The 60,424-nt window shown below is 47.6% G+C and overlaps 2 protein-coding genes across 2 annotated transcripts; one reads left to right on the top strand and one right to left on the bottom strand.

Moving 5' to 3' along the window:
* The first annotated feature begins 31,452 nt into the window (after positions 1–31,452).
* Positions 31,453–39,045, top strand: DLK2 (delta like non-canonical Notch ligand 2). Its single transcript, XM_054399203.1, has 6 exons — positions 31,453–31,477; positions 33,921–34,022; positions 35,549–35,612; positions 36,842–36,972; positions 37,618–37,762; positions 38,268–39,045. Exons 2-6 carry the CDS (start codon positions 33,950–33,952, stop codon positions 39,043–39,045), a joined length of 1,191 nt encoding a protein of 396 aa, XP_054255178.1. The 5' UTR covers positions 31,453–31,477; positions 33,921–33,949.
* A 2,460-nt stretch (positions 39,046–41,505) lies between these two features.
* Positions 41,506–59,920, bottom strand: ABCC10 (ATP binding cassette subfamily C member 10). Its single transcript, XM_054399202.1, has 21 exons — positions 59,730–59,920; positions 56,769–58,137; positions 55,137–55,364; positions 54,779–54,935; positions 51,940–52,064; positions 51,382–51,461; positions 51,062–51,233; positions 50,053–50,151; positions 49,682–49,871; positions 49,254–49,331; positions 48,689–48,880; positions 48,136–48,271; positions 47,575–47,770; positions 46,450–46,793; positions 46,120–46,289; positions 45,655–45,815; positions 44,993–45,246; positions 44,528–44,673; positions 43,952–44,049; positions 43,644–43,756; positions 41,506–41,661 (listed from the first exon to the last, which is right to left on the bottom strand). The coding sequence occupies exons 1-21, from the start codon at positions 59,888–59,890 to the stop codon at positions 41,526–41,528; spliced, it is 4,605 nt and encodes a 1,534-aa protein (XP_054255177.1). The 5' UTR covers positions 59,891–59,920; the 3' UTR covers positions 41,506–41,525.
* Positions 59,921–60,424: the final 504 nt, after the last annotated feature.

The following is a 60,424-nucleotide window of genomic DNA, read 5'->3' as shown; positions in this document are numbered from 1 at the left end:
CCCAGAAGGAATGTTAATGGAGAGTAAAAATACCCAGGGGAGATTCTGACCAGGAAATGAACATTAGCTTTCCAATGCATATAAAAGCATAGAACCACCCTCAACAGCTACATCTACGGGGGGGGTGGACAGGATGACTTCCAAGGGTCCCTTCCAGCCCAACACATTGTATGATTCTGTGATCTGAAACTGTGCAAGAACAAGCTCAGCAAAAGGTCATTTGTGAAGTTACCTTTAGCACTGACAGCTACATCACAGGCTACTGACAGCTTCTCAGCTTCCAGAAATGCTGACACACCAGAAGCCTGTTTGATTTGTTAGTGATCCTGTTGGTTTGATATCTTCAGTTTGTTCAGCAATCCCTTCAACTCTCACAAGGTGGTTTAGTCCACAGAATTCCAGTCTCTTCATCTTTGCACCTTGGGTTTCATGTCCTTACCCATTCTATCTTCTTACCTGTTCTTCTAACATCTTCCACAGAAAGACTTCTGGAGCATGTTTCTCAGATACTTAAAGACTTGTATACCAGGCCCTTAGAAAATAACTCATGGAGATTAGGAGAACACTTAAAAGTTCCTGAAAAGAACCATCTGGGCTTTAGCAAAGATTTGTTAGAAAAAGCAGATCTTGATTCTCTAAGATGTATCTTGCAACAAGGTACTAGATTACACAAGGGAAATTTGGGAGCCACAGCCTTAAATTTTCTCAAACATAAGCTAGGGAACAGTTACAGCAAGCAAACATTTGAAGAGAAGTGAAGGAGAAAGCCAGTAAACGTTCCTGTAGGAATTCCCTTCCCAGACCTCTGTCAGCTCCTGTGATGTGTAAGAGGGGAAGAAAATGAAATGGACACGGGGGGAAGGTAGAATCATACCTTTCCAGAGCATAAAATCAAAAAGTATTTAATTAGGACACGGCAGGCACAGCTTACATTTTTCAGACACTGAGAAGTGGATCTTCAGCCCCATGTAAGTACTCCCCAAGTCTCATACAACCCTAACAATTAGTATCAGCAGTCCTCTTGTTTCAGCCTTTGGTTTCAGAACTTCTGGGGAAACTACAGTCTCCAGCTCCTCAGTGCTAGGGACCAAATGCCACTGAGCTCTCCCTCTAACAGGGAATATAGCAGTGTTAAAAGAACACTCCATCAGTGCAACCTATTTACTTGCCTCAATACCTCCTCCAAAACATCACCTCTGTCTGTGAGTTGCAGTGACACACAGATGTGTTAGCTACAAAGCCAGGCAATGGAGCACAGCACATTGTCTGCATTATTTACAGAGGACAGATGAACAAGTTGTTGTAGTGACACACACTACAGAGCATCTGCAATGTTGAGAAGGCTTCAAGTCTAGCCCTAACACGTGCAGGCAAAAACAAATTGCAAGAAATGAAATGACTGTTTACAGCAGCCAGCTTCTGAAATGATACCACTACAACCACACTGGTAAAGTAATTCATACGCCAGTTTTGTTCCCATAGAGCCTTCACCTGCAAGCAGAAAACACAAAATGTATTTACTAGATTTATTCTTTTCAACAACAAAGAGAACTGACATCTGCAGTCATTTAATAAATTCTTCCTTGGCCACGAGTTTAATATGTAAGTTGCCATACACACTGAGGCACACACTAGGGAGAGGCAGTAACTGTGAAACAGCATCAAAATGGAACAAAATTTTTTTGAGCTTGGAACAGCTGTAGAAAAGTCCATCCCAAACCTGCTCAGCCATCTGAATCTTTTGAAATATTGAACATTTTCAAAAGTTTCAACATATTGCTTTTGCTGCATACACAGTACGCTAACCAGGTCTGCAGGCACTTTCATTGGCAGACTGAGGAAGAACCTTAAAATAACATTTCAGAATTCCTGCATCTGCTCTAGATTAAAAAGAAAAAAAGCCTAATTTATAAGGTGGCTCAATCTACTTTAATTGAACACTATGTGTAAGCATGACCCAAGTTGTACAAAGGCTTGCAATGATCAATTCATCCATCCTCCAGCTACATGCACCACAACAGGTTCTTTCATTCCACGCTCACGTGACTGCAGCCAAACATGACATACTGTTCAGCAAGTAATAAAGGATCAGCTTTTTCCCCAAGGTCTTATCTACATACACACTGTACTAAATTAAATGGACTCAGAAATAATGTAAGGCAGTATAATCCTCCTGAGTAAATGTTCTTAATTCAGTTTAAGAGCACTTAACATTGAATCAACTTAAACAGATACAAGACAGAAACTAAACCAAGGATGCCTATTAGAATGCTGCACTAATATAATCACAGCTGTTTCTAATCTGATTAAGTTCAATCAGTACAACTTCCCTGCAATGGCAGCATCCTTACCAATATGGAGGTTAATCCTTTTTGTGACCTTTTCTATTTCCAAAGAAGGTTTTGCTGGGTTTTCTTAAAAAAAAAAAAAAATCCAGGGACATCTCTCTCAGAGTCAATATAAGCTAACTACACTACACAAGGTATATTAAGGTATTAAAAGGTATTGATGTATATACGACTTTAAAGTTTCACTACTCCTGTGCCAGTCAAACATCGTAACATGCAGACCAGCATGGTGTAACATTTTCTCTGCTCCCCCCAGGCAAGAGGAGAAGGATAAACACAAATACTTGTGCTGTACCCTGCTTTCCATACATCCACGCAGGTTTTCTTTGCTGATGCCCAACACACCCGGAGAAGTTTTGAAACTGGAAAGGCAATGCTCCCCACTTGCTGGTTCCTAAGGGTATGTCTCATCAACAGCTCATCTGAGCCAACTGGAGTGTGGAGTTAGAGCATATTATCTAACTGACCCCAGGCATGGTCCTACTACTGCCCACCTTCCACCAAAATACAATGTTCTCTCACTAGCTATTGAATAAGCACATCCACACACAAGTTTGAGGTCACAGACCTAATGTGCTACAAATTTGCATTAAAATCACCTCTCATCTTCTCAGTTCCCATAGCATTTCCACTTGAAATGTCAAGATTAAATTCCAGTAATTCAAGAATTACTGGGATTTCTTTTCCATTTCTCATTCAAAGCTATCTGAATTGCTCCTCCTAAATATGAAGACTTATTTTCATCTTTTGGTACTCTCATTTTCACCTTCTTCAACTCAGTCACTCTGAGCTCACTCTGACCTTCCTTGCATCTGCTCCAGCAACACAACCATCACCCTCTCCTCACTGCTGCCTTCTACTGCCATTTCCGAGCTACTACATACAGAACTAACTTCCTCTTCAGTACTAGTTTTCCAGGTTCAGCACAGAAAGACAGTAGCAGGAATCTGCTCAGTGCTGCTTGCAGAGAACTAAGTTCCCTCATTGGTCTTCAGAACCTAAACTGTCACAACTCTGAACAATGTGGTGAGCTGTCACTTCTGCTAAGTACCAGCAGCCACCGTGAAATCAATCGGAGCTGGAAGTCCATTTAATTTATTGTTTTTTTGAAAGAGCTATTTTGAAGCCCTGATCACATGGCAACACGGACTGTAAGTACACAACAGTTCAGTTGCTAAGGGAACCACATTTCCACATATTCTATTTCACTAGATTTAAATTTCAACTCTCAAAAGGATGCAGGCATTATTTTCACAATAAACTGTATGGTTTTGAGTCTCAGATTCACACTGGTAGCTTCTACCAATTATAAGGTTATGTGGCCCCACACAAACTCTAGGATCATGCTTACCATAAATACATACAATAAGGAAGGCAGGAACAATTTCCATTACATAAGTAAAGAAATTGAGATACTATGAGAAAAACTAGCTTTGTGCACTGTTCTTGCACAAAATTCTGTATTAAAGAAACACAGCTTTGGCTATCACAAGAAAGGCACCGCAGGAAAACACAGCAAGACACAGTCTTATTTCTTGCTCCTCATCCAAGACTCATCTGGGATAGAAAAGAGAAGGAAAGTGTGCATGAGGTAAACACCTACCTGAGAGCAATTGACTTGAATAGCCTTAAATTCCTTGCAAGTACAAATAAAGCAGCACCCCTGATCCAGCAGTAGAAGAACAATATTTGTACTATACTCAATTCTCTCTGCTGCTGGGGTTTAGTTCCAGCAAGAATCATTTTGGTTTAATTAGCTTTTCCCTAGCAGATGGTCTGATGTGAGAGGCAGAGAATGGTACAGGCTTAACTGTTGGGTGATTGTGCAGCTGCATCTGTAGCTGCACAGTTAAGCATGTCCATGAGTCCAGCTGTAGTTTGCACAACACAGTCCGTGTCTGCCATTAGCCAAATGTCAGCTTCCTCTTTCTCCAGACTATGTGTCAGTCAGAGGCAGTATCCAAAGATGGGCAAGCAACTAACATGCAGTCTCACCACCATCCCCTTTCTCAGATAAAACCCTCAAATCCTTATCAACCAAAAGTCCCTCTTTCCTTTCAGTACCATGAAGTAAAAACACAGACTTCACCACTGTGTGAAGACAGTAGTGGTTCACTTTTCAACTAAGCCATCGAACTCCCACTTCACCTACAACGAGCAGCAGCTCATTACAAACCGGCAGCAAAACACAGTGCGACATCAAGAAAGAGAAGTGGTGTTAGAGGAATAAGCCTATCCCAACACAGGGAGAAAAGAGAAAGGGGTTCAAGCCTTTTCACAGAGCTGATCACATTCTGCTATTATCCTTTCCTAGAGGTGACAACTGATGTTGCTGCTGACTCCTTTGCAACGCAGGATTCCTAATAGGCACAGACACTTCCCACTTAACCCAAGTCACAGCCATTGTCTACTCTGGCGGCTGCATCAAATATTCCCCATCAACCTCCACTCAGCCTCTGCGTTCAGGCATGTCATGGAGTACTAAAGTACCCACACCTACACACTGGCAGTAGTCATCTCAACAGGCCACAAAAGCAGAACAGGGAAAGGAGACTGCTTTCTAAAGCATGCTTTGGGCCTAGCGTATTCAGAGCATGAGCCAAGGGCCGGAACAGACATAAAACTTGTCTCAACTCTGTAAACAATAGAGAACCATGGCTCCTAAAACAGAACCTAATCCTAGAGCATCTTCTCTCTTGTTTTCTGGTGTGGCCCCATAGTTTATCTGCCTCAGTTTGTCTCATTTGGTTTGGGTTTGTTGGGTTTTTGTTTGTTGGGGTTTTTTTGTTGTTTCTTTGGGGATTTGTTTGTTTGGGGATTTGTTTTTTAATATTCTCTTAGTCTTCAGCATGACTGAACTGCTGAGAGATTCTATTCTGAGAGTTCAGTCACAGAAATACAACACAGTTTAGTTCATCTAGGAAAAAACAAACAGATCCACCCACCTGTCTTTAGTTGGTGAGCTGCATAAAGCATGCAGCTGACTAGGGCTCTTCTCTTCCCATTCACCTGGATTCTAGTCAGTCCTTTTAATAGCAGAATCTTAACCACAGCAAAGGGGACCCACCACCCACCTCCACCCCCTGCCCTACAGGTTGTACATGAGGAGGCTGTCCATTACCAGCAGTCACAAAATGTACTACTTGTCCTTCTGTATATGCTGTATTGAATCTCCTAAGTTCACCTTCCTCTCTTGTCAGGTGATAAGCACAGATGCCCCACTTGTGACAAAGCAGGGCTGCTTCAGCTCTTCTCTCAGACACAACTCCTCAGGGCAGAGTGAGAGCTCTCATCCATGGTCTCCTTCCACATTTGTCATCATTGCTAGCACCAGTGTTGTTCTTCAGCTGGAGCAGAAATGTCCCAGGGGCAATTGCAGCAAAGGCCTAGCACTTCAGTTTTCCCTCAAGGTCAGCTTGTCCAGGCTCGCACAACATCCCCCACCTAGAATGCTCTTACAAAACTGAAATGCTTGGTCTTTACCGCTTTGGGATAGCATAAATCCGTTAATTATTCTGAAGTTAAGGAAAACCATCTCTTTAGCAGTGAAGACAAGCTCTTCACTTCCAGAGGGTTCCTCACTGTATACCCCCCTGTAAATTAGCTTTACACAGCTCTTCAGGGAGCAAACTGGGAAGCAGAGATGAAGGTGAAGTCACCAAATTTCAGAGGAACTCTAACTTGAAGCAGAGGATGATCAGCCCCAGATATCCTAAAGAAAAAAAGCCATCATATTCCTGGTAACTTTTTTTAAGTCGAGTGTCAGGCTAAACCACTCAGAGAGCTATCAGCTCACCACTCCTCTTAGGGCAAAGACCAAGGATGAATGCCAGTGTATAGACAGGCAGATAGCACAAAGATAAGGTGTTTGTTCAGTCCCAGCAGCAAGCTGTTTGTTCACGCTTTCCGCTTCATGCAGCTGCATGAGCTTAGCTCTACAGAGTCTGTGACTCTGGGTTAAGGAATGTTTCAGCTGGAGAAACCCCACATCTGCTGCTGGCTTAAGATGCCACAGGATCAGACCAATTCCCAATTTGCTGTCCAAACGAAACCCTGCTCTCTGCACCCTGTCCCACCAGGGGGAGATCTAGTTATTTAGTGAAGGTTACTGCTCTAACCAGAGAAGCTCATTTCCCTACAAGAGGTGTTTAGGACTGGACAGAGAAGCACAGATATATGGATTCCTAGACAGTCCTGAAGGACAGCAGGGAAGCCTAAACAAGGAATTAGAACGTTTCTCTCCATAACACATTAAAACTCACTGATAGGAAAGGAAAAGGCTAAGAATTAGCCTCCCTTCCTCCACCAAGGATACATCCATTTCATTCTGGCTCCCTTACTCCCCAGCAATCAGAAAGTTACAGCAGCAGTATTTAGTCCTAAACAAGACCTCCATTTCTGCAGCCAAAGCTTATACCACAGAACAAAGCTGAAACACCCAATGATTATAAGCACTTAAATGTTCTATCAATAACATTCCATCTAACACACTTTTAGGCTTAAATTTTGCTACACCTCATGTTGCCACACAGCACATTTTTTACTTTGGCACTTCACAACAGAGGGAGGAAAATGAAGATTCAGGGCAACACACCCAAGACCTAAAAGTCAGGTATGGAATCAGTGACAACTAGTTTGAAAGAAAATACACAGTTTGCATGACATCAAGAGAAGAGAGCCTAATGCAAATAATTTCAAACCACTTCACAATAGTAGGAGTCTTTTGCAGCAAGTAACCACCATCGAGATTTGCTTTGAAATGTGGCACATTCTTCTTCAGATAGGATGGCATGAACCAATCTGTTAACAGTAGCTCTGCAGCAACTGACCCAGAGACTGTGACAACCATTAAAATAAAAAACTATACCATGAATCATAAGAATGTTTTGGGTTAGAAGGAATATTAACAGATCATCTCGTTCCAACCCCACCCACCCCCCCAGCCACTGCCATGGCCAGGGTCAACTCCTACCAGACCAGGTTGCTCAGGGCCTCATCCAACCCAGCCCTGAACAATTCCAGGGTTGGAGCCTTCACAACTTCTCTGGGCAGCCTGTTCCAGTCCCTCACCAACCCTCAAGGTTAAGAATTTCCTCCTAATGTCTCATCTAAACCTAGCTTCTTCCAGTTTTACCCCTCATCCTATCACTACATGCCTTTCTAAAAAGTCCCTCTCTAGCTGTCCTGTAGGCCCCCTTCAAGTACGGGAAGGCTGCTATAAAGTCTCCCTGGATCCTTCTCTTCTTTAGGCTGAACTCTCTCAGCCTGTCTTCATAGGAGACATGCTCCAGCCCTGTAATAACCTTTATGGACCTCCTCCAGACCCACTCTGACAGTTTCATGTTCCTCTTGTGTTGGGTGCTCCAAAGCTGGACATGATACTCCAGGTGGGGTCTCAAGAGGAGAGCAGAAAGGGAGAATCACCTTCCTCAACCTGCTGGCTACCCATTCTTTCAACGTAGCCCAGGACACAGCTGGCTTTCTAGGCTCCAAGTGCACACTGCTGCCTTATATCAAGCTTCTAATCAACCAGCATCCCCAAGTCCTTCTCCTTAGGACTGCTCTCTATCCATCCTCCACCCAGTCTGTATTTGTGCTTGCGATTGTTCCAACCCCAGTGCAGGACATGGCACTTGGGTTTGTTGAACTTTATGAGGTTGGCACTGGCTTACATCTCAAGCCTGTCAAGGTCCCACTGGATGGCATCCCTTCCCTCCAGCATGTCTGCTGCACCACAGAGCTTGGGGTTGTCAGCAAACTTGCTGAGGGTGCACTCAAACCCACTGTCCGTGTCACCAATAAAGATGTTGAACTGCACTGGTCCTGGTACTGACCCAAGGAGCATCACTTGTTGCTAGTTTTCTCTTAGCCATTGCATCATTGACTACCACTCTTTGAGCACGATCATGACAATTCCTTGTCCCCCACCCCCCTAGTGGTCTACTCATCAAATCCATGTCTTTCCAATTTAGAGACCGGGATGTTATGGGAGGCAGTGTCAGCCACTTTACACAAGTCCAAGCAGATGACATCAGTTGTCTTTTCTTGTCCATCAGTAAAGCCAGAACACTTCTGACAGACAGTTCTTCCATGCTTGCTACTAAGAATAGCACCAAGGAAATCTGCAGAAGGCTAACTGCAATATGGAAATAACTAGCAGTCACAGAATTTCAGGCTGCTAGATATTACCAAAAGGGCATTCAAGTCCTGAAGATCAAATTAAACTGGGTAATGAAGTGGACAGCCCAGGGCTTATCAAGGGCTTAGAAGATGCTCTGCTGTTCTTTCCACAAGTCTTGCCTATGGGCTGCCCATACTGGCACTGCCAAGGGGACCATTTTTCCCCATACCAGATAAATGAAAGACTTACATAAAGAAGGATGGCTTGATAGAGGCATAGAGAATTAGTGACCATATCTCAAAGGCACCATCAAGGATGATGTCTTTGAGAAAGTTAAGGATCTCAAAAAAATGCATCTGCATTCTGACCTGCCATCCTTAACCAAGTTTCCCATCCTCATCTGGAAGCTTTTCCAGAATAAACTGGAGCAGTTCAGCTGCAGAGCATACATTTAAGAGCACTTACCCATTGACTGAGGGAAACACTCCTGCCTGGGTTAAATCCCAGAGCCATTCCATCTCCAGGCAGACACCTCATGCACAGTTTGTACTGCACAGAGCTTGATGGCACTAGCCACTCAGTCATCTACTGATTGCCAAGAGCATACGGGGGGACAACCCAACCTTAGCTGGCCTTGTCGGTGCAAATTAAACCCTACAACACGCCCAAGCAAACAGACAGTTCCTTTGGAGGAGCAAGCATGAGTTATTTTGCTGCAGCTATAAAGGAAATATAGCTGCTAGGACATGCCCCTGGAGTGACTGTGCTACTCAGCTCTCCCGCTGCATTCCGGGGGTTGTTTAGCATGGATTCAGCTCCAGCCTTTCCACAAGCGAGAAGTCTGAACCCTGAATGCCATCTGAAAACACAGCCAGACTCCACCTCCCGCATGCCTGCAGGCCACCAGGTGTGGCCAGGAATGGCACAAGCTACACTCTAAACACACCTTTGATATGGAGCTGAAAGCATGTGGCCAGAGGGCATGAACAGCACGCCGCCCGCTGCCGTGCTGACTCCCAGTGCAGGAATGCGGCTGCAACCACAGGCCAAGGAAGGCAAACACTTTGCATTCCTCACCAGGCAGGGAAGGAAAACAAGCAGCAAGCCCACACACCCACCTCACTAACACTGGCCACACTCCACATGCATGCCAGCCCTGCCACTGCCAGGACCCCAACAATAGCTTCAGCCGCAAACTCAATTGTGGATGAGTCCTTGAGTGTTCCAGGCAGCTGCTTGTGCCATGGAGCAAGAGAAACAAAGCAAGGCAGAGGAGTTATCAACTGGGCTCAAGCTATGGAGAAGAGAAGATCTGACACCAGGGCTGGGAAGTAACCACCCTTCTAGGGCAGGAACAGCTCTGTTCAGTAGTCTGCGAAAGGAATTTCCCTTATTTTTCCTATAAGGCAAGGGGCAAACATAGCTTGACAAGTCTCAGTGGGGGCAGAGCTGAATAAGAAGCCAACATCAGGCATAAGGGATGCTTGGAAGGATCTAAGCCTTTTTCCCACCCCCAGGAAACCACTCCACCTTAAGGGAAGCAGCTCCTCTGAGATGCAGGCACTTCCTCATTACCCCAAAATCCTTCTGTAAACACTGCCCCCACTGCCCACAGAAACAGATCTGATGGTCTTCATTGCACATTTTTCTCCCCCTACAGCACTGACACTTGGCCACTTATATAATCAAAAGATGAGAGACTCAATATACAAAACATCAGGTAACCTCTTGTCTCGTTATTTTGAAGTCACAGACTACACGTTACAGTCAGAAAAGCACTAGTCCTCCTTTATGTGGTGTTCCTGCAAATCCCCAAACTTTTCAAAGAATTCACAGTTCCCAAACACAGAATTATTTTGAAGGAAAAAAGATGAGAATGCACCAGTAGGTGAAGTTGTCAGCAGCATTCCTAAGTCCACAAAAGGAAGGGACCTGTACTGTGAACCCCTTCCCCACCCTGTTCTGAATCTGCACTTTGTGTAATACAACTGAACATCAACCCACTCCTAAAACCCCACTGCTTGGTGCTAAAGGCCAACAGTGAGACTTAATAGCCAGTGCTCTCTCAGCACCAAGCAGCAAAGCCAACGCAGTCACAAGTGTGTGCTGTACCAAGAATATATCCCACTTGAATCTACACTAACATCCCAAAAGCTGCCCAAAAAAAGCTTCTGTCTCTGTGCCTCACTGAATAGGTTCTGAATTTCAGCAATATATAGGGATGTCAGAAAGGAACAGGATTTCATAAGGCAAAAATGACAGAAACTAGTTAACACAAACAGATATGGTAGAACACATATTCCCTTCCACTTTAAGAAGCGAAGAGCACACACATGGAGGGAGCCTATGCTATCACTGCACAAAACAGTGTCAGCAAATTCAAAGAGCACTCAGGACTGAAACACTAGTCTCTGCAGAACCTGGAAGGCGAAAGGGCAGTGTAGCCACAAGCTCCAGAAAAACACAGATGCATCTAGCAAACTGCCAGAGCAGGGATGGTTGGTTTAAAGGCTGTGGCCTACCTGCTCCACACCCCACACGTGCATTTCAAGGCCCTCACTGAGGGCAATGGTGTTAGATAACAAGAACAGACCAGATGAGATCCAGTAGACTTTCACACGGCCATTAAAATTCAAGGCCTCAAACTACCTATTCCCTTTCAAGCCAGCAAGGTAAACTCCTACAGTAGCTCCAGCACTGGGAAGAAAGAGGCATGAGAGGCCAGATTTACCAATAGATTCGTATCCAAAGATATAAATAGAAGCCTGGCAGGATTTACAAAAGCACCCAAACAGATTAGGTGTCTAAATCATTGCACGTAGGAGACAGGGCTTCTGCACTTCTAACCGCTCCATACCTCTCCAACCCCAGCCACCACAAGAAAGCCCATTCCAGGGAGCCCCTGCTGCTCTACAGGTTGCCAAGGGCCATCTCTGTGTAATCCACTTCGATGGTGACAGCACCCAAACTCCCACAAGTCTCAACAGTGCAACCTGCAATAGCTGCAGCTCTCACAGAATGTAGGTCTGCCTGTTTGCTGGAATAGGTGCTGCCTCTTCAGCCTCTCCTCTCCCTTCCCCCACTACATCTTTATTTTTCATAGAATTAATACTGTTTCAAGGTGCAACCCTCATCCTGCCACTGGTGGGCGGGTGAGTGGGGGAAAGGGGCCCTTTATAATTGTAGTGTTGCAATCTGCCAGTGCAGCCAGGCGGCCTGTTCCCGCCTGCACTGCATTAAATACCTTAAAACTGATTACACCCCCATGGGGCATGATTAGCAGTCTTCAGAGAACAAAGTCTACCTTCATAGGAATAAGAACAGACACGTACTGCTAACCTACTACACAGCTGGGCAGGTGAGGAAACAGGGAAAAAAGGAGGGGTTGTGTGGGGGAAGAGTTAACTGTACAGCTAACTCTATTCTTTTCTTCCCTTCCCTATCCTATCCTAGTGTCTCTGAGTTGAGATTTCCACTGCCCCAAATCATTCCCTCCAGATCTATCCCAAAAGATTCAAGTAACATACGCTCATAAACAAACTACCACCTGTAGAAGTCAAGCAAAGTCCTAACCTGGAGAGGTAAAGCCTTGAGGCAAGTGGATTGATCTTTGCTCTCAGTGACAGCAATTCCTTCACACCAGTTCCCAGGAAAAGGGGAGGGTGAATTCCAATAGCAGCATCAAACACAAGAAGAAGGAAGGAAAGCTCGAAATATGATCACATACCCACGCCCCCTCTTCAACCTCTCTATATATCTGGGAAGTCTACAGAAGTAACAGCAAAACATCTAATTCAACCAGAGGCTAACAACCCTCCAGAATCAGGTGAATTTTTTTTTCTTGTGGGGAGAGAGAATACAGCCTACAGGAGGAATACAGCCTACAGGAGGAAAGCCCTCTCCATCTAAGACTGATAACAGGGATCTCCAAACATACACAGTCCATACGTATTGCCACAACAAAGAACCAGCCTGATGGAAACTTGGCCAATCTGACATGAAATGACCTACAACTCATTAGCAGGTGCCTTCCAAATCTGAAATGCCCACACAAACAGCCACAAATGTATTTGGTGCTATCTGACCTCCATCTCAGCAAAGCACAAAGAATCAAACAGATTGTATAGCCTTTCACCAAAAGAAGTGAGAAAAATGGAGGCAACTCCTAAACTCAAACAAGACTAGGATGAGCCCTTCCAGTTACTCTCCTCGAAACTATTGCAGAAGAGAACAGAGCAGGAAGCTCCAGGAAGATGGTCTTATTTCAGAGGGATGCCTGTGCAGCAGCTTCAGCAAGTTTAGTAACAACCCTTCTAAATATGTAATTTCAGAAGGAAGTCACCTGCCTTACCCAGAGACAAAACTGGCTTTGCCCATGGTCCTGTGGATGCTCATGGTAGTCTGGAAGTATTTGTGCTCAGCTGATGCATCTAGAAGGGGGTACCTTGCTGACACATTCCACCCAGATTCTTACCCAACCCACTCAAGAAAGGATTTGTTAGAGACATCAACCCAGCTAAAAATGGTCCACTTATATGTGCTTTACTCAGTAGCTGGTCCTTTAGCCAGCACATAGGAGGTAGCTGAACTGTACTGTCTAGTCTCATTTGCACAGCAAAATGTCTTTATTACAGAAAGACCTGAAGGCACCAACTGACTTTAGGATCTGATGAACTCAGCATTGATGGAAAAGCATCGATACATTTAGAGTTATCAAACAGATTGTGCTTCCAGGGTTTGGACAAATGGGAGGTTTCACTATAAACACAAGATAGTCATTAGAAGCTCCAGGAGGTAATTTGAATTATCACAACCACCATAAAAAAAGTTTTACTACGGGAGTAAAAATTGCAAAGCCGTAATAAATCCAATTGACACGGTAAAACTTTTAATGAAAGCAGAAAATTAGTTGTGAAGCCCTGGATGGCCTTGTAAATAATTTGATTCTGCTATATGGGCTACCAAAAGGGAAACTACTCTTCACACAGTAAAAAAAAAAAAAAAAAAAAAAAAAAGACACAAACTCTATCATTCTTCATCTCCTAGGAGACAGAATTGACCTGCTTGCATTTTGTGTGTATTTATATATACATGTAAAATACACAGAAATAATAAATAAGTAAGATTTTAAAACCACAAAGCTAACAATGACTCGTTCAGTACCACACCATGCTGGGCAGCTATCAACAGGCATCTGAGATCAAAATGGAACACTGCAATCCAACACTCTCCTCTGACTGCTGTACCCTCACACAAATAACCTGCACCCACCCCCAGCTCCCAGAGTAAACTGCCTTCTGCTGCAGAGAAGCACTCCTGCTATTCTGATATCTGTATTTACCACCCTAACTTAGCCCCACACAGGCCCTTCTGCAAACTGCTAATCCTCAATACACAGCTGTTTTTCAAATGTACAGGCATGAGCAAACCGTAAACGATTTATGGCACGTGGCAGGAGGACTCCTGGCTCCCTGTGTAGGTGGGGTTTTAGGACAAGATCATGCTTGGACTAATGTTTATATTGCAAGTTGTCAGTCAGGTAGTAAATCATCTCTAGAGTTGCATAGTAATACAGCTCTTCCCATCCATATGGAGCTTTGATGACACTGAATTCTGTTATAGCCATTACAGATACACCTGGGGACCCGTTTACAGAGGCATCATGTAATCAAGGGAAAACAGATACACTTATAAGCAGACTCTACAGAAATTCTGCAGCCCAGAAAGGCTTCACAAAATAATATTCTGTACTAGCCTTTCAAGAAACTGGACTGGGTGCCTACACAGACATCTACTAACAGCGTATCACTAGTGAAACGCAGTTAGCTGAGAAAATGCTTCTGAAGAAAGCTTTCATTTACTAGCATTTATATTAGCATAGTGTAAGCAATGCTTAGGAGTTCAGTTCTGAAAGTTCAAGAAATACATTTTGCATACTTTAATGCATGAGGCGCCTTCTGCTCAGAAAAAAATGAGACCACTTAAAGGTATGATGTAAACTTGAAGTCCATATTCAAGAAAGGTTACTTAAAACAACCTTAATTTTAAATAACCTGTCATTTCCCGTTATTTTCTCTTTCCCCATTTGAAAGGGCTGTGCACACAATACACTGGGTACAGATCTCCCATAGGTGAAAGGGAAGGAGGAAGAGGTCTCAACAACAACAAGATAAATAAAAGCACACAAGAAAAAACAGTAGAATTAACAGCAATCAATTTTCAGTTATGTAAGATAGACCAGATTTCAAGCCATCTCCCAAAAATAATTTAACCTTTTTATTGGGCAGCAGTAGAGTCCTCTGCAGACAACGAAGCAAGGCATCTTTGGAAACTGTACAGAGCTTGTGCAGCAAGACAATCCCAGATTTAAAAGCTGTTACCCTGAGTAGCACATGCTAAAACAATGGTCAAAAATCTTACTGCCACAGCAATTATCTAATTATTATCCCGGGAAAATAACTTATATTCTTTTGAAACAACGCTATAAAGTAAAACTTGCCTAAGGCTTTTTATGAGCTTAACTGTAATTCTCCAATAGAGGAGAATTAGAGAAATTACCTCATCCATCCAAATTCGTGCAGCTGGACAACTGAGACTTTAAACATAGGAGTAAGAAAATTCAATTATGACTCCTACAATATTGCTAAAACCAGCTTTATCATAGTGCCAAAATACAAATATAGAACTCAACCAAAGACACAGTAGTCACTGTGAGACTTTCAGTTCTGAATTTGCTGACCCCCTAGAAATCAGAAATTGAGAGCTCTCTCTTGTCACTAGTAGCTGATCAGATCCTCTGTGCTAAAACCCAGCCTAAATCTTGCAGGAAATCTTCACTTTCTCTGTATCACAAAACTTCTGTGAAAGTCACTGACTCTTTACTATGCCCTATGCACCCCACAAAAAGGTTACGATGTCCTCTGAAGTACCAGTTATCTCAGGGTTTGCATGACCTTTTCCCAGCTCTGAAAATCCTCCCCCACACTGTTTTCAGGAGTTCCTCTAGTGTTTAGGCAAACGTTACAAACGCTTTTCTGTATGTATCACCATACCACTGCCACCTACCTTTATCATCTTATCCATCCAACCCAGTTTATGTCTACTTGACCAAGCAGCACTGATGATTCTCTTTCTCCTCAACACAGACCAGACACGAGCATAGAACACAGACTGTGTCTTCCCAAACACTAGTGTGTTGAGGCTCATGCTACAACATACTGGATCTTATCTGAACAGCCTTAAAGCCCTTCCTTTCAGCCACTTTCTGGACTAAAGTCCACCACAAGGCTGCAACGTGGAAAGGCCAAACTCCACGCATTCTTTTCCTTCCTGCAAAGGCAACAAGCACAGGGCACTTTTCCTGAGAACTCACCATGAAAAGACAATACTTGCATGTCTTCACATTCATGAATAAGACAATCCTCACCTATGGACTGCACTATCATTCCGAGAGAACCCTGCTCTTCACCAGCTTAAAATCCTCAGCTATCAGGTCTAATCTGAGAATCTGGAGTGGGTTTGGGGGTTTTTTTTGTTTGTTTGTCAGGTTTTTTTTGTTGTTTTTTTGTTCCTAATGCAGTTATCACAAAAATAAAGATTAGCAGCAACCTAACATAGCAAGTTAAGTATGATTCAGTACCTGGCCTCTGACACAGGCCAATATAAGCTAGTTTAGAAGATGGAGCAAGAATCTTCAGTGGACAATCACGGAACAAACTGCCCTTCCTAAAAAGCTTTTACTTAAGAGATCGGATTATGTCTGAAAAATACACCTTCTAAAATGAGTTCTTTAGCTAAAGCAAGTCTGAACATTTCCACTCATAAGTGCTTGATCTTCTCTGAATCCCACTCAGCTCCTAGCCTCAGTGCTATTATGTGGTAGTGAATTTCCACAGATTAGACATCATGTGAAAATACTTTAAAATTACTATTCGGTTTGATGCCTATCAGTTTCACTGAATTGCATTCACCTCAAATGAAGAACACATTCTCGTTTCTTCACCTCTGCATAGCAGTATTCCTCAGGCTTGGCACCTAGCATTGCTGAAAAGCAGAGGAAAACTGAGCCCACCCAGGTAATGCTTATTCTGCATTCCAACCATTGTGATGCTGTTCTCACACTCCTACATTGGCCTTCCACACCATTTCCTTCCTAAGCCCAGCTCCCAGGAGGATATTCCAAAGAGGCTGGCTCACATCATTCCAAATATGAGACAGCCTGTAAGCTGTTGCTCTTGTTCCTCTCTGAGCTTATTAGCAACAATACCATACATGAACATCCTCACAATAAAGAAAAATTTCTGAGTCTGGAAGAAGAAAAGGGAGCAAAAGGGAGAAAAGATTCAGCCAGATAAGGCATTATAGTGCAGGGAAACAAGCAAACAAACTCCTGAGAAGGGGAAAAAAAAAAGGGGGGGATGTCTCAGAGTGCCCACTTGCTTAAACAAAGTAGAGCCTGACTTGCACTCAATAGCAATTTCTCCATGCTAGATGACACAGGGCAGTGGATCACAAAGGGGTCGTCTTCATTTTGAAGTCATGGAAGTGAAATACACTTTTCCTCTTTCCTCGACTGAGCTTTACTAAAGCATTCAACACCACAGTATCCAAGCATATTGCAGACAATTTTGGATTTTTTCTCAAACCTTCAGTAAGATGGATGTTAATTGTACTTTGCATCTTTGTAACGATCTGAACATACCCACATAACAAATCTGTGGCAGAAATTAGGTATCCTGAACTGCAGTTCAGAATTCTGACTGCAGGGTTATCCTTCCTCTCCAACCAGCTGTAAAGATACTTTAGTTTAAAAAAGTGACATTTTTCCTACTACAGTTACAGCCCCAGCCAACCTAGATCAATGGAAAAGCCCTCAGGTAGGGGAACTTGCAGGGGAACAGGATGGACTATTTCATGCCATAAGGCATTAAGCCCTGTTCTCATAGATCATGCGCATAGTTCCTTTGCAGTCTTGTGCAAAATGAATTTCAGAGAGAATTTACCTACCCAGTTCCTCCTGACTTGAAATACTTAGAGCTAGCACAAATGTCACAAGCACTTAGTCCATAGCTTGAGGCATCATACAAAATGGGGATATAGTCCAAACCAAAGCTTTTAAGTGAGGAGATGAATGTACCCAGGTTCAAGCCCTTAAATTTACTCAAAAAGCATCAATCAAATCAAACATCCAAGAAAATTGCGCTATTACGACAACTCCAGCTCCTGACACTAGTCTATTAACAGCAGTATATAGAATAGAAATGAGTCAAAAAGTTGTTAAGCCAGATCCTCATTTCCTAGCAGAGGAAACTTACCCTCAATCTCTATCACATGCAGACACATAGGAGACCTCTACACCTTGTATTCCTCCCAGGAACATGAAAGGCAGAGGGTTATTAGCCACTACAACATTCTTGTCATACTGTCATACTGTGCTGCAAGAACTAAACACATGCTAACAACTACACAACAGAACTAATGCCTTACAAACTAACCTCCAGAACTCTTTCTCAGGGCTATGCTGTAGATGTGGTGACACACACAATCCTCAGAGTCCAGTTTTCAGTGGAGCCTTCACAAAACATAGCAGATGTTTTAAAAGGTTAGGGAGCTCACCCTCGGAAAAATCATCACTCTCCAGGGCTCACAAGAATCAAGCCCACTTCAAACAACTACTCAAAACTACAGTCACATTTTACTGAAACTTATTTTGCTATTATTCAAAAAGCTTGGCTTTCTTCACCTTTTCTGAATGTACTTTACATGCCACGCCAGTTGCCACAAATCCTTCCTCCAAACCAGCTTTGATACCATTCACACCAGTAGACTGACCAAAATAATTTGTTCCATCTGACTTTGTCCTGCTCTGGGACAGAAAGGAGACGGACCTACAAAGGACTATACCTCTTTCAAAGAGGTATGCCACTATGCCGCATGACTGTACTTAAGAGTGGATGACAGAGGTAAGAATTCAGAACTTAAAAGCTGTAAAGCAAGTGACTCAGCAGCAGCCAACAAATGACTTGCAATAGACTGGAAAAGAATGCCAGGCCATCTTTGGTTCAGAAAGCTGGTTTGAGGAGGCAGCAGGACTTGGCACCTAACTCATCGCCCTCTTGACCCAATGCCTTGTTAATAATAAAGATGAAGATAGCCACATGGTGTACTTTGGAACTCAGACGGCCCTGCTCAAATGCATTCCCATGATTTCAAGAGCAATGGGTGACTGTGAAGGAATAAAAAGCCAAAAGCTCCTGATACCATAACTAAGAGCTGCTAACTTAATTGCTGATTTAACATCCAGCAGCTGAAACACACAGTATGCAAAGCACTGTTGGGAGGCATATGCTTTCTCCAGTAACTCACTAAGAAGCGAAGAAAAGAGGAAGGAGTTGTACTGAAAGTGATTTTATAAGTAACTGAAAGGTATGATCAAATGACCAGCTGCTGGATGCTAAATAGCTGCCCCTCTAAACTGGATCTCAACAGAAAACTCAGAAGAGGACAGAAAGGCCAGCAACAGACCTTCACCACTGACTACAGGATCCTATAAAATAATTGTGAAAAACACATTATGGTTGAAGAAATATTCAAACAGAACAGAGGATCACTAGAATTGCCCAAGTTCAGTACCACAATTATTGCACAAGCAGAATCATCAGAAACAATTTCATCAGGATTTTGGATGGGTAGACCTCTTGTGATTACAGAGAGAACAAAGCTACTTCAGCAGTAACAAAACAGATTTTAGACTGCTTCTCTGGATGGTGTGTTAATAGCACTGGCTTACATCTTGAATTGAACTTTTCTTCCCAGGAGCTCTTTAACAAAATTTTCAAGGTCACTCCCACTTCATTGACACTCCTGGCCTCCCCATTCATGCAATACAGGCCTACTATGATACAACAAACACTAGAGATGGACAGCTTTTCAGGCATGCAGTTCACACACTCTAAAAAAAAAATCAAGCAGTGGGACCAAAAGAACAGTCTTGACTCAGTATTGGCTCATTCCTGGTTCCCTTACCTGCTGTTTGATGTCTCAACAAGGACTCATTGCTTCCTCTTATGTAGGCCCTTTATCACAGTTCCTTCTCTGAATCTGTAAAACACGAGATGCATGCTTCTGAAACGCTTTCACTGGCACAGAACTATCTACATTTGATGGATGATACTCTTCAGTGGACAATGTCCACCTGGCATCTCTCAGATCTAGGTCATTCTCAGCCTTGCCAGACTTCCATATCATTTGCACATGCTGATGCCTACCAATGTAATCTCTTGCCCATCTAAAAATACATTTATTAGCACTCAATCTTTTACTCTATGCAGCAAGCTCAAACCCAGACCCAGAAGCAGTTCCACTTTTGTTGTTTGTCTGTTTTTCTTTAAAGTTTCCCCATGTCCCCAGGAGCTGCTCACTAATTGTATAGTAGGAAGCATCCCTTGCAATAGAGATGGAGTCCAGGATGCTAGAGGATTTCCCACTCCTGCCTGCCAAGGACTGGCCCCAGAAGAGTGCTGCTCCCTCCTTTCCAACTCTGCTTCTGTCGATTGTACCACAGTTCTTTACCACACACACGCTGGTCCGGACTTGTTCTATTTCACAGCTCCTATTCCAGCAATGTTCCCTGAACAGATACTACTTTCTCACCCCCCCATATCACCTACTTCTCCATCACCCAGAAAAGACTACAGCTTGCGTGGATCTGTCTTGGCCTGCTGTTTCCGTGCCTGCTCTGTTCCCTGCACAGGTCTCCCCACGGGGAAAGATAGCTTCTCGATGTCCTGTTAGCCGAAGAGGTGGCACTACCACCCTCCCCAATGTGGACAGACCCTTCCCCGACGCCGAGGCTGTGGCCCTACCACCCTCCCGAATATGAGCCCCACCTGCCGCCCGCCTCATCTGGCTGCCTCCCCGGGCCCACGACGCAACCCACCCGGACCCGCTGTCGTGGAAGAACTAGACTCCTCCTCCCAGCCTCGGGACACACGCGGGGTCAGGGAGAGACCCCAGCTCGCAGCATAACGGCCGAAAACGCGCCCGGGAAGACCAGTTAGGCCAGAGGGCGCGGGGGGCCCCGCCGGGCCCAAGCTTCGTCCCCAACGGTCGCGTTACTCGCTCCCCGCCCCCGGGGCCCCACCCCGGCTCTGACCCGGTCGGGCTCGGCTCCGCCCGGGGTCGCAGTGACTTTGCGGACGGTTCTGCCCGGGTTCGGTCCCGCCTCGATCCCGCCCCAAACTTTGCCCCGCTCGGCCCGGCCCCGCGCTCCCACTTCAGGCCGCCATTTTGCCGCGGGGTACGCCGGGTAATCCGGCGGAATCCCCACGCCGGAGCGCATTGCGTCATCGGGCGACGGGGGCGGGGCCAGGCGCGGCGCGGGGCGGGCGGCGCGAGCCGCGTCTCTCCAGTCACCGCGGCAACGCGAGAGGCGGGGCGGGTGGTGGCGGGAGAGGGGCGAAGGGACGAAACAAACGGGGCCGTGCGGGGGTTGGGGTCAGGACGAGCTAAACGGAGTGTCAGAGTCGAGGGGGACATGGAGACAGTGCCTGAGGGGAAGAGGCGAGGGGTATTTCTCGACCGGCGCTGCCAGCAAGCTCAACCTGCCGCCGCCCCGGCCGGGCCCGTTTACCCTTTCCGGCCCAGTGTGTCTGGGGCCGTGGTAGCAAGCGGCGTATGGTAGCTTCGGGCAGGTCCGCGTTTGTCTGGGAAACCTTAACCAGGCTTTCTGGGCTTCTTCCCCAACAAGCTCCATGGAAAGGGCATCCCCCGTGATCCCCAGCTCCTGTGAGGCCTTCGCACGGCTCTGCCAGGGGTGATGCTTAGGGATGCGGTCGCACCACGAAGCTACGTGTGGACTTTCATATTCAATAAATCTCCCTGATGAGACAAACCGGCTCAAAAAGAACCATCGAGGGCATGACACAGGGACAGACCAACAAATCGGGATCCACGTGCCCTCGGGTAGGACACTGACAGGGTTGAGATGTTTTCAAATGTATTGAAGGGCATGGGGATGAGCCATGGCTGCATGGCTCCCACCTGGCTGAGGAAGGAAGCAGAACCTGCCTCTGCTACTACCCCCGCGTTTGACTCTGGAGGTTTCAGCAGAGCAACTAGGCTGCAGCCCTTGGTTACCTCCCAGGCTGTTTCCAAGATTACACACAGGGGAAGAAGCTGATAGAAAAAAGGTAGTATAGGCTGGTCACGGCAATTAGAGCCTGTGGGTGTGCTCGGGACCCAAAAGTGGGCTCACAGTAACTGCAGGTGATCTGCCCTCTTGAGGTCTTTGCCAGCCAGGACGATTCACTGGGAGCCAGTATCTAGGATCAGCCCCTTCCCCTTGTTACATGCCTCGGTTTCTGAGAAACATCCTGACAGTGTGCAGCATATCACAGCCTGTTCTAGGGAAGTATAATCGCACCTGTGGGGTCAGAAGGAGAAGGAGAGGGAGCAGTGTGTAGAAAAATCCACCTAAAACCCCCAATGCCTGTTTCTTGAAGGAGAGGGAGTGACTACAGCACATACCAGCCAATGGTAGACAAGAGCTATCACATCTAGACATAATTTGGTAATGTGCTTTGGTCATTATTTGCAAAATCTTTCATTCTGTTGTTCTAGCCTTGGGACTTCAAGAAGTCAATGCATTTTAATTTTATGCCAAATTTCTCCCTTTATTCCACTTAGAGCTCAAACAGGTATTTTGTCTTTTGCCTGTCATGCCTGGTGTCATAGACTTACCCACCCTCTGCTCTCCTTCCCTATTATAATTTCTTTCACAAACACCTCCTGAATTGATTATTCACATGATCAATGAATAATGGAGCCTAGTCCAGAGAAAATCTGCAAGAAAATCTTGATAGCATTTGGAAGACGTTCCTCAATGTACTACTTCTATAAAGCCTTCAGATTTGCATTCAGGTAGTACCAGGCTAACAGCACTGCAAACTTGACTGAAACAATCACCTCTCTTACACAATAAAAGACAGGTGCTCAGCAGGACCCCACTTTCCTGACCTTGGCAATATTGTGCAAAAACGTCTGCTGTGCACCCATTAAGTGCCATCTGCACCATGCCATGCGTCAGCCAGGGATATTTCAAGAAATCCTTCGGTACTCATGCCCCCATAAATTCTCCAAATCCTCCCTGTGCTGGAGTCAGATAACAAGCAGAAGGACAATGGCTCCAAGATTCCAGGCTGCCCATCTGCTCTGCACTTCCAGATTCTTGCTTCCACAGAGCCAGCTGATGAAATTTTCATAGCTGATGAGGTTTCTCATTTCCACTGGGCCTTGCTGTCTTGGAGCCTTCACAGTTGTGGTCTGTTCAGGTTTCCATGGGTGCACACTGTTGGCAGCAATGATTAGAGTCCTTTGCTTTCTTTTGACGACTTATTAGAGCGGGATCATCAAGCTTTTTGCAAATCTATGGGAAATAAGCCCCGCAGAAAGGACACAGTTTGGTTTTCAAGTATTTACTGCTTCCATTAAACTCAAGTCTCCTCAAAATCAGATCCTAAGTCAGACAACTAAAGGGGAACAGGAACTGAACCCAAGATGTCTGAATGCAGATCACCTGCTCTGAGCACCAAAACCCATTCTTCCCTCAGATTCCAAAGGTCTTGATTACCAGTCCCTCTCCATATATCCACCCTGCCTTTTCCTGTATCTGGTATGCTTGTGAATTGGATTCACCACTGTCCTGAGCCCAGAGATATGACATGATGCAGAAGCATGACGTTAGGTTACATTATATTCATTTATATAATACTGTTAATACCAAAGTGCTGCTCCCTGCTAGAGCCAGTTGCTCACTAAAGCCTCTGAAGTTCAATTAACAAGCACCAGGTAATCTAACACTTGACTCCCAATAATCCTTTTATTTTAAGGGGCCCCTGGTGGATGTAAAGCCCTCAGCAAACAGTCCTGGAAGTACATTTGAGATTATCTCAAATACCATCTGAATTTATGACCCTTAGTCAACAGTAGGGAGGAATCTCTTCAAAATACTTTCCAGCTGGCAGCACTTTATATAGACCCCTGGAGGAACCCCTGGAGGGGCGGGTACCACCCTGTGGAGGGACAAATCCCTAAGTGCCTATGGTCTTGGCTTGTGAAGAAGTAGAATTTGGAAGTAATGTCTCCACATCAGAAGAAGGCAGTACAGGCTTGGTCCTTTCAAGTTCCCCACCAACCTAAGTCAAGCAGGGAAGATAGTGTGTGCCAGACCATCCTTTGGTGTCTGACTTGGAGGCTGTCACCTGCCTAAGAGTTGCGTGAATTCCTATTTCCTCTATCTTGGAAGCTGTAGTCCTGAAAGGACTCTTAGAAAGCACTCCCCTCTTTCACTACTTCTCTGACTCCAGCTGCACAGAGGATTCCCCAGTAAATGTCAGCTGGGAAACTCTCAGAGGCAGGTTTCATGGGTGGGCTGAGCCCACCAAAACAAACAAACAAAAAAAAGATACATATTTTGAGTAGAGCTGGGATATGCCAGTACAAGAGGAGGGCAGCACCCAAAACTAACATCATCTCAGAAACAATAAGATCAGTGAAGCACAACCAGCCTGGGACAGCCAAACAAGTCTGTGGATGTAGAATTGGACAGCCAAACACATCTTGCCAGTATGCCTGAAGCATGCATCTACCAGAAAAAAAAAAAAAGGCACAACAAAAACAACCCACCAGTAAAACAGTTGCTAACAACACCCATGTGTTTAATTCAATCCATCCTGCTACGTAAGAGTGAGGGCTGGGGCTCAATTTTAATACGAAGAAGCAACCCTCAAAAAACTCCTGCATATTTTTCACAAAGGCAAACCCTTTGCTGACAGAATCCTCAACAGCATCAACTGAAGAACAGAACTGTGCTGATTCATTCCAACTCAAAGTGCTATTTGTCTTATGGGACTGCCTAAAGGCACCCATTGGGGTTGACATGTAATTGTGATGGTCACTGCACAGAAAGATAAGACAAAACATTCTGCTCCCAAGGCTAGAATCCCTGAATCTATTTTGTCTCTTTCAAAATATCTCTGCCAATACACAGGATGGAGGACAAAGGCAGAAGTGGAGAACAACCACAGAAACCCACCCTTGCAGCACCCTGATGCTTGGCATGTCTCAGTATCTTCATACTGTCATGGGGTTTGAGCAGAGCGGGAAGCACAGGTCATTTTGGTATTTCAGACATACACAGGGGCACTTTTCCCAACCTGTGTACTCAGTGAATGCCTTGCACACCAACACTTCCCCATTACAACTGCTGCCTGTGCATGTTTTCTATCTTTATAAATGTATATGTACAAAACCAGAATAAAATACATAGGTATGAGTGACTCCTACTGGCTGTTTCTAACCAGCCATAAAATTGTGCAACAACAGCTGGCTCTGGCCCCTTGCCCTGTGCCCACTGCAGCCTGTTGTAGGGAGCACAGAGACTGACAGCAGTGGCTTTGTACTCTTTGCGCTCACTTTGCACCAGCCACATCACTCCCAGAGGCAGGTATCAGAACTCAGGGTCTTTCTGGTCTCAAGTATTTGGTTGTGGCATCTCTCTCATCTCTGTGCTTACCACTGGCTTCACGTCACGCTTGCTCAGTGAAATGATCCTGGATGTTGCACTGAGCCCTTCAGAGGTGCCTGCAACTCTTACTGTGTATTGTTCCAGGGCTCTGGAGCTAACAGGACCATGACTTTATAGAAGGTATTCTGCCAGAAAAAGCCAGTTCCCAGCTGGGTCCCGAACTACAGTTACCACTGCTCCCTGGGATGCGCTCCCTGAGTGAGGAACTGTCCCAGCACTGCAGTTTCTCCTCTCAGCAGCCTTGCCCAAGCCCCACCAGTGCTCTGTGTAAAGCTTTTCGCTAAGGGGTGTTTAATCCAACATGGGTGCTGCTGTGCAACAGAGACTGAAGGGCAGTTGCCCTCCCATGCCATCAATTTAGACTGGTGAACGAGTGAACAGAAACAGCACACGTGCCTTACAGGCAGGATGGCTGGTCCAGTGCAAGCCAAAACCCCATGAGAAGAAAACCTGGAGTCATGGTGTCAGCCTCAGACCAAGACTCGAGGGGTTCTGCCTCCCTCCCCCTTTGTCAAAACTTGCTTAGCTTGTCATGCTAATAAAGTGTTTGAAATGAATTAAAAGAACATGGAGAGGAAGGCAGAGGACATCTAACCAGAGTACACAAGGAGGTAGCAGAGGGGTTAGGTGTGACACTGGCTCTCCTCAGTGTGCACAGGTAGACAGGGCTTCATCTGGGCATGGGGCAAGACACTCACCCCACAGAGAAGAGGACAGTGCACACTGGGATGCCAGGGTGCACAAACAGAGGGGGAAGGAGCTGATCCTCCAAGCCCTCCAAGGCCAGAGGAGGGACTCGTGGCCTTCTTCAGGTAGAGGCACGTGGCTGTGTGTTGTCTCCTGAGGAACCCTCCAGCATGCCAAGCACTCATCTCCAGTTCACAGAGACTTATTTTATACATATACCTGCAGCATTGCTCTCCCCGTGCAGCTCTCATTGTTTATAGGGACGGGCCCAGGCAAGCTGAGGAGGAATTACCTTTCCCTAGGACACGCTTGGTGCTTGGCTGAGCACTGCTTCTCTGCTTCACAGGAGGTGCTGAAGGCCAAGGAGCCAGTCAGTCTGCAATTAACCTCCCCCCCCCACCAAACACTCGTCCACATCCCCTGGGGCTGCTAATTACGGACTCCTCTCCTCTGCACCCAGAGTTCAAGCCTTCTAAGCAAAGGCCATAGTTCTGTAAAATGACCTTGAAATTCACTGTACCATGCTCTTCTGTTAGGTTTCTCTGCAAACACCAAGATATGCCAACCTCTGTAAATACCTAGGAGCAAGCTCAGAGGCAAGCACCAAGGAAGCTTCAAGAGACTCCCATTACTAAATGCTTGGTTGCTCCTGGTGAGATTAAGAGGTTTCATTGCTATAGCTGCTAGTTGGAAAGGGAACGTCTGGAGGTGGGCTTTGAGGCACCTGTGGTTATGTGCCAGCAAAGGGAAAGTCTGTGCCCTTGGGAGAGCTCTGACATTAGCTGTCACACGTACATGCAGAGGGAAGCCAGAAATCACAGGACAAAACACGATCCTACACCTTGTCAATAATGAACTCATGGGTTTTTTTGAAGGGGAATGCCCCAGTTTTTCAAGTTGTTGGGGTGCTTTTCTCCAGCCACCCTCCATATATAATTCTTGCTCTTCTTCAAGTCTAACTCCTTTTGTCTCTTTTTTTTTTTTTTTTCTTGCCTAGTAGCTCTGGTCTGTCTTGGATTAGAAGCACCGAAGTCAGACTCAGGGAATGTATATCTCAAAAATAACGTGTGACTTAATCTTACTTTTCCAGATCCTCACAGCAGGCTTGCAGGCTGCCAGGTACTCAGCTCAAGTCCACAACAAAGACACAAGTGCTTTCCTACACTCAGAAGATCTGTTTTAGTGGAGTAAACAGGCAGACAGTGACTTTTTATCTAGTCCCAAAAGAGCAACTTCCTGCAGGCCAGTGCAGGGTACAAACACCCCTCAGAAAACAGCAGATCTGATGATGAGGGACTCTCTGCAGTCGGCTCCAAGTGGAGGAGAGGCAAGCTGGCACATAGAGGCTTGGACAGAGGTTACATTGACACTTGTCTCTGAACACCTGGGAATCATCTTTCCAGGACATCTCACGGACTCCATTTGGAGCATCTGTACAGTCCATCTGCCCTTGGCCTTGGTGATGGGAGACATATACTGGGCCATCCCCCTGTCCAGAGGATATGTGTCCTCTCTCATATCATCATGATGGATTAGGGAAAGGTACAAGCACTGCTCTACACAAAATTATTGAAGAATCTGCCCTCTTTGAAAGCTGTTCTTTACTCAATGGCCTGGAGCTCATCTTCAGTGCCCTGGAGCAAAACAATTTGCAGTTCTTTGGAGTTCATTCCTATTTATTCTTGCCATCTGTATAAATGTCTAGTAATTTTTAAAATTAATGTCTTGTTACCCAGTGGCAATGAGTTCCTTGGATCATCAGCATTTAGGACAAAGGCAGTCCGTCTTGTCATTCATTTTGACTGCACTTATTTCTGATTTTGCTGTGTGCCGTGGCAGACTGCAAAGGATGCAAATAGAAGAGGCTCTTGCCAAGCTAGGCAGTGTCATAAGGCAATGTGACACTGGGCTTGGGTAGCATTCCTGAAGGCCTTCGAAAAACACAAAATAAATCCTGGGGCAACCCAGGATGGCTACCCCTAATACAGTACTGAAACGGAGGAGGCTGAATGCTAAGGCAGCTCCCATACACTGAGGCACCCCTTACAGAGCCATCAGGCTAAGGGCACTGGGTACTTCTGGTGTCCTCAGCCACCAGAACTAGGGCTTTTGAAGGCTGTACTTTTGCCACCAAGGAGTGAAACTTCAGGAAGGACATGACAAGATGGATTCACCAAGAACACAGCTTGGCCTTTTTACTGTCATTGCCTGGGTCTGCCACCAGTCCCACTGCTGAGTGTATGCACTGTCGTCTGTCAACTTAGCCACGCAGCAGAGTGAGAGGTCATCAAGATGGTTCAAACTGGGAGGTAAGAGCCACCTTCGACCTCCCCCCTCTCCTTGCTTCTTTTTAGCCTTCCCCCTCCACTTCCCCACTGCAGGCACAAACACCTACTGCCCATGGAAGCTATTTCTAAGCAATCTCGAGCATCTGGGGAATGAGACTCTGAACAAATATTGGAGCGTGTGTGTGCAGTGAGCACGCACGCACACACACAGAGCCCCTGTGCTGCAGCAGAGTCAAATATAGACTTTAGGGAACAGGGAACAATGGCTGGGGTTGGGTTACATGGCTGCAGGGCCAGTGAGCTGCTGATGTTTGTTGTTGGCTAGAGTGGAATGGGAAAAGCAAGGGGGGGTGGGATGGGGGAGAACACTTGTTTTATCCAAGAGACCCCAGGCTCGTGCCATGTGTAAGGCAGAGAGGTTGACCTGGAGCAAGAGCTGCAGAAGAGGATGATCATTTGTACTGGCAGCTCACAGTTGTTTGCAGTCTTTCTCCAGCTTGTTGGTGCCACTTTTCTGTCTTCCTCGAGGGATTTGAGTGGGCAGGAAGGGGTGAGTTTCTCCAGGCTTCTGCACAAGGAAGGGTTTCTTTCCTTGCTCCAGGGAAGCTCCTCAGTGGAGAAGAGGCAACCTGTTCCCTCAGCCCAGCATCTGCTCCTCACCCCTGATGTCCCTCTGCCTCCAAGGTGCAGGTTGCAGACATCAGAAGAAAGGGAAGCAGCTCCAGCTGATTTTGACAGGTAATTCCTCCCTCAGGCTGGGAGTGGTGATGGTGCATTGGAAGGAAGGCAGGGGAGGCATGCATCAGAGAAGGAGTCTGTGACAACAGGTCATTCCTGTTCCTACTCCAAGTCATTGCTTTGTAAGATTTCCTTCACTGGAGGGAAAAGCAGTGGAGAGACTTATGGCTAGGGAAAAAAATTTCCTAATTCTGACCCAGCAGCTGTTCCAACTGAGATGCCTCTAGGGATGGCATGGCAGGGATCAGAGCCCAGTAGATCAAGGTCTAAGCCAAGCACAGGAATTCCCTTCTCAGCACACGTTTCTTGGGTCTGCAAAAAGAGCTGCTTTGCTTGAATCACCATGGGCAGCCCAGAGACAGACAGAGCAAGCCTGGGTCTCAGGACTGTGCCCAGGAATGGGACAGGAACCCTTCAGTGCTGAGGAAGGAGCACATCCAAGGTCCGTGGTGCTTGGGCTTCACCTCTGGTTCCTTCACCCTACTTTATATCCACCTTTATTACTCACACACAACCCTGCCTGCCTCTGTCCGTGATACTTGCATGCAAAACTAAAGCTCAAACTCCAAAGACTCTTTCCTCAAATATGCCTATTTTCCTCACTCTGAATTCCCATCCCCGTTTCTGTTCTCCATTCCCCTGCCTTAGTGTTCAGATCTCCAGCAACCAACTTTACCTCCTCAGCCTGGACAGCCCTCACTCTGTGCCACAGCTCTCACCTCTGAGAGAAATGACACAGGGAGATCCACTTGTTCTGCCCTGCTGACTGCAACCTAATCCCATCTCCTTTTCTCACAGTGCTTATGTTGTGGACACAGATACTAGAGGATTATCAACATGCAGAGGGATCCTTTCACACGTGCCCTCCTACCTGCCCATTCGAATACACCCACAGCATAGAGTTTTTTTTTAATGTGCATTTAATCAAGTGAGAGTTAAGAACATAGTCGTGCAATGACATTGCAGTGCAGCATGGTCAGAACCAGGGCAGATCCCTGTATAGGAGTGTGAGAGCAGGTGAGGATGTTGTGTAAGGTAATGTTGTATTTTGGACTGTTGATATGGTCAGTAGGATTTCAAGGATGAGGTGAGGATGTGAAGCTGAGCAGCCTACAGTCCACGTTGGAGGTACCACCAGTAAAAACTTGACCACCAGCAAAAACTTGACCACCAGCCATGTATAGCAGAGCAGAGTGCAAGGTAGGGTGTTGCAGGGGTCTGAGGAGAATGGTGGATCCTCTCAGGTTCTAGAGCAGCAGTGGCTGAAGCAGACAGTGTCTGGTTTTCAACTGGGTATCAGGAGCTATGCTTTGGTCTCAGCTTCCCCCTCTCTCTTGCTGTAAGTTCCAGGTATGGTGTGAACCAGGACTCAGAAGCAGGCTGAGCTTGGTGTGAAGGACTGGGGATGAGAATACATAGAGAACCACAGGAAGTTTTTCAGAACAGAGCTGCTGTGCACCCGCTACATAAATACCTGAGAAGCAGATGGAGCAGTCTGAGAAGCAGGAGGTTTGGACTTCTCTGGCTCTCAGGGGCCTTGGAGCAGTGAGGTGGGATGATGGAAACAGGAAGAGGTCAGCAAGGAAAGGAGCAGTGCTCCTGGATAACAAGAGAGTGGGAAAGAGGCAAGAAGGAGTCATCTTCTGCAGTGGTGGGCAGGAGGAGAGGCTCCCATGGTATTGCTCAGTAGGGCTGTGTTGCCCAGACCAGTCAAGGATGGAGCAAGCAGGGGTCGACAGACATGGCAGAAAGCTGGGCTTTGATGGGGATGATATCTGTCCCAGGATGCTGGTGCCCACGTCTAACATATTGCCCATGTCTAACATATCACCCACGACTGTGAGGCTTTGTCTGGTGAAATGAGATAGGATGTGGAGGCATCCATGTAAATGCCAGCAGGACATGGTTCTTCTTCCTTCCTGCTGGAAAACAGCAAGACTCAGGGGATGCAGCATAGAAGAGGGCTAGCTGAAGTGACTTCGTAATGTAACGAAGGGTTGCTAGAACCTTTGAAGGATATCTTATCAATTAGCAGAATGGCTACCCAAGGCGAGAAGGCAAGTGGGCAGCAGTTCCTTCTGATGGTGACACTCCAGCCCTTCTCATAGGGTTACCTGATTGTTCATCAAAGCGCTAGTGTCCACGGCTGGTGAGCAACAGCAAGAAAAGCGCCAGAGACCACAACTTCACTGGGTGGCTTCTTTCTTGTGGGGTGACCACTCCCCGTTACAACTCTGCTTTAAGGATGGAGCTTCTTAATTCTGCTGTTTGCCAGTGGAGGTGTGTTAGTGTCCCTGAAGCCGGCAGGGAGGGGCTGCAGGAGGTGTTTTCGCTTATTTCAGACAATCTGAGTGAAACGAGGGCTTGGATCACCCCGCACCTATTTCTGAGAGAGGAACAACGCTGCGAGGCGGCAGTGCCCCGTGGAGGCACTGCCCAAGTGCGTATGTGTGCAACCGCGGTAGGGGCGAGCAATGCAACCCCTGAACCCGGGCGGGGTCTTCCCAGCACAGCTGCGCCCCAAGGGTCACCCTCATCCCAGGTCACCCTCCATCCTCTGTGGGCCGCTCCTGGGGGACGGGACTGGTGACCCCTCTCAGATGCAGTCCTCCCCCCACCCTTCGCCTTTCCTGGGAGGATGCGGGGCAGGAGGGCCGTATGGAGACCGGGCCGGGTTCCCCCCGCCCCCGGCGGCGGGAGCAGGGCAGGGGTGAACGGGCAGGGCGGGCCGGGGGCTGCCTGTGGTTTGGGGCGGCAGGAGGCGGGATGTCCCGGGGAGGGAGCGGGGATGTGCAGGCACACGCAGCCGCTGGCAGGCGGCCGGGGCTGCACGGCGGCGGCGGGCGGAGCGGAGCGGCGCGGCACACGCGGCGGCAGCTCCCTCCGCAGCCCCGCGCCTCCACAGCCCCGCCGCTGCTGCGCCGGGAATGGCCGCTCCCCGCCGCGGCGCCCCGCGATAGCCCCACGACCCGCCGCGTCGCCGAGGTGAGCAGGGAGGCAGAGGGCAGCGCACGGCGGGCGCTAGCAGCACGCTCTGCGGGCTTTCCCCCGCGTCCTGCCGCCGCCACCCCGGCCGCAGGGGGATCGTGGGGAGAGCCGGGGTGGTGCGGCGCTCCGCGGAGTGTCCCCTCCGGCTAGCCGTGGGTTTGGGGTCACGCTCATGACCGTGCACCTCCCTAGAGCACTGGGGTCTTAGGGTAGTCCCAAAGCTACGTGGAGGGGGGGTAGGGGGTAGGAAATGGAGGGGATGGGAAGGGAGAGAAGGAGAGGGAGGGGGGCAGGAACGGCGAGCCGCAGCAGTGCGGCATCCTCTGCCTCTGCTTCTCACTCCTGCCCCCAAATTCCTAGCCCGGAAGGGGTCCCTGGTATCCCCTAGGCTAGGCTGATAGCCCCCTCCTAGGGTTGTCCCTGGTAGCCTCCAACCGTGTGGAGGTCTCTAACCACCACGAGCGGGAGGTTAGTAGAGCTCGGAGGCGTCCGTAACAGCTCGCAGGCCCTAGGGGGCTGGAAGACTTTAGCCCGGCTACATGGTAGCGGAGAAGTGAGGTGGAGGGAGCTCCCTCTTCCGTGTCCCTGCCATCCAAAGATAGGCCTCCCCGGGTGCTGCTTATACCTCCCCTGGGCATCAGCTGCCCTCGTGGATGCCCCCCAGCACCTTGCCGGGGTCCGAGGTGGCCCTTGAGTGGGAACTGGGAGCAGCACCCGTGGGGTGGCTACATCAGGAGGTCTGAGACTCTGCACTTTGAGTGAGGAGGCTGAGGGGAGCCCGTAGGGGAAAAAATGACCACTGCATTGACATGTGGTCAGAAGTTGATCTCCTCACAGCCCTGAAGGAACAGGATACCGACCATTCATCCCTAAATTATTTTAGAAGTTTCATAGGAATTGCTTCACCCTCCCCTGAAATGCAGCAGCTGTTCACCACTGCCCAGCTTTTTGGTGCAGGAGGCAAAGGAGGGTCCTGCAAGCATGGTGACAAAGGGACCATGAGGAGGGAGGATGCAGGAATCCATGCTGGGATTTGGCAGGGGCAGTGACAGTAGCATCTTGCGGCCCCTCTGAAAATGATGCATCTTTTGTGGGTGATGGTTTATTTGTTGGAGAGCTGCTCTAACAACATCATTGCTTTTGTAGGCTATTTTGGCTGATCCAGGCAGGTGAAGCCCGTAGCAGGAACTGGGGAAGTGGGAGGACTTCTGTCCTCATCTGAGAAGTCTTTCATGCAGTTATCAACCCAATACAACCTTCCCAAGCTAAAGAGCTGAAAGTGGCCCCTGTCCTTCACACCCACGCTCCATACCTTCACCACTCCTAGCAGAACTGTTTAACCCCTCCCATCTCATTATAGTAATATATTTATGATATCACCCTCGAATTTCCTGCCCTTAACAACCCCAGAAGGCTGGGAGGGAATAAGCATTTTTTGAAAGTATTTAATGTTACTTCAAGAGGGCAGGAGATGGTCAGAAAATAGATGGGTGCAGGAGCCTTGGGCTGACAGGGCACTCTGCAGGACAGCCAAGGAAAAGGACCACAGCTAGCAAGAGGTGCATGTATACCTTTCCTACCTGGGGCTGTAGCCCAGGTATAGTGCCTATTTGTTGCTTCTTTCCCTTGCTTGAAAAATGAAATGTGGGATACTGTTGACTGCCTTCTGCTAGTCTCCCTGCCCTCTGAAGAGCTTGAAAAGCACCCTGGGCACTGTGAAAAGAGTCAGTTTATCTTTTCGTTGAAGCATGCACAAGAGGGACTTTTCTTAACATAAAGCTGAAGCCCTCCAGGCCTAAGGAAGGAAGAAAAAGGTCGTTGCGGCTGGGCTGGTATTTCTGGAGGCTTCTGCTCCTATGACAGCAGCTAGCAAGGACTGTTGCTCTAAGACAGAGTATAACAGCCTGAGCTATTACTTGCACAAGACTGAGCGTGCACACTCAGTTCTCCTGTACACACATTTAAAAAAGCTTTTTGATTCTTAGTGCTCCAGAGTTGCTTTACAGGAAGGAGTCTGGAAGGACAGAGGAGCGTGGTGACAAGTCTGTGCAAAACGGAATGTTTCAAGTCAAAACTCCCAGGTAGCAGAAAGGAAAAGATGCGTGAATTGAACCTGTGGTGTGAGCCAGGAAAATTTTTTGAGCTTGCTCTTTTTCTCTCTTTAGGTGTTCATCTCGGTGGGGCCACACTGACCATGCTCAGGAGCTTCTGTCTCCAGCTCATGTCCTTGGTTTGGATCCTCTTGGCCCATCACCAGCTTGCTCAAGGTAAGTCTCTCTAGACATATGCCCTCTTTTATGTCCATCTTTCCAAACCTGTCCTTGGCATTGCTGAGGTCTTCTTAGTTTTCAATGCAAAATAGAGCTGGCCTGACCTGGAAGATCAGTAAATGCTGCTCTGTCATCCAGTGCCTGAGGGGTGACTGGTTGCAACTGTAGAGACCCTCTCTCTGGTGCCCAGGGGAGTGGCAGTGTCAGAGCAGACTAATAGTGAGAGGTCCCACTGTTCTGTCTCCTCTGAGTTAGGGTAAATGAGTCCCTGAACTGATAAGCCTGTTCCAAGAGGCAGAGCAAGGGGGAAAGAAGATCTCAAAACTGAACAGCTAAACCTGGATATCGAGAGGCAAAAGCTCTTCCCAAAGATTAGTTTCATTTCCCCCTGCTCTGGATAAGCAATGAATTCCCAAAGCTATCTGCCAAGAGTAATGATTACAAATAGGAAAGCCAATGATACCCATGCTTGGGCTGAGCAGTCCCAGGATGCTGCTCCATCTCCATTGTGGATGGTTTAGGGAGGCTCTTACCCTGAGCTGTGGTACCTGCTACTTCACAGCAGCAAAAATGTATGCATGGGGGATTTCTTCCTGTGTCCACTTGCTAGGCAGCACATCACATGGCTTGGGAACATCTGAGTGTGCCTCTTGGCATGGGATGAAGGGGCTCAGTCAAGCAAGGGTACCAGGCCTGGCCTGGGATCATGGTCCCTGAGGGGCTGAGATGCAAGCAAGTGATGAGGGAGAAGGGAAGGTGGAGATGAAAAGGGACACCTGGCTGCAGAAAGAAGGCCAGTGCCACATGGAAGATGAAAAGTGGCACAGTGAGACCATGTCTCAGTTACAGCTTCTATGGCCTTTAAATAAATAAACAGAACTGGATACCTGGCACCATGTGATGCCCAGTCCTTCCTCTCTGTGCCAGAAGGGGAGTGTTGGCAGCTGGGTCATGGTGGGGGGCAGAGGCTCCAACCAGACTACTTTGTGCCAATAGCTTTTCCTGGGAATGGGGACATTCTGGGACATAAAGAAGAGCCATTATTTGCATTTCCATCCTTGGTCCCTTTGTGCCTGTTGTGGTACCTGTCCCTGAGCTTTCCCATCATACTTGCTGCATGACCATAGGACCAGGATCCTAGATGGGTCAGCTCCTACTACACAAGTTGCCTGAGTGCACAGGCAACCCCAGCTCTTGCCCAGAAGGCCCCAAGGTCTAAGAGAAACAGCAGAGAGAGGGTAGGGAAGATGATCAGAGACTGGATAGTTTTGAAGCAGGATCTAATTTATCATTAAAGACAGTGTTATCACAACTTGACTGCAAAGTCCTCATCTCTTGTGTGGCATCCATTTACTTAAAAGAAGGTCCCCCATCTTACAGTTCTGGGGAAGGGCAGGCTAAGGAGGAGGGCAGGGTAAGCATTTAGGAAGGAAAAAATGCTGTGAGACAGCAGGGCCACAGGCAGATCCTGAGTCATCTATGATTTCTGCTTAAGCCACCTCCACCAGTCTTTTGCTTTGTAGGTGATGACTGCAGCGAGCGCTGTAATCTTGCCCATGGCTGCTGTGACCAGGATGGGAAGTGCAGGTATGGCTTCTCCTTTGATTTCTGCTCCTGCTGCCCCTGACTGTAATTGCGCTCTCTCTCTTGATTCTTTTTCCCTTGCACCTACACCCCTTCCCCAAGTTGAAGTGCTCTCTCCTCTACTCACCCATACCTTGAATCAACACCTCTGCTCTCTTTTTACCTGACCCTCTGGAGTGGGAAATTTTGATCCCACACCTTTGCTCCAGCCTTTGCTCCAGTGCTTCCAGGGTTACCACCACCACACACTGATCAATATTGTTCTGCTGAGCGCTTTTTGTCTAGATAGGAGGCTGGCCATGCCTGAGTGATGTGAGGAAGCCTTCAGGCTCAGATATGATGGGGAAAGTCATCAGGCATCAGGGTAGGCTTGGGGATTAGCCAGTTTGCTTGTCTTCCTCACTGGCTGAGGTAGGAATTCTTTCCCTGTTTACCCCCTTGCAGCTGGCAGGTGTGAGAGAAGTCACTGGAGCAGCAGCTTGGCTTCACTTAGCCATCACCATTGCCCTGCTGTTCTGGGGCCAGAAGGCTTATTGTGTGCTGCACGTTTTCCCATCATACTGCCCTTGTGAGCTAGCTGATAAATTTATCCCATATGCTAGCCATGGCAAGCAAGGTTTCACAGCTGGATTATGGTGCACTTCAGATGAAAAATTATACTATGATGGTGGGAGCCCCATTCCTGGAGGTTTTTAAGGACAGGTTAGATGTGGCTCTGAGCAACCTGATCTAGTGTGAGGTGTCCCTGTCCATGGCAGGGGGGGTTGGAACTAAATGATCCTTGAGGTCCCTTCCAACTCTAACAATTTATTATTCTATGATTCTATAAAACACAGACTGTGGGATTCTTGTCCCTTGCCCTCAGGGAGTTCAGGGTTAGGCTGCATGAGGGAATTGCTGAGCTAATGCAGTGGTGCATACACAGCAGATGGCTGGAGGACAGCAGTGGGACATTGGGCACTAAAAGCAATGCTGCTGAGCTCTACTTCTGCTCACTCATCCTCCATGGCTGCAGAGGCTGAGTCTGCTTCTGCTCTGTCTGCTTGCTTTCTTGGAAAGATGAGATACCAGTACTGACCTCCTCTGGAGGACGAAGTCAGCAGGTTCATGGGGGTGGTTTGGAGGATTTCCCAATGGCAGCGTATTTGAGGGAACCCTGCATGGCGAACAGACAGCTTTCCCACAGCACCTGCTTGGGTTTTAACCCACTACCATGCCCTGTCTTCCGGCAGGTGTGATCCAGGCTGGGAAGGCGAGTACTGTGAGGATTGTGTGCTTATGCCGGGTTGTCTCCACGGGACATGCCACCAGCCTTGGCAGTGCATCTGTCACACTGGCTGGGCTGGCAAGTTCTGTGACAAAGGTAAGTCATGAGCCAGACATCCCAGCCTCCAAGTGCTGAGAGCAGAGCTGAGCCCCGCACACCCTGCATGGATGCCAGCATAGCCAAAAGCCACCGGCTGATGCTGTTTGGACTGCACAGGGGATAGTATATTGCCTGGCTGCCACAGCTAGGACTGTCCCCTTCCTGCACACGAGGTCAGGCTGCTGGCACATGCTTTCTGGATGCATGGCAAAGGCTTCCATGATGCCAGCCAGCCTCAGGAAACAGAGGAGATGAACTCAATGCCTTTCCCATGCCACAGCTGGGCTCCAGGCAGCACCTCCTGCTTCCCCTTGGGAGCTTCCTGCTTTAGCAGGTGGCTGGTGGACACCCCTCCTCCAGCCTCAGAAGCTCCTCTGTGCCATAGGGACTGCACTGGCCAGCTAGATGGTATGCACAGCATCTTTATGTCGTGCAGATTTCTCTGCACCCTTAAGCCTGTGCATTTTGTGAACTGAGGCACCACGTAGGCACTGCCCTTCTATTGCTGCAGGCATCTGTTCGAGAGGCAGCAGAAGCTCCTGATGTTTCTCCATCTCCACTGGGTTTGACAGACTGTTTGAATTGAATTGACCATATCACCCCCTTTTTCTCACTAATTGCCACCTTTTTCTTTCCCCTCAGACATACACATCTGTGAACACCAGTCCCCATGCCAGAACGGGGCTCAGTGCATCTATGATAGAGATGGGGAATATTCCTGCCTGTGTCCAGAAGGCTTCCATGGGAAGGACTGTGAGATGAAGATGGGGCCATGTGAGAAGGCAGGGTGAGATCATGGTAGCAAGGGCAGCGAGATTACAGACAACATTAGCTTTGTGTCACGCATTGCCAAGCAGTGGCCCAGCTTGGCTCCTATCTGTGGATCTCCATGCACTAACACAGTTAAGCCAAAACCATCTTTGACTTTGGTTTGCCTGTGTGCACCATATAGTCCCATGGGCAAGGTCTTTGTTGCAATCTGAACAGATTCCTATCCCTTGCTGCTGTAGGTGTGATGAGCTGACAGCCATCAGGACTTTGGGGAGCTTTAGGAGGGCACATTTCCTCTTCAGATTATTTGGCTGAAGGCCCTCCCTGGCTAGTAGTGGGTCCATGCACAGCAACAGCCTGAGGGAGTCCTAAATCCTCAGGGAGGCAGAAACTCCTCCCTAGTCTCCTTGACACAGCTGCTGGACTCACTTGCCACATGAGCAGCTCTGTATTACCTCCCCGAACTGGGGAAAGCTGCTTGCTCTCCAGGGCCATAACTCTTCCTTGCTGTCTCCATGCAGGTCTCCGTGCAAGAATGGGGGGCAATGTCAAGACGAAAATGGCTTTGCAAGCAACTTCACCTGCCGCTGCCTTGCTGGCTTTGTGGGGGATCTCTGTGAGAACGACGTGGATGACTGCCTGATGCGTCCCTGTGCCAACGGTGCTACCTGCCATGATGGGATCAACCGCTTCTCCTGCCAGTGCCAGGTGGGCTTTGAGGGGCGTTTCTGCACCATCAACATCAATGACTGTGCCAGCCAGCCCTGCAAAAATGGGGCAAAGTGCTACGACCGCATCAATGACTATGACTGCTTGTGTCCTGATCGTTTCACTGGCAAAACCTGTGAAATCTACATCCCTGAGCCCACCTGGGCTTCCCCCTACCACCCTGTGAACCATGAGAATGGCAGGGCTGTGAAAAGCACCACCAGTGAGATGCCAGGGGTGACACAGCCAGAGCCTGTCAGGACTGCAGTCACGGGGCAGCGCATGGCCAACCACAGTGAGAAAGAAACGGGGGGAGGGTTGTTGAAAATCTCTGTGAAGGAAGTGGTGACCCAAAGGGACTCGGGTCTGAGTGAAGTCCAGCTGGTGACAGTGCTAGTGTTTGGGGTGCTGACGGCAGTACTGGTCCTCATCACTGTCCTGCTAATGCTGAGGAACTGGCAGAGGGGCCGTCAGAGATCGAACTGGTGCCAAAGCTCTTCTCAAGCTGCAAGGAAGCTCCAAGACCAAGAGTGTCAGGTGGGCATGCTCAACACTGTCCTGATAGAGCCTAGGAAGACAACAGAGCTTTGAGCTACAAGGACTGAGCTGGGCCCTGGCAGGTCATTGTGTTGGCCAACCCCTTGAACTGCACCCTGGGGAGCTGAGCTGGCACAAGCTGGACAGCAGGGGAGAGCTCCCAGGGCAGCAAACATGTCAACAAAACCCCTGGGTGTTGAGCATCGGTGTGATGGCCTCACCCGGCTCTGAGCTGTCTCTCGCCTGGCCAGTGCAGCCAGTACCCGTGGGTATCTGAAAGCAGGGCTGGGTTGGGCCAGCTCTGAAGGGAAGTGGTGACATGCTTCTTGTGGCAGCCCACACTATGCAGTGCTGGCATTGTCCAACCTGAGCTCTCAGAAACAGGACGGGTAGTGCTGAGGAGTGCATGGCCTTCTTGCAAGCCCAAATTCTGCCAGGCCCTTTGTAACTACTGGAAAGGGCTTTGTCCTCATTTCCGCTGGTGTTGGGATGTTTCTTCTAGGGCATTTGGGATGGTTGTAGCTGCATGGGCTCCCTGCCTCAGCTCTGAATGGGGTGCCTCCTGGCTGTTTCTGGAGACTGTCATTTCAGATGCTGTCCCTAGGGAGTAAGCAAACATCCTTGCTCTCTGGTTTTGTGGTTCTGTAAGCCAGTTCAAAGAGACTCTGGAGATAATTTGGGGGTCTCCTTATGCCCTTCTTCTGCCCTTGGTAATGCCCCTTCCTCTTGCCATTAGACCTGGGGTTACAAACACATTCTGTACTTTTCTCCTAATGATCCAGGTGTCTTCTCTTCCCACTTACCAAGCCGTCCTTTCTGGCCTGGCCATAAATGACCCAGCTCCTTCCCTTCTTCAGTGTGCACTTCTCCCTCACCCTTTGCTGACATGGAGGAACATGACCTGCTCCCCTCTGGGGTCCTCCAGGCTTGAGCTGGTCCTTAACATTTGCCCTCACAGGTAAAACTGGAGATGGACAAGGCTGAAGCAATACAAGATCCAGATCCTTTTTTCCCTCTCCCAGTCTGAGGCAGGCGGCTGGCACTAACCTCAAATCAGCCATTGTAGTGTTTCTTGACACAACAAAGGCTAAGCTCCTTATGATGGATGTGACAAAAGCTACTAAGCTTGGGATGACTGTAGGAAGCAGATTCAATACTATCTTCTCCACCATTGCTGAAGTACAAATAAGGCTGTCACTCAGATGGCCAGGTCACTTAGCCTTTGTATTAGGTCTGCTCCTGTCTGTACTGCTGTGGTGTGCAGCAAGCAGTGGCCCTCTGCCAGAACCAGGGTTTTCTGTGCCTCCTCATGGGCATGGAGGGCTAAGCAGTGGAATAAAAAAACCTGTCAACCCAAACCTTACTACTGGCCTGTAGGGTTGCAGAGCTGGTTTAAAGATCGTGTGAAGCAAGCAGACTGAGGAATAAGCACTCAGCCAGCAGAGAGACCTGGGAGAGGAGACTGAGGCTTCATCAGAAAGACTATTTTTTTATACATGGATGGATGATGTACCTTTATGAAATAAAACAAATACAAGCCCAGAAACAGTGTATCAGAGAATCATACAATAATTTAGTTTGCAAGGGATCTCTGGACACCCCAACCTCCTGCTTTCAGCAGATTCAATTAGATCAGTTTGGTCAGCTACTTGTGCTGGATAATTATCTCCTATCACTTCCCTCACGGAGGCAAACCCAGATTGTGGCACTGATCTGTCTTGCCTCACGCTCTGGCTGCAGGGGTGGAGATGACTCCTGCAGCAAAGGTGTGTACCTGCAAGGCATGGTCTTAAGAGTGTCAGGGAGAAAGGGAAAGCCCAAGATTGAATCCAAGGGTGCCAATGAGAACAGCAATCTGACCTTAAAACTGAAAGCAGCTGGAAGCAGGACAGGAAAAATAGGGAGTTTCCCTTGGAAAATAGTCTTGAAATAAATGAGCCTTAGAGGCCTTTAATGCAATCACATTCTATCTCTTCAGGGAAAGGCCTTCTCTACTGTAAACTGAAGGAAAAGCAGCAAGGCCTCCAGGTGCAACCTTCTGGGTTACAAGAGGTCATTGTCCTCTGAAAGTAGCAGGGAGAAGGTAGGGTTATTTCTGTGCAGAGAGGGCACCACAAAGTCTATGCCTAGTAGCGGAAGGGGAGAGGGACCTGAATAATGCAGCTTCATGAGGATCATAGAATCATGTTTCCACTTTAAACTGCACATGTGAGGCTAAGTCTCAGACTAGAAGCCTCTCCTTCAGTGAGCAGAAAATCCCTCTAGTCTCAAATGGGAGACTTGGAGGGGAGCAGTATCCCATCAGCCAGGCTTGCACAGCCCTAAACACCATGTGCTATCTTCCATACCAAAGGAAAAGCCGCAGTGGCATGCTCCCATCCCTGAGGACACACAATTGCTTTCTGCAGGAAGGAATAACCCCTTCCCCCACCTCAGCAGCTCCTGGTCCTGCAAGGACAGGGCTGGTGGATGAGACAAGAGGAAAGCCAGGCACAGAGCCAGGAGGGCTGCCTGGAGCCAGCCCAAGGTGGAGGTCACTGCTGCCCACTGTGCAGGAGGCGCTGGAACAAGGAACCATCTTTCTGGCTTAGGTGGGTGGGTGAATCCAGCTCTGCCACTCTCCCAGCTTGCATCACCAGCACACGGTCTGAGTCCAAGATGGTGTTCAGCCTGTGGACAGCAAACAGCAGGACAGATGTTGGTGAATCTGAGGAATAATCCTGGATACTGCTTCCCTCAGTGTCCAGGGGTAGCCCAAGACATGCTCAGCATCAGGATCTGTGGAACAATCTTTCTGTGCACTCAGGGGCACACTGCAGTGCAGGTCCCCAGAGAGCCTCTGCACACTGCTGAAACCTATCACCTCTTAAGAGAGCACAGCCATGCCTTCTAGTTGCTGGGCATGGCAGGGCACCAGAAGCAGACAGGGAAGCCCTGTCTGGAGGGAGAGCTCAGGGTACACCTAGTTCTGTGGTTGAACAAGCTGTCTCTTTCCCCACAGAAAAGCTGCTTCTGTTTGACCTTACATTTCTTTGCCTGTCACCTCCTGAGGGTAGAATAAATGGACTTGTGCATCAGCTGTCCTTCCCTAGCAGTCTGGCATATTTGCTCATGCTGCCATCACTAATAGATAGTTGCCAGACTGCCAGCCACAGAACCCACAGCACACATATGCATCCAGTTTTGCCCAGACTGCTAGCAGGGCAGCAACTTCTGGCCCCAGGAGGGAAGACAGGGCAGCAGGAATTCCTTTGCACAGTTGTGAACTGTTCAGTGCAAAACTACAGTCCCACAAGGCTGCAAGTCACAGGGAAGACACCACAGAATTTCAGCAGCTAAAAAGCTGTATGGAGTTCAGGATTCTGGTTACATATTCACACCCAAAAGAGGGCCAAGCTGCTGCCCTGAAAGTGACCTTGAGCAGCAAGGGACAAGTATCAAGTCACGTCACTCCCTAGATTTCACGCATACAACTAACAGTTCACCCACAGTTGAATAGCATGGAAGAACCATGGGTACAAAGCAACTCCATCACCACCTTTCCCTTCTTACTGCTCTGCTCAACCTCCCTTCATCCAGTGGAAGAGGGGTTGGAGCCATCTTCAACCCAGTCTTGCTGCTTTGCCTTCAGCCACTCCTTCTACCACTCCTTCCTCTGCTGGTCCTCTCTCCTCTAATTACTCCTCTATCGGAGGTAGCCTCCTCCCACCCAACCCTAACACACACCTCAGCCCACAGCTTTATTTACACACAATACCTCCAGTGTAGGAACCAAATTCCCTCCTACCTCCTTCCTATCTGATGTATTTAACAAAACCCACTCAATCTGCTTGTCAGGCCCAGACCACCCTGCCTGTCATCTATCACTCCCACTTCTGTACAGCAGGATACAAGCCTCTGCCACCTGCTCATTTGGTTATTTTTGTGGTAACCTTTGTGCTTTGAAAACTGTGTTACCCTCCTCCAAATTCTCCACTTGGCAAGAGTGAGAACACTGTCTAATACTAACCCATCTCTTCTCAGTGTCCATGGTATTTAAGTTTTGTCCTCCTCCCTCCATCTGCGAACATCTGCTGCCCCTGCTCTTACACTAAATCTCTCAGCTGTGGGGCAAGCACTGTTGCCCTATTCTTCCTGGGCAGCGTCTATCTTGCTGGCACAGGGTTCTGGAAAACAGAACTACCCAGCACCCTGCCTCCCTTGGCTGGCAGTTTGCTGCAACCCTTTGCTTTGGCTATCCTGCAGTGCCCTCTACTGAGCCAGACACCTGCTCCTCCCCAGTATTCACGATGCTCCCTCTGTAGCATAGTTCTCCATGGCTCCTTGCCCTAATTTGGCAAAACCACAATGTTCCATTTACTACTCCTGTCCCAGCAGGCAGTGCCCAGGAAGAGCCATCTGCCATACAAGGTGGTGTTTTGCCCTTTGCTCTACCCCAGTGTTTGGGTGCAAGATTTTCACATCCAGTTGTTCCCAGCACCCATGGGCTAACAAAGCAGAAGCAGCAAATAGGCAAGGTCCAACTTTTTACACTTGAAAAGCCTCATCACGGAGACCTCCTGGCTCAGCTCAAGACACAGTCATGGCAGGTACAGCCACCACACCCTGAGTGGTAGGATGAATTTAGGAGCTGAGTGCTGCTTCCTCCATACCTGTGAGCAATTGTCAAAACAGTTTTGTCAGCAAACCACTGGCGGATGGTCTTCTGCAGCAGCTGGTCTGTCTTCTGATCCACATTGGCTGTGGCCTCATCAATACACAGCACCTGCCAGGGACAGAGAGTAAAGGGAAATCCCAAGCACCACAGAGGATCCCACCCAATTCCTGCCTACAGACAACCTGAGCAGGTAGCATAAGATGCCTGTTCCAATCACATCCCCAGCTCTGGAGTGCTCTGCTCCCCACACAGCCACCAGCAGTTTCCTTCCCAACCCTGCTCCAATGGAGGCAGGGTACTCACCTTGGCCTGTGTCAGGAGGGCTCTTGCCAGACACAACAGCTGCCTCTGTCCCACAGACAGATTCTTTCCCCTCTCTCCCACCTCACTGTCCAATCCGCCTGTGGAGGACAAATTCAGCAGTCACCCTAGTAGGTTCTGCACAGGGCCCCAGATGGCTCCCCCAGTTCGTGGTTTTCCCAGTAGCACTCAAAATGCCAGTCCTGCTCAAGCCCATGCCTTGGGAACTGGAGCCTCTACACTTGAACACAAGCAACATCTGGCAGAGATGCCATGTTTCCCAGAACTAGGAGCTGGCTTATCTCTCAGGCTCTGCTCAAATGTCCACTGGGGCCTGTTATCACCAGCAAGATTCTCCCACCCAATACATCACCTGCCAGTCCCTTGCCAATAAATCTCAGGGAATGCCACAGGGTCCCACTGATCTGTTCCCACCCTGGTCCTAGCGTGGCCTCACCTAACCAATTCCCTACTGTACCCATCTGGCCTCTTTTCCTCAGCTGCCTGACTGAGTTGAGTCCTCCTCCTGTCTCCCAGTAAGAGGGCTCAGCAGTTGCTTCTCACTGGGTTCAGACTTACCCATTTGAGTAACAGCATCCCACAGGTGGCATTGCTCTAGCATCTCATGGAGCTCAGCATCTGTCCTTTTTCCTTGGGGGTCCAGGTTCTCTCGGATTGAGCCACTGAACAAAAATGGATCCTGCGGGATGATTGCCAGCCTAGATCTGCAAGCAAATGAGAGCTGAGAGCCCAAGGGGTGGGTTCTGCTGAAAACAAAAGGCCTGTTATTTTTCTCTCCTGAGGTGAGGTGTCTTGGCCTGTCGTGTATCTTAGAGGCACGTTGGTCACATATTCAGCCTCATTGCCTCAGCACAACTGTTCAGAAACAGCAGTGCAACTCCTAAGAACTCCTACAATCAGACAAGAGGGTGCCAGAGCAGTAAGTCCTTTGCTCCTCACTGTTCCCTTTGGCATCCAACCACTTGACAGCTCTCAGCCTCCAGGCTCTGCCAGCTACCCTCCGCTCTGCTCCGCCCTCCGTACCTTAGTTCCTCCAAGCCCACAAGCTGGCTGTCAACACCATCCAGGAGAATCCGGCCTGACTTCAGCTCCAGCATGCGGAAAAGAGCCAGGAAAAGGGTGGATTTTCCAGATCCTGTGCGACCTACGATCCCCACCTTCTCTCCAGGGTAAATGGTGAAGCTCACACCATCAAGTGCATTAGGCAAGCCCACTTGGTATGCCAGAACTACTTGCTGGAATTCCACAAGCCCCTGGCTTGGCCAGTCAGCAGCAACCTAAGAGGGATACCCAGGTGAGACACGATATGACCATGGCCTACTGTCTTCAGCCTCACGTTCCCAAAGATCAAGTCCCCTTTAGATGGTTGCTTGGCTCCTGAGCAGACCAAATACCCAGCCCAGCTCCAACTCCAGCCACCTCCTAAGCTTGTTTTTTTCTCAAAATTTGGACCTATCACCCGTTTTTCTCTCCTACCCTTTCCCATCATTCCATCCTTCATTAACTCCTGGTAGAGAATCATCCTCCTACAGGAATATACTGGTAAAGAATGAGTGATCAAGGTAGTTTGTGCAGGTGAGGGCCCTCCACCCATTCACTGGAACCCCATGATCTCCCCGTGAGGCAAGAGCAGGGCACAGAGCAAGAGGATGGGCCAGGCCCTGAGAACATGTTTGAGCTTTTACCTGGATCAGTTTATCCTGGGGCTCTGTGGGGATGTCTGTAGTGTATTCCTCTGTCCGCTCCACACTCACCATCATGGTCTCTGTCAGAGTGAAGCTGGAAATAAGACCTGAGAGCAGGTTTGTGACAGACAGGGCGTATGAGAGTGCAAGGCCCACAAGTCCTGTGATGACAAAAGCATAAGCAAGAATGTTACTGGCTGGGAAGAAGCTGAGATCTTGGTGGCAGGACAAAGAAACAAGGGAGAAATCAGCACTCTGGAGTCTGGAATCACACTTGAGGATGGGGACATACAGGAGGAAGGACAGGAGCTGATGCACTACACTGTGGGTGACTTGTAAAGGGCCAGAGAGCAGGAGCTCTGGATCTTACTCCAGTGTAGGAAGGTGTGCAGCTCTGAGCTAGGAGAGGAGGAACATCTGGGCCACAGCATAGGGGTGGACAAAGAACAATCCCTGGCAGCCTACCTGGATTTCCCAGTTGCTTCTGGTGCTGGATAATGGCAATTCCTGCAATAGCAGTAATCACAACGACCCCAATCATCTGCAAGCGGATGTCCAGCCACTGCGCTGCTGTGTTGCTGACAAAGAGGCAGCGCTGGTTCTGCTCCAGGCGCAGGTGATTCTCCAACTCAAACCTGGCTGGCACACAACAGAGGTCTGTACCACGCAACCTTCATTGCTTCTGCCCCAGAGCACAGGCATTCCTGCTACACCAGAACCAGCTCCACATCCAAGAAGGCATTGGTCTGTAAAGCTAAAGCTCTGCCTCTTTTGGTGCATTTTCTTCCTACTCACCTCTCTGTTGCCCGCATGGCTCTGATGCTGCACAGTCCTGAGAGGGTCTCTGAGAAGTGAGTGTAAATGGGAGACAGAGTGACACTGTAAAGGCGCTTCAGCTCCCGGGATGTACACCGGTAATAGCGCTGGATGGAGAAATAGAGGGCAGCCAGAGGCAGTAAGACCAGACCAATCCATGGGAGGCCATAGGTGATTATCACCAGCATGCCCAAGAGCCCGTACATGTTGGCCAGCAAGATGTTGAGCATAAATGGCAGGCTGTTATCCACGCAGTACAGGTCGGAGGAGAAGCGGTTCAGGATCCGTCCTGTTGGTGTGGTGTCAAAGAAGGTGACTGTGGCCTGAGAACAAGGGAACCAGAAAGTAAGAGCCAGTCAGCTGCAGTGAGATCCAGCCACAGAACAGTGTCCAGGAGAGCAGCACTAAGGGGAACAGATAAGGCTACAACAGGATGGCCACCACAGCCCCATCATTTCCTGAGATGGAGAAGAAATCTCAGACTCCAAAGCCAGCATTTGCTCATGCTGTTCACATAGTAAAAGGCAGCACTCCTTCTGAGGTGAATGGCAGACAGCTGCCAGGATAGCCGTCACTCAGATCCCATAATGGCCTACCAGTAACCAATCCTCTATTCCTAGCCTCTAATCCTGTCCTCCAATCCTCTAATCCTAGTTCTAGTCTGAGGACCCGAGGAAACCCAAATCCTAAATAAAGTTAACTGGCACATGACAGCATCAGCCATAAATCTTGCTTAATGACTCCTTCCGTGATCTTATCTCAATCTGAGTTCATGACCCTGCAAAAGCTACTTTGATACAATTTGTCCTCATCATGGCTGTACACTGAAGCCTAATTAGTGAATAGATACAGGTGGCAGCCATAAAACACCCCTCCATGAAATAGAACAATCGTTACAGGACACATTTTGAAACCCAGGTCACTGGCCCCTTGTCCTGGCTGTGGTGCAGCCCTTTTTGGATATATTTCTATGGGGAGCTCATCAGCTACTATCAGCAGAAGCCCTGATCCACCTCCCAGATCCCTACTCCCAGCCATGAGAAAAATGTTGAGGCAGAGCAACTTGCAGAAGCCCCAGCCTGCCCTGGGCTTCCTGACCATTACCTTTATAACCCTCTGGAGCAGTCGGTTGTGAACAACAGTGGCAGCACGGATAGTGCCATAAGCAAAGAGGAAGGCTCGAAGAATGGTAAAGAGGGAGTTGGCTCCTGCAATGCTCCCATAAACTATCAGATAGAAATTCACATCCAGTGAGCCATTGGAAGGGACTGGGGTGGTGTCCAGAGCTTGAATGGGGGAGCTGGAACACAGAAGAAGGAAGATCATGAATCTGCCAAGGTCCCCATGACAGTAAACTCACAGACAGGGCATGAGAACCCAGAAGAAATCCCAACGGGAAAGAAGGATACCTCAACATGATACTCCTGTGACAGACCATACCGTTAGCATGCTGGGACAAACTGACTACTGTGTAGCTAGGGGTCTTCTATCAATCTCAAACAGAAGCCCTTTGAGCACCTCATCAGGTCAGTCAAACAGATTTCCTGGAGCGGGCTGTCAGTTTATTCCTGCTCTCAGTAAGGATCTTCACAGAAAATGCACTTAAAGGCAAAATGGGAGTGTGCTTCCAGCTTCCTTTGGCATCCCCTGATCAGATTCACTTACACAAGCCCAGCAACGGAGAAGAGAAGCAGGTGCGGGGAAGGAAGGGAAGCTGAGCAGACCATCACAGAGGTATTTGCTGCCTGGGATATGCTGGAGATCCAGTGTGACAGCCACCAGTCTGAAATATTTCTGGATGCTACAGAGGAAGACAGATTATTGCATAAAGTGGGATTCAACCTTCGAATCAGCAGATATGAAGCAGAAAATCTGGAGGGGAGGCCACTGGATAGCTTTTGTTATTGTTTCACTGTCCAGCTTTGTCTTCCCCTGCCTTCATTCTCCACTGTTAGTAGTAGAGCAGGAGCAAGGGACCAGTCCTGAGCTGCAGCAGCAACACAGAACTACTCCTGCAGCACTGAGATGCCACATCCTGTTCCCACATGTGCCCCTTCCCAACTGTGCTACTTTAGATTGGGGAAGAGAAAAGAGGTCTTCCTGCTGCAGGGAGAGCTGTTAACTCCCTGGCCTCTTTTCTTCCCTAGACTCTGCACAACCAGGGAATGACAGGAGAGTAATGTCTGAAGGGAGATGTGCTGCTGGGTCACTGCCTCACCTTGCATCAGGAAGAGTGAGAAAAGGATGGATAATGCCAAGCCACTGCCCACTGCTAGCCAGTATGCTTTGTACACCTCAAAAGCCACTGCCCCTTCCTTCTTCTCTTCCTCCTTGTGGATGAGGTGATTGTTTTGTGTTGACTCTTTTGCCTCTGTCTCTACAGCCACTTCTTGGCCCTGTTCATCAGGGGCTGTGGGAATGGAGGCAAAAGCAAATGTCAGTGCAACGCAAGTTCCTGCTGTAACTGTTCCTTGCTGTGAATGGACCAAGCCTAGGCTATGAGGGAGCCTCATCTCCTCTTTCAAGATAGTGCCCCAATCCTCTCAGACCTGCATCCAAAGTTGGACCAACAAGTGGAACAAGAGATTCAAATATTATTCCAAACCAATAGACAGCAATACATGGGTCTTCTCTCCCTCTGGGCACACACTGCCCACAGATCAGTATTGCCACAATAAGGTGATGGAAGCTCTGCTCTAAGGCCAGCAGCCATCAGGTAAAGGTTCTGCGTGGTCAGCTGAGCTATGGTGCCCCAGCCACCCTCAAGCTTGCCAGGTATGGACCTTTCTCCTTCTCTCTTTTGTCCATATCCTTGGACTTGGGGAAGGCTTCCACAAGTGGCAGGATATCAGCTGGAGTGCCTGTGAAGAGAGACATGTTAATGCTTCAGTCCATGAGGAACAGATGCCAGCTACTTCCTGCCTCTTGCTATGAAATGACCCAATTTTGTTCTAACATTCCCTATTTTCTCTCATAGCACCTGCACCCTTGAAGGTCCTACTTCATACAACCTGCTATAGCTTTCTGCCTTATCAGCTCCCCACCCCTAGGGCTGTCCTGTTTTATCTGTGCATCTGCACATTCCTTTCTGTCCCATCTTTGCACACGTGTAGTGTCCTCAAGCACTTTATCAATGGGTTCCTCACTTTATGTCCATCCATTCCAAGACTGGAACACAGGCACAAATGAATGCCTGAGACAGTGAATGTACCTGTCTTAACTATCCTGCCATTGTCTACCAACAGCAAGGCATCAGCTTTCTTCAGAAACTCTGTCCTGTGGGTACAAAGGATCCTGGTCTTGTGTTTGAGAACTCCAAGAATGCATTTCTGCATAAGATGGTTGGCTACTTCTGCATCAACAGCAGCCAGGGGATCATCAAGGAGGTAAAGCTCTTTCTCCTGAGGGGGAGATGAAATACAAGCAGCAGCAGGCAGTAGAGAAAAGTGCAAGTGCCTCTGTGTGCCACATTGCCAGCACCTTTAGGCCAGAGCACATTGTACAGCTGAGTGCTTCCAGCTTCTTTAAATCTGACTTGGCACTGGGCACAATCTACCACAGGACAACTCCTTTGCTATTTACCTGGTAAACAGCCCTGGCAAGGGCTATTCGAGCCTTCTGTCCCCCACTGAGTGTCACACCATTTTCACCCACCTCTGTCTGGTCACCTGCTGGTAAAATCTGAAACATTTTAGAAAATCCATTTAGAAGGGGCAGGAAACTACAGGGGACCCAAAACCAGAACCCTGGGGTCCCTCTCCTACCTCTGGCAGTAATTCCTTCAGGAAATGATCATATTGAAAATTAAACAATGCAACAGTCTATACACTGATTATGCAGACAAATGGCAAGCTTGGTATTACTACAACTAAACTCTCTTACAGCTCAGAATAGGGTGAGCATATCTGAACTACCCTTGAGATCAATTTCTGGTCTGAAATTGCACCTGGGCATTTTCTGGGAAAGCAAGAGCTGGGGTCTGCACCAAAACCATGCCAGGGCCCATCCAAAAAGTTTAGTTGTAAAAGCTACAGTTTCCTCTTGATTTGGTGGCACAGGCATAGTCTACCATTTCTGAAATCTTGCCTTTATAGAGTATTTCTTTGTCAAAGCAAACAGGAGCTCCTAGTGCTTGACACTTCAGAAAATCAGGTATCAGGTTACAGAATGATAGAAGGCAAGCCATGTTTACTGGCTAATACAGCCATAAGCCTCTAATATAGAATATGTGTATTACTGACAGGAGAACCACAGACTCAGCCCTTCCAGAGCCCAGGGAAGTTCCTTCTGATCGAAAAAAATGCATGAGCTACTGATAGGTTTTGCCTAAATAAACCTGGCAGCCATCAGCTCTGCACAAACATATCCTTTCCCCAGGATCAAGAGGTTTTGGCTTGGCACCAGAAGAAACTATCCAAAATGCTACAAGAGTGTATGGTATGGGATCGGCAATCAGAGTAACGTCATGTGACCGGCACATTGGAAAACCAGTCTATAGCCTGGAAGGATGAGAACTGCTCCCAGGGAGGCTCAGGCTGGATGCAAAAGCTGGCCAAGGCAGCCCAGGCACATTTACAGTTTAAGCACTCACGTTCAGGTCATCAGAGAGGGCACAGGCCTCCACCACCTCCTTGTAGAGCCTGGCATCATATTCCCGTCCAAAAAGGATGTTCTCACGGACAGTAGTAGACTGTATCCAAGGCTCCTGTGTGGCCAGACCAAATCCTCGCTCCAGGTCACAAATATACACTCGTCCACCTTGTCTGCAGGCGCACCAGAAGTGGGTGGAAAGGGCAACAAAAGAGAACTGTTGACAAATCAAAATGGTCTACAAATAGAGATAGCAGTGGATGGTCTCTGCCTGCCACGATATAGAGGGACGAGGCAGGGAGAAGCCTTTAGGCTACTTACTTAATGAGCTCTCCAGTGATGGCTGCAAGCAGAGAGCTTTTGCCAGAGCCGATTTTCCCAACAACTCCCAGGAGCATCCCCTGAAAAGGGAAATGAAAACGAGCAACCTGACATGCTAATACAGGGTGGCTTGTCTAGATTTAATTGAACCACACATAGCCTGTAAGAAAGCTGACTACTGTCTTAAACTAGGACTATCCACAGGTTCTGTAGTGGGGCTGGGTACAGTTGTTGGGTATACCGAACCCCTGATATGGAAGGGCACAAGTCCGCAAGGAAAGTTAATTCTGGAGTCCAAATGTGTTCCCTGCTCAGTCTTCTCCTGCAGCAGCAGTAGAAAGCAGACAGAGCTGGTTCATCTTTTGTGTGTAAGGCACGACTGGATCTCCTCCAGCATCCTTCAGTTCTAAGAGATATGTGTCCTGTGCCTCTTGACTGAGAAAAGATTTTAATGCTTGGCTTGTAAGACCAGAAAAACACGAAAGCATGACATCCTTGCTACACTATTTGGCTTCTCTGGACTTACTCTTCTCTATTACCTCCTGTGTCCTTGCTCACCTTTTCCACTGACAGGTTCTCAATGTGCAGTTCCAAAGTGGCCATGGTGCTTTCCTCCTCAACTGGTGTCCATAAGAAGGCTGCACATTGAATCTCCATGGCAGCAGCAGTACCTGAAGGGACATCTGCAAAACAAAGGCAGGCAGAACAGCACGCTGCTATGAAAAGGCCAGAACATGAAAGCCACTTGGCATCACAAATACTATCAGCTTTGTTCCTAAATAGATGAGACCACAGAAAGGGCATCACCCTTGAGTCAGTTGCATAATGGGGCACTTGCCTACTTACATGCCCTTAAACTTATACTTCCCTTCCTCAATCCTGTCTTCAGCTTCCACCAGACACACATAGTGACCTGCTGGCTATCAGGGAGACACTGTAAGGTGTAATGGTTTAGCACAAGGGCTAAACTCCCTGCTCCCCCAACACAAAAGTGAGGGGAAGAGCGACACACAAAACTCAGGGTTGAAATAAAGAGGTAAGAGTTTAATATAACATACCATAATCACAATGCATAGTTACCTTAGCTAATAATCTAATTAATAATACAACGCATGATTATCTTAGCTTAGCCTATTTGCAGAAGCAGCACAGTGAAATACACAGGGGGGGGAAAAAAAAAAACCAAACCAAACCAGCATAAAACAGCCAACACCCAAGAATCTGGAACTCAGAAACAGCAACCAGAACAGGAAGCATCCCACGCTGTAATCAGAACTTCAAGCCCCATAATACGTTGCTCCAGTAGCACTTTCATTTTTTGAAGCTGGCATGACTGCAGCATGGTATGAATAACAGCAGCAGGTTCAACTCAATCCATGACATAAAGATAACCTGGTTTTATTACTGTTGAAGGTAAAAGAATGGCAGGGAGCTAGCAAAAGGCAAGGAATGAGAGAAAAGGAGCTGTGATGGAAGAGAGAGGCACAGGGGCACCTGTTCAAGCCTTTCTGCCAGGCAAATCCATAAACATAGCTTCAGTGTCAGAGGAACTTTGGACAGAGGAAGGAGTGGCTTCTTCTAAAGGGACACTTAAAGGCAGAGCTCTGCAGGGACAAGCAATGGTCTCTGGTTGGTAAAGAGAAATTTTGCAGCCTTCTCTCCTACTTTCCACAGCACGATGGTGCGGATCACCCCTTCCCTGGGACACTTTGCGATGTTGCCACCTGGGCCACTTTATGAAGTCAACACCAGCTGTTGTGTTCTTGTTTAATTACAAAATGTAGACAGCTGGGACAATTTGGTATCTTCTGATCTTGCCTTATGGGAAAGCAAGTCAAAACGATTCAGTATCTCCATGTCCCTGGTACAAGTACAGTGAGTTGGAACTATTAGGCACCGATAACCATACCTGCAACTCCTGAATACCTCGGAAAGGTGCTGACAATTAAGACCATAGGCCCCTTTGAAAAGTGAGAAGTTTGTCTGACAATATTAATGGCAACAGTGGAAAAAGTACGGTCCAAAGCACCAAGCAAAGTCAATCACCTTTTGACTGTATAAATACTGATCCCAAGTGAGGCTTATTGGAGCTCTCTGGGATTACAGTGACTGTGACTGGGTATCTTGCTGAGCTGGGGTGCCTCTCAGATCCAACTCTGAATATCCACCACCATCTGTCTGTAAAGACTGACAACCAGGGAAGACCATCTGCTTGTAACAATCCGGCTGTAAAGAGCTGTAAGTATTTGCCATCTCTAGGATTTTATGAAATCCTGAAGATCCCCATGTGCCCAAATTTACTGTAATCTGCAGGAAAGGAAACATCTTAATCACAGGTTAAACTCTCTATCTGTATATAGCTCTGTCTATGTGTGTTTGCATGATTTGCTTTTTGCTTTGTGAGCTTTGTTAAAATTTATCTAAATCACTGCGTTGATTATAATCGATTATAGATGAATGATGTGTTAAACACTGCTATCTTACAGTTTACAGCAACAGTGTTAATGCACTTTAAATTCCTGCTATCTCAAAATTATATAGAATGCACAAACTTATCTTAAAGCACTACACTGAAGTCCTTACACCCAAATCATCTTAGTCATATATCATTGACCAAATCTGGGACTAGGGGTGGATATAATCTTACTCTATGAAGGCATCTGGAGAGCAAGGGAGTCCATTCTGAACCTTGTTACTCAAAGTGAGGGCCTCATTTACCACCTTCACTGCCAATCTCCTCAGTGTTCTTAGTCAGGAACTGCTGATCAGGTCTAAGATTGGATGCAGCTGCACCTAGGCTCCTCTTGGAGAAGGAGTTTAGAGAGCAAGGGAGTCCATTCTGAAAACCTAATGAGTCAAGATAAAGATGGGAAGGCCATCTTTATCCTGTTTATTCCCAATTCCTGTGAAAGTCATCCTAGCCTAACTCTAAGTCAATTTCCCCCTGTATACTTCTTACAAAATCGTATTAATCCAACTCAAATCAATTTGCCTTTGTAATAAGTAATGTAGTGAACCTCGCCATCAAATTGAACTTTGATTAACCTTTGCTGAACTTCACTGAATTCTCTCAAATTCATTTAAGCTTTGTCAAATTATTTACCTCAACAAATACAATACTGCTTTCCTATACTGTGAGAGGGGCATTTCACTCATTCCACAGCAAGTAGAATTCTAAACCAGGATTCCAAAACAAGTGATTTAAAGGGGAAACACTTCTTCCCTCTCTCTGCTGAAACACTCAGAAATGAAGCGCCTTCACTCTGCCACTGACAGTCAAACATCTTGAATCATGATGTGACAGCCAGTTGGCTTCCCAGGGCCTTACACCTCAGCTCTCTGCTTGCAACATCCCCCTGCCCAGCATTCCAAGTGCAGCAGCATCCTTTGACATTACCTAGAGCATAATAAGCTTCCAGGTCCTGGTCTACAAGCTCAAGGAAACGCTGGATTCGATCCAGGGAAACTTTGGCTTCCAAGGTCCCATTCAACACCCATGGGAAGCTATTGAGAGGAAGAATAAGCATCCCAACAAGGGCCAATGCTGTGAACACCTGCATGGATAAGGAAACAGCCATGAGTTAGAGGCAGTACTCCCTTGCATCTTGTTTCCCCCAGACAGCTTCACCACTGAAATCCTGAAGAGCTATGGGGAGACACAGGCTGGGTTTAATTTTCAGAGATGCCCCAGGACTGCAGCACCACTGAAGATTGTTTTCCAACAAGATAAAGCTGGAGGTCTCCCTACTACTTACTTTTGTGGCCGTGAGCGTATGACCCAACAGGACATAGGTGATGAAGATGGCAATGGAGACAACAACAGGCAGTGCTGCCCAGAGATACACACACACAGCATCCAAGTACTGGATGGCTCGTAGTTTCTGCAGCTCTTTAGCTCGGCAGGCATTTATCCTGGTGCTGAAGTGCTTCTCCCAAGTGTAAAATTTGATCACACGGATGCCAGATAGGAACTCTGTCATTAGCTGCAGGCAAAGAGGAAAAGCACATAGTGTAACCTGTGCCTGCCTAATACAACAAATGCCAGCTAGGTACCTGGGCTGGGGCCAGGTTTGCAGTTGCCTCCTGCAAAGGGCCTGGCTAGAGATACCAGGAATCATTTATTGCTAACAAAAACCTAAACTCATGTGGCAGTCACTAGGAATTTTGCTTTTACTCATTTCACCAGCTTCCTCAGCCACCTGTGCTGTGAAAAGGCAAAATATGCACTGCAAATATGCAAAAAGCAGTGGACAAGATGAGTGAGGGTGCCAAGCTTGGAGCAAAATAAAACCACTACCTTAATAATTACCTTTGTCCAGACTGCAAGCCCCCTCACCACTGATGGCATTACTGGAGCAATAGAATGGAAGCACCTCTATAGGAAATTGTGAGTCCTACCTTAACATTAACACAAAGTATAAGGTCTTGCACCAGGCAGGGGCAATCGTCAATATCAGTACAGACTGGAGGATGCTGAAATTAAGAGCAGCCCTGCAGAAAAGGACTTGGGGGTGCTGGTGGACGAGAAGTTGGACATGAGCTAACAGTGTGTCCTTGCAGCCCAGGCGGCCAATCACATTTTAGGCTGCATCAAAAGAAGCATGGCCAGCAGGTCAAGAGAGGTGATTCTGCCACTTTGCTCTGGTAAGACTTCACCTGGAGTGCTGCAGCCAGCTCTGGAGCTTTCAATACAGAAAGGACACGGACCTGATGGAGCAGGTCCACAGGAGGGCCACAAAAATGGTCGGGGGTTGGAACATCTGAGGATAGGATGAGGGAGCTGGGGCAGTTCAGCCTGGAGGAGGCTCCAGGGAGACCTAATAGCAGCCTTCCAGTACATGAAGGGGGCCTACAAGAAGGTTGGAGAGAGACTGTTTACAAAGGCCTGTAGTGATAGGGTGAGGGGCAATGGTTTTCAATTAGGGAAAAGTAGATTTAGATTGGATGTTAGGAACAAGTTCTTTACCATTAGGGTAGTGGAACACTGGAACAGGTTGGCCAGGGAGATAGTTGAGGCACCATTCTTGGAGATATTCAAGGTTAGGCTAAACAAGGCTCTGAGCAGCCTGATCTAGTAGAGGATGTCCCTGCAATGACTAGACGATCTTTGGAGATCCCTTCCAACCCAAACCATTCTATGATTGTATGATTCTATACCACACACAGAAAATAAAAGTGCAAGGGAATGTGAATTAGCCTAAGGGGTAAAACAAGCATTACAGGTTTACTTTCTTGTCAGTGAACCAAGTGTGTGTGCCCCATCTAACATTTTTCCCAACAAGTATGACTCGACTAATCTGCTTTGGATCATGACAAGTGGCCAAAAAGCCAACATTCCAGGGTCAAACAGGGAGAAAAAGTTCAGAGAGCCACCAGCTGCCCCTCACCTTGACCCGTGTATCCTTATGTTTCAGCATTTCCTGGTTGTTCATCATGATGCGGTTAGCTATAATCTTGTTGATGGGCACAAGCAGCAGTGTCAGGGCCACGCCTCCCAAAAAGGCTATCCCTACTTGCTCATAGAGCAGGTAGAGGGTAATGGCAAACTGGAAAGGCAAGCTCCACACTTCGTGGAAGCTGATGCAGAAGTTGACCAACCTAGTAGCATCTGTGCTCATGAAGTTGACAATTTCCCCCAGAGTGAATCGGGTAAGACTGCTGCTACTGACACGCAGCGCCTTGCGGTAGATGGCAGAGATTACAGCAGCTCGCACCATCAGTGTCACCTTGTTCACCTCATAGGTGAACTGGTTGCGCAAGAGAGCACCCAAGAAGGAGCCAGCAAAGAGTCCAAGGGCATAGAGCACCCCATGGCTCAGGGGCTCTTCCTGTGACTCCATGAAATTCACCAGCAAGTTCAGAAGCAGAGGGCCTGAGAAACCTAGCAGATTGCCAGCCAGCTTGAGAAGTCCAAGGGAGTAGAAACGAAGTCCAAATGCTGCATGGAGGACTGAGAAGAGTCGCACTGGCTTCTGGGCATGGTGCAGGTTGTCTGGGGCATTGCTACTCCCATCACCTCTAGCAATGATTGGGCTAGTAAGAGACACCGTCTCTTCCTCTACTTGGTGACGAGCTGCTGCCTTCTGCCAGCAAGAGTAGAAACGATCACAGACACTGGCAGCCTGGAGCTGGCGAGGAAGCACATAGACATCCTGCGGCTGCTTCAGCTTGCCCTGATAGCCATGTTTCATAAGAGGGTTCATCCAAACATAAAGGAAGCGTGAGAGCCAGCTCTCACCATCTTCTGCCACTCTCTGCTGATCAGACACTGGTATTCCCGGTTCTGAGATGAGCTGGCCTTGATGCCAGGAGTGATTGATGGAGAGGAAGTCTTGCCTGCTAGTGGTGGGGAAGAGGTAACCAATCACATACACAAGCAGAGAGGCCAGCTGCAGACAGAGAATGGCAAACCTGGAGGAGGTAGCAGGATGGGCAGGGGACCAAGCTATCTTGTTGTGGTAGTACCATACCAGTTTGATGATGAGGGAAGGTATGGGTAAGAGAGCAAGGAAAGCCAGGGCCACTGGGCCCTTTGTAAAGCCATGGCTGGATCTGAAGAGAATGAGAAGAGCGAGGCCATGCGTGAACCATGTCAGGGTGGCAGTGCCATTTACCAGCACTTCTAGGTATACAGGGCCCAGCCCTTGCTGAGAAATGGTGGCTGGAATGGTATCAGCAAGGAATAAGACAGCAAGTATGAAGGAGGTAGTAATTCTGCATCCCCAGCTTGGCCTGCAAGGCACCCTGGAGCCAGATCTAGAGAAGGAAAGAACAGAGAAAAAAAAATTACAACTGAAATTCAATCGTCTCTCAGTCAATACTCTCCTTTCTTCCAAGCTTTATCTGTTACTTTTACTTAACCTCCCGAATTCACCTCTGGAGACTTGTAACTTCTTCAGACTGTAGGCATTGCTAAACAACATCAGGTCAGTATAGCCCAGTATCTGATCAATACCAGAGATTCAGATGCTACCAAAAAGCATTTCTCTACAGAAATTTGTTTGCAAACTGTGATGCATTGTGGTTAAATCAGACTCCAGCCCTTGAGGATTAAAAAAGAAGTATATTTAACCTCTTTAACACAAATTTTGAAGGACAAATTCTTTGTATCATACCTCTGATCCTTGATTTCTCTTGTCTTTGTGATATTTGTTATTTTTATCACTGTTGATTTCAATGATGCTGTGTACATGAAATCCATAATCTATTGCCCAAGAAAGTATTTCATTATCATTTGATACATTGTCATTTGTCACCTTTCAATATCAGCGAATGCTGCCATGTTCACAAATTTCCAAAGAAGGTAAAGAGAAAAACAATTTTTGATTTCCTGAACTGCTTATTACCTTATATATGTCCTGGTTTCAGGATAATCCTCCATGTCACTTTGAATTTATATTCTCTCCCAGAATATTCTCTCCCAGTTTTCCCAATCTTCATTTACTGAAATTCTGTTGAATTACTACCTGTGGGTTTATGTTCACTACCCTTGTTGCAGCCACTGGACGTGTGCAGAGTACATGATTTCTTAGCTGACCAATTCCTTAGCACACTGTGTAGAGCTAAACAGTAACATTCCATGTGTGCCAAGAACAACAGCCTCACATTGGCACCCTTTGATTGGAACATACTGCAGGAGCCACCTCCTTGACATGCCGGCACCTCATATTGGGAAAAGACATTAGCTTATATATGTGGTTGGATTTTACTGGTTAAGGGATTGGTAACAAAGAATATAAAAAACAACCACACTGAGCAATTACTACCTTTGCTTAGGACCTTGGGCTAGGGACTTACGTTAGGAACAGATTAGGGGGTTAAGGGGGGTTAAGGCTGCTAGGGACTTCTGCTTCTGTTAGATACTTCTTCTGGCTAGGGCTTCTGTGTAGGGATGCTGCGAGGGATATGCTTGGGACTTCTGTTAGCTGCTTCGTCTGTTAAGGGCTTCTGCTGTGATGGCTCTTAAGACTCTGTAATGCAAGAGATTCTACAATGCTACAATAACAGACTTCTGGGAAGACTTCTGAGATTCTCTGCTCTCTGCATTTCTGGAATCTCATTGCTATACAGCAACAGGGTTCGTGCCTTCACTCATCACCCAATTACCCCCAAATCGGCGGAAGAACAACATACCCTGTCTATTCTTTATGGATACCTTTCTGCAATGGAGGGACCAGAGCTGTACAGCATACTCTGAATTAGGACTGATGCTAGGAAATATAATAGCATTACAATGTAGTGTCCTTCTCTAATTACATATTCAGCACATTATAACAAGATTTAATTTCCAGCCTTTCACCTTGCCTCCAGTCCTGCGTAATAAGAACTAGACAAGTTAGTTTTCATACCTTGGAGTGCCAAGGAAGCAGGCACTAACTGCTGCAAGTATTGCATGAGGAATCACATTTAATGTCAGCTGATTAAAGCAATGGCCAATGCTGCCATGAACCCACACAGGGAGTGGATCGTCTGGGCTGGTCCCACACAAATCAGCCAGGATACTCTCCATCCTTTGTTGGGAACTGAGTATGAAAGACAGGATTTCCTAAAACAGAAAAGAAGAAACAGCATGCGGTACAAAAGAAAAAAAGTACAGCCCCACCCCAAAGTGGACTATGGTAAGAATGAACATAGGGATAGAAGTAACTTCCTGGGTCACGTAGTACAGGCCCTATTATTGTGCATTTGCTATCTTTTCATCTATTTTACAAAATGATCAAGCTCCAGTTTAAAATAAATTATAGTTTGTCCCACCGAGTCACCCCGAGAGCTCAAAGCTCTTGGAATATAAGACTTTCTACTTTTTTCTGGGTTGATTTTTTCTCATGGTTGGTTTATCCTTTGAAACTAATGTGAAAAGGCACTTGCCTTGCTATTGATCACTCTGAAAAATATTTTCAGCTGTTTAATCAACAATCCATCAATTATATTTCCATCTTCAAAACAATTCTCACAATGATACTCCTTAAGACACAGCTGAAAGAACAAGGTTAACTCATAAAAACTCCAGGTGGGCTTGTGTAGGGGGTTGTACCTGGGACAA

Source organism: Indicator indicator, chromosome 2, assembly GCF_027791375.1.
Source record: "Indicator indicator isolate 239-I01 chromosome 2, UM_Iind_1.1, whole genome shotgun sequence".
In the NCBI taxonomy this organism is placed as follows: Eukaryota; Metazoa; Chordata; class Aves; order Piciformes; family Indicatoridae; genus Indicator; species Indicator indicator.
The sequence above is the reverse complement of the archived record's forward strand: the minus strand, read 5'-3'. Positions and strand labels throughout refer to the sequence as shown.

Excerpts from the sequence above, each read along its gene's own strand:
- DLK2 (XM_054399203.1), top strand. The coding sequence starts at position 33,950 with ATGCTCAGGAGCTTCTGTCTCCAGCTCATGTCCTTGGTTTGGATCCTC. Across the intron at positions 35,613-36,841 it reads GACCAGGATGGGAAGTGCAG|GTGTGATCCAGGCTGGGAAG; the intron begins GTATGGCTTCTC and ends GTCTTCCGGCAG. Across the intron at positions 37,763-38,267 it reads GGGCCATGTGAGAAGGCAGG|GTCTCCGTGCAAGAATGGGG; the intron begins GTGAGATCATGG and ends GTCTCCATGCAG.
- ABCC10 (XM_054399202.1), bottom strand. The coding sequence starts at position 59,890 with ATGGAGAGTATCCTGGCTGATTTGTGTGGGACCAGCCCAGACGATCCA. Across the intron at positions 51,234-51,381 it reads ATCACTGGAGAGCTCATTAA|ACAAGGTGGACGAGTGTATA; the intron begins GTAAGTAGCCTA and ends GTGCGCCTGCAG. Across the intron at positions 48,881-49,253 it reads CAAAAGAGAGAAGGAGAAAG|CCCCTGATGAACAGGGCCAA; the intron begins GTCCATACCTGG and ends CCATTCCCACAG.